The sequence below is a fragment of the Vulpes vulpes genome, chromosome X (assembly GCF_048418805.1).
Source record: "Vulpes vulpes isolate BD-2025 chromosome X, VulVul3, whole genome shotgun sequence".
Lineage (NCBI taxonomy): Eukaryota > Metazoa > Chordata > Mammalia > Carnivora > Canidae > Vulpes > Vulpes vulpes.
In genome coordinates, this window is record NC_132796.1 from 45,906,151 (window position 1) to 45,978,239 (window position 72,089).

General features: G+C 38.1%; 2 protein-coding genes across 2 annotated transcripts; one reads left to right on the forward strand and one right to left on the reverse strand.

Moving 5' to 3' along the window:
- The first annotated feature begins 8,137 nt into the window (after positions 1 to 8,137).
- LOC112912442 (nuclear RNA export factor 1-like) lies at positions 8,138 to 42,946 on the forward strand. Its single transcript, XM_072743498.1, has 2 exons — positions 8,138 to 8,167; positions 42,228 to 42,946. Exons 1-2 carry the CDS (start codon positions 8,138 to 8,140, stop codon positions 42,627 to 42,629), a joined length of 432 nt encoding a protein of 143 aa, XP_072599599.1. The 3' UTR covers positions 42,630 to 42,946.
- Positions 42,947 to 63,038: 20,092 nt separating this feature from the next.
- Positions 63,039 to 67,392, reverse strand: SPIN4 (spindlin family member 4). Its single transcript, XM_025989144.2, has one exon. The coding sequence runs from the start codon at positions 66,650 to 66,652 to the stop codon at positions 65,903 to 65,905; it is 750 nt and encodes a 249-aa protein (XP_025844929.1). The 5' UTR covers positions 66,653 to 67,392; the 3' UTR covers positions 63,039 to 65,902.
- Between the last annotated feature and the right edge of the window lie 4,697 nt (positions 67,393 to 72,089).

Here is a 72,089-nt window from a genome sequence, read left to right on the forward strand (position 1 = left end):
TTGCCATCCTGAAAATCCTTAAGAATTATGCTAAATCTTTTACACAGCAAAGGAAACCATTAACAAAACTAAAAAATGACCTACAGAATGGGTGAAGATATTTGCAAATGTCTTCTTAGATAAAGGACTAGTATCCAAACTCTATAAAGAACTTATCAAACTCGAGACCCGTACAACACACACACACACACACACACACACACACACACACACACACAATCAGGTCAAGAAATGGGCAGAAGACATAAATAGCCATTTCTCTAAAGACATACAAATGGACAACAGATAAAATGATCAACATCTCTCGGCATCAGGGAAATCCAAATCAAAACCACAATGAGATACCACCTCACACCAGTCAGAATGGCTAAATTTAGCAACGGAGGAAACAACAGATGCAGAGAAAGGGGAATCCTCTTACATTCTTGGTCAGAATGCAAACTGGGGCAGCCAGTTTGGAAAACTATGGAGATTTCTCAAAAAGTTAAAAATAGAACTACCCTATACCCCAGCAATTGTACTACTAGGTATTTACCCCAAAGGATACAAATACAGTGATTCAAAGGGGGCACATACACCCCAATGTTTACAGCAGCAATGTCCATAACAGCCAAAATATGGAAAGAGTCCAGATGTCCATCAACAAATGAATGGACAAAGAAGAGGTGAGATATGTATATAATGGAATATTACTCAGTCATCAAAAAGAATGAAATCTTACCATTTGCAATGATTGAATAAGACTGGAGGGTATTATGCTGAGCAAAATAAGAGACAAATAGTATATGATTTTACTAATATGTGTAATTTATGAAACAAAACACATGAACATAGTGAAAGGGTAGGAAATATAAAATAGGATGAAAACAAAGAAGGAAACAAACCATAAAAGACTCTTAAGTATAGGAGACAAGTTGAGGCTTGCCGGAGAGGAGATGCATGCAGGGATGCTGTATCTGGGCGATGGGATCTAAGGAGCACACTTGAAGTAGTGAGCACTGAGTGTTGTAAGTACTGATGAGTCACTAAATTCTATCTCTGAAACTAACAATACAGTATATGTTAATTAAAAAAATAATTATGTTAAATCTACTCTGTGCTATATAATGGAACTAAAAAGCCTGGATGACAGTACACCTATTTACAATATGGTTTACAGAACATATTATTCCCACAGTTGAGATACACTTCTCAGAAAAAAATCCCTTCAAAATACTATTACTGCTCATTTATAAGGCACCTAGTCACCCAAGAGCTCTGATGGAGAAGTATGAGATTAGTGTTTTCAGGCTTGCTAACACAACATCCATTCTGTAGCCCATGGATAAAGGAGTAAGTTTTCCTCTCACATCTTATTACTTAATAAATACATCGTGTAAGGCTATAGCTACATTAATACTCATTCTTCTGATGGATCTGGGCAAAGTAAATCAAAAACTTTCTGGAAAGGATTCACCATTATACATAATAAAAACATTTGTAATTCTTGGGAAGAGGTCAAAATATCAACATTAACAGGAGTGTGGAACAGGAGTTTGGAAGAAATTTATTCCAAAACTCTTGGGTAACTTTGAAGGGTTCAAGACTTCAGTGGAGGAAGTAATTGCAGATGTTTTGGAAATAACGAGAACAAAATTAAAGGTGGAGCCTGAAGGTATGGCTGAATTGCTGCAGTCTCATGATAAAACTAACAGATGGTGTGGTCCTTCTTATGAATGAGCAAAGAAAGTGGTTTCCTGATATAAAATGTATGCCTGGTAAAGATGGTGTGAAGATTGTTGAAATGACAACAAAGGATTTAGAATATTACGCGAACTTAGTTGATAAGCGGCAGCAAGATTTTGATGGCTGACTCCAGTTTTGAAAGAAGTTTTACTGTGTGTAACATGCTATCAATCACCATCACAAAAAAAAAAAAAAAAAAACACCATCACATACTACTGAGAAATCATTCATGAAAGGAAGAGTCGGTCAATGTGACAAACCTCATTTTTCTCTTATTTTGAGAAATTTCCACAACTACCTAAGCTTCAACAACCACCCCACCCAGCAGCATCAAGATAAGACCAGCCTCTGCCAGCAAAAAGATATGGGCTTCCTGAAAGCTCAGGTGATGGTTAAATTTTTTTAGCATTAAAATATTTTAAATTAGGGTATATATTTTTTATACACATAATGCTATTGCAAACCTAATAGACCACGGTATAGTGTAAAGATAACTTCTATATTCACTTGGAAACAAAAAAATGCATTTGTCTTTCTTTATTGTGATATTGGCATTTCTGTGGTGGCTTGGAATTGACCTTGAGATAAGCCTGTACTAAAAATATCCCAAGATAAATTTATATAAGATTAAGAATGAAATTATTTTAAAAAATGAGAAAATTTAGATGTGGTAAGATGTATAACAAAATGTTATTGACTGGAAAATTATATTTTATAAATATTTAAATTTTTATAATTTTTAAATTTCCTTTTTAATGCTTTTTCATTTTGTGTATTGTCTGTAATGATATTCAATACATTTACACTGAGAACAATTTAACAAAAAAAATAGTATGTAGTCTACACCTAAAGAAGTGTGCATGGGCCAGTTTTTGTTTTTGTTTTGTGACTGTGTGTGTGTGTGTTTACAAAATTAATTTTTTTTGGCTGGTGCTACTAATCTGTCTTAGTTATCATTATGTAATTTGAAAAAATAGCACAGAAATCTTAAAATCATTGGCTTTGAAAGGGTGGTGTGTTCTTATCCATATGTATGTTTTACTGTACTGAGATAAGATACTTATTTTGTTTTCTGTGAGTTAAAATTGTACCTAGATATTTTTAATATTACAACTGACTCTTAAAAAATGTAAGTTTGAATTGTGCAGATCCACTTACATGTGGACTTCTTTTGACAAATGTAGTACAGTGTTATAAATGTATCTTCTTTTATGATTTTCTTTTCTAGCTTTATCGTAGGAATATTGTATATAATACACCTAACATACAAAATATGTGTTAGTTGATTGATCATATTATTGGTAATGCTTCCCAGTCAGCAGTAGACTATTAGTTAAGTTTTTGGTGAGTCAAAAGTTATACATAAACAGTTTTCAACTGTGTCAGGGGTCAGGACCCCTAACTCCCATGCTGGTCAAGAGTAAACTGTATCTTTGTCCCTAGAATGTATTAATTGAAATATTATGTTTAACACTTCTGTGAAGTGTGAATGCAAGCTAAATTAGAAAAAAAAGTATAAGAGAAAACAAGCACATTTGTATTATTGAGTCTTGATTGCATCAGTTACTAAAACTTTGTTTAAAGAATGTGTTCTTATATCATTATACCCATTAATTCCTAGGAATAACTGAAAATATTTTTTAAAAATTTACACTTTGAATTTCATAAAGGGATGCATATTTTCTTTTACCAATAAATTCCATCAAGGTATAACATTGCCTTATTACTAAATGAGTATCTTATATGTTGGTAATACATGTAAATTAAACTATGATTCCTAACTAATTTTTTTCTATCATGGCTATTAATTACTTGGTGTTTGGCCTTATGTTTAGCCATTTATCTCCATCAAGATTTCTTTAAACTTTACCTCTCTGATTTATTCTTGCTTGTTTTTCTAACCTCACTTTATTCTTCTTCTTTTTTTTTTTCTAATTACAGAAGCCTCCTACACTCCTCTAACATTTTAAAACTTCTTTGGTTTCTTGGTTCATGCTGTTTCCAAGATATTTTATGACTGGAATTTTTTTAATAAATTAATTTTTTATTGGTGTTCAATTTTTATGACTGGAATTTTAATGAATGATTAGTAACTCAAGTTCCTTTGATATTTTAGTTTCAAAACGTGTTTACATAAACATAGCAAAGGAATAATCTTATATTTTAGCTTTTCCTTTGTAATATGTTTATTTGCATGAGAAAATCAACAAAATAAATTTTAAAGTACTGAATTATATACAGACAATCCCACTTTGTTCAGAATTAATAGTCAAAATTTCATTCTTATCTAATCTTTTTCCTTTATTTTCCTCTATATGCCTTGTCATTGAAACTAACATAATGCCAACTCTTCTACTTTTTTTTTTCCAAGATAATACTGGATCTTTATTTTGTTTTAATTAATTTTTATTGGTGTTCAATTTACCAACATACAGAAAAACACCCAGTGCTCAACCCGTCAAGTGTCCACCTCAGTGCCCGTCACCCATTCCCCTCCAACACCCGCCCTCCTTCCCTTCCACTACCCCTAGTTCGTTTCCCCGAGTTAGGAGTCTTTATGTTCTGTCTCCCTTCCTGATATTTCCCAACATTTCTTTTCCCTTCCTTTATATTCCCTTTCACTATTATTTATATTCCCCAAATGAATGAGAATATACACTGTCCTTCTCCGATTGACTTATTTCACTCAGCATAATACCCTCCAGTTCCATCCACGTTGAAGCAAATGGTGGGTATTTGTCGTTTCTAATTGCTGAGTAATATTCCATTGTATACTTAAACCACATCTTCTTTATCCATTCATCTTTCGATGGACACCGAGGCTCCTTCCACAGTTTGGCTATTGTGGCCATTGCTGATAGAAACATCGGGGTGCAGGTGTCCCGACGTTTCATTGCATCTGAATCTTTGGGGTAAATCCCCAGGAGTGCAATTGCTGGGTCGTAGGGCAGGTCTATTTTTAACTCTTTGAGGAACCTCCACACAGTTTTCCAGAGTGGCTGCACCAGTTCACATTCCCACCAACAGTGTAAGAGGGTTCCCTTTTCTCCGCATCCTCTCCAACATTTGTGGTTTCCTGCCTTGTTAATTTTCCCCATTCTCGCTGGTGTGAGGTGGTATCTCATTGTGGTTTTGATTTGTATTTCCCTGATGGCAAGTGATACAGAGCATTTTCTCATGTGCATGTTGGCCATGTCCATGTCTTCCTCTGTGAGATTTCTCTTCATGTCTTTTGCCCATTTCATGATTGGATTGTTTGTTTCTTTGCTGTTGAGTTTAATAAGTTCTTTATAGATTTTGGAAACTAGCCCTTTATCTGATATGTCATTTGCAAATATCTTCTCCCATTCTGTAGGTTGTCTTTTAGTTTTGTTGACTGTATCCTTTGCTGTGCAAAAGCTTCTTATCTTGATGAAGTCCCAATAGTTCATTTTTGCTTTTGTTTCTTTTGCCTTTGTGGATGTATCTTGCAAGAAGTTACTGTGGCCGAGTTCAAAGAGGGTGTTGCCTGTGTTCTCTTCTATGATTTTGATGGACTCTTGTCTCACATTTAGATCTCTCATCCATTTTGAGTTTATCTTTGTGTATGGTGAAAGAGAGTGGTCCAGTTTCATTCTTCTGCATGTGGATGTCCAATTTTCCCAGCACCATTTATTGAAGAGACTGTCTTTCTTCCAATGGATAGTCTTTCCTCCTTTATCGAATATTAGATGACCATACATTTCAGGGTCCACTTCTGGGTTCTCTATTCTGTTCCATTGATCTAGGTGTCTGTTTTTGTGCCAGTACCACACTGTCTTGCTGACCACAGCTTTGTAGTACAACCTGAAATCTGGCATTGTGATGCCCCCAGCTATGGTTTTCTTTTGTAATTTTCCCCTGGCTATTCGGGGTCTTTTCTGATTCCACACAAATCTTAAAATAATTTGTTCTAACTCTCTGAAGAAAGTCCATGGTATTTTGATAGGGATTGCATTAAACGTGTAAATTGCCCTGGGTAACATTGACATTTTTACAATATTAATTCTGCCAATACATGAGCATGGAATATTTTTCCATCTCTTTGTGTCTTCCTCAATTTCTTTCTGAAGTGTTCTATAGTTTTTAGGGTATAGATCTTTTACCTCTTTGGTTAGGTTTATTCCTAGGTATCTTATGCTTTTGGGTGCAATTGTAAATGGGATTGACTCCTTAATTTCTCTTTCTTCAGTCTCATTGTTAGTGTATAGAAATGCCATTGATTTCTGGGCATTGATTTTGTATCCTGCCACGCTACCAAATTGCTGTATGAGTTCTAGCAATCTTGGGGTGGAGGCTTTTGGGTTTTCTATGTAGAGTATCATGTCTACTTTTTAAAGCAATTTTACACTATCATATTGCGTAACTTATATTTTAAATATTTGTAACATACTCTCTTTTTTGTATATTCAAAATACATATGTTTTCTCAATATATTTAGCTGTGTCCCTATCACAATGGGTATTAATTATTTTGTTATTTTAGACTAGAGTCTGATGTTTCAGCCTGTTACATCACATTCCTGTCTCAGGGAAACTGACTGCCTGCCTGACCCCAATGCTGAAAAGAATTAAAACAAATTTTAGTTTGTTCTTCAATTTACAGCAAATAAGACACTGTGAAACTTTGATTTATTTTATACTTTTCACATCATGTAATCTTTTTTGTTTAACTGAGGGAAAACATATATAACAAAAATTCATCAAGTTAATCATTTTTAAAAGATTTTTATTTATTTATTCATGAGAGACACAGTGAGAGAGAAAGGCAGAGACACAGACTGAGGGAGAAGCAGGCTCCCTGAAGGGAGTGCTATGTGGCACTCCATCCCAGATCCTGGGATCACGCCCCGGGCCAAAGGCAGCCAGCCACTCAACCACTGAGCCAGCCAGGTGTCCCCAATTTAATCATTTTAAAGTGTACAATATAGTGGCACTTAGTACATTCAAATTTTTCTGCAACCGTTTCAACTGTTTCAACTGCTTCTGTATCGGATTTCTCTCACTTGTAATATTTTCAGTTTATCTATATTGTAGCTTGCATCACTATTTATTACTTCGCATATGTGAATAATTTTCCAATGAATTGATATGCCACATTTTGTTTATCAATTTCTCAGCTGGTGACATTTGGATTTTTACCACATTTAGGTGTTGGGTATTTGAGTGCTAATGCTGTTGCTGTGAATATTCATATACAAGTTTTTGATTGAACAGCTGTTTTCAATTCTTTTCATTGCTGCAAACCTATAACCATTCCCTAGAGTTCAGACAATCTTGTTTCTCACAGTTTCTGCTTGTTTTTCAATGTTTCTTTTGGGAGCAAGAGCTTAAAGTTACCTACTGTGACATTTTGGGCTTATGTAACTAAACAACTTTTTCTTTCAATTTTTAAATTTAAATTCAATTTGCTATCATATAGTGTAACACCCAGTGCTCATCCCATCAGGTGCCCTCCTTAGTGCCTGTCACCAATTTACCCCATCCCCCTACCCTCCTCCCCTTCCACAACCCTTTGTTTGTTTCCCAGAGGTAGGAGTCTCTCATGTTTTATCTTCCTCTCTAATTTTTCCTATTCAGTTCCCCTCCTTTCCCTTATAATCCCTTTCACTATTTCTTATACGTCCCATATGAGTGAAACTATATGATTGTCCTTCTCTGACTGACTTATTTCACTCAGCATAATATCCTCCAGTTCCATCCATGTTGAAGCAAATGGGGGGTATTTGTCTTTTCTGATGGCTGAGTAATATTCCATATAGCCTATATATATATATATATACCACATCATCTTTATCCATTCATCTGTTGAAGGACATCATGGCTCCTTCCACAGTTTGGCTATTGTGGACATTGCTGCTATGAACATTAAGGTGCAGGTGTCTTGGCATTTCACTAAATCACTATCTTTGGGGGAAAAAAACTGTACTGCAATTGCTGGGTCATAGAGTGGCTCTATTTTTCCTTTTTTAAAGATTTTGTTTATTTATTCATGAGAGACACAGAGAGGCAGAGACACAGGCAGAGGGAGAAGCAGGCAGGGTGGCTCTATTTTTAACTTCTTGAGGAACCTCCAGAGTGGCTTGCATTCCCACCAATGGTGCAAGAGAGTTCCCCTTTCTCCAAATCCTCTCCAACATTTGTTGTTTCTTGTCTTGTTAATTTTCACCATTCTCACTGGTGTGAGGTGGTATCTCATTGTGGTTTTGATGTGTATTTCCCTGATGGCAAGTGATGTGGAGCATTTTTTCATGTGCTTCTTAGCCATGTGTAGGTCTTCTTTGGAGAAATATTGGTTCATTTCTTCGGCCTATGTCATTACTGGATATTTTGTTTCTTGGGTGTTGAGTTTGATAGGTTCTTTATAGATCTTGGATACTAGCCCTTTATCTGACATGTCATTTGGAAATATCATCTCCCAATCCGTAAGTTGTCTTTTAGTTTTGTTGACTGTTTCTTTTGCTGTGTAGAACCTTTTTATCTTAAGTCGCAATAGCTCATTTTTGCTTTGTTTCCTGTGCCTTCACAGATGTATCTTGCAAGAAGTTGCTGTGGCCAAGTTCAAAAAGGGTGTTGCCTGTGTTCTCCTCTAAGATTTTGATGGATTTTTGTCTCACATTTACATCTTTCAACCATTTTGAGCTATCTTTTTGTGTATGGTATAAGAGACTGTTTCAGTTCATTTTAACTCTCCTTGCCTTCCTAGAATAAATCTCACTTGGTCAGAGAGTAGTAATTTTGGAATTCCATTGAATACAATTTGCTAATATTTTACTTTGAAAATAAGCATTAATACTCTTGAATGAAATTGGTCTATAACTTCTTTTGTTTCAGTATATTTATTAGTTTCTGATATCAAAGTTCTTAGTTTATAAAAATAATTTGATAAAACTTTCAGTAACACTAAATGGTTAAATAGTATAAGTGTTATTAATTTACAGGGCACCTGGGTGGCTTAGTTGATTAAGCCTCTTACTATTGATTTCAGCTCAGATTAGGATTCAGGGTTATGGGCTCTAGCCCCACATCAGGTTCCACACTCAGCAGGAGTCTGTTTGAGGTACTCTCCCTTTTCCTCTGCCCCTCACCCTGCTTGTGCTCTCTCTTTCTCTCTCAAGTAAATAAATATTTTAAAAACGTTATTAGAATTTATACCTAGCACTTTTTTTCTAAATTTTCATTTACATTCTAGTTAGTTAAAATACAGTGCAATATTGGTTTCAGGAATAGAATTCAGTGGTTCATCACTTGCATACAACACTCTGCTCATCAGAATAAGCACCTTCTTTAATACCTATCATCCATCTAGCCCACGGCCCCCACCTCCCTCCAACAACCCTTTTCTGTTCTCTATTGTTAAGAGTCCCTTAGGGTTTGTTTCCCTCTCTCCTTCCCCCTTCCCATATATTCATGTTTTCTTTCTTAAATTCTACAATGAGTAAGATCATATGGTTATTTGTCTTTCTCTGACTTATTTTACTTAGCATAATACACTCTCGTTTCCTCCAAATCATTACAAATGGCAATATTTCATTTTTGAAGGCTGAGTAATATTCTATTATATATGTATGTCACATCTTTATTCATTCATCAGGTGATGGACATTTGGGCTCTTTCCATAGTTTGGATATTATTGATTATAAGGTTATAAATATCAGGGTGCAGGTACCACTTCAAATCTGTACTTTTGCATCTTTTTTTAAAAGATTCATTTATTTATTCATGAGAGACACAGACTGAGAGGGAGAGAGGCAGAGACATAGGCAGAGGGAGAAGTAGGCTCCTCACAGGGAGCCTGATATGGGACTCAATCCTGTATCCTAGGATCATGACCTGAGCTGAAGGCAGGCACCCAACCGCTGAGACACCCAGGCGTCCCTGTATTTTTGCATCTTTTGGGCAAATACTCAGTAGTGCAATTACTGGATAATGTGGTAGTTTGTTTCCAAATTTTTGAGGAACCTCCATACTGGTTTTCACCATGACTGCACCAGTTTACATTCCCATGAACTGTACAGAAGTATTCCTTTTTCTCCACACCCTTGACAAAACTTGTTTCTTGAGGTTTTCACTTTAGCAATTCTGACAGATGTGAGGTGATATCTTATTGTGATATTGATTTGCATTTCCCTGATGACATATTGAGCATCTTTTTATGAGTCCACTGGCCATCTCTAGTTCTTCTTTGAAGAAATCACTATTCATGTCATATGCTCATTTTGTAATTGGATTATTTATTTCTTAGGTGTTGAGTTTTACCAGCTCTTTATGTATTTTGGATTCTAACCCTTTATCACATACACCATTGCAAATAATTTCTTTCATTCAGTAGGTTGCATTTTAGTTTTATTGACTATTTCCCTATGCAGAAGCTTTTTATTTTTTTCTAATTTTTACTTAAATTCTAGTTAGTTAACCTATAGAGTAATATTAGTGATTCATTATTACATATAACACTGAGTGCTTATCACAGTAAGTGTTCTCCTTAATACTGATCATCCATTTAGCGCATCCCCAACCATCTCCATCTATCATCCCTGTTTTTTCTCTATCTTTAAGAGTCTCTTATAGTTTGTTTCCCTCTCTCTCTTTTCATTGTTTTTTTTTTCTCCCTCCTATATGTTCATCTATTTTGTTTCTTAAATTCCATATAGGAGTGAAATCATATGGTATTGGTCTTTGACTTATTTCACTTATCATAAAACTATTTAGCTCCATCTACATTGTTGCAAATGCCAAATTTCAGTCTGTTTGATGGCTGAATAAAATTCCTTTGTATATGTATACCGCATCTTCTTTATCCAATCATTAGTCAATGGATATTTAGCCTCTTTCCATCATTTGGCTGTTGTTGATAATGGTGATATAAACATTGGGGAGTATGCATCCCTTCAAAACTGTACTTTTGTGTCCTTTGGAGAAATACCTAGTAGGGAAATTGTTGGATTGTACGGTAGTTGTGAATGTTTTGAGGAATCTTCATAGTTTTCTCTGCAGTGGCTGTACAAGTTTATATTCCCACCAACAGGGCAAGAGGGTTCCCATTTATCTGCATCCACACAAAAACCTGTTGTTCCTGGTGTTGTTAATGTTAGATAATGTGACAGGTGTGAGATGGTATTTCACTATGATGTTGACTCCTATTTCCCTGTTGATGAAGTGATGTTGCATATTTCTTCATATGTCTGTTAGCCTTCTGGATGTCTTCTTTGGAAAACTGTCTATTCATGTCTTCTACACAATTCTTTCTTTTTTTATTTGTTTCTATTTTATTATTTTTGTTTTAAATTCAATTTAGTTAACATATAGTTTATTATTAATTTCATAGGTAGAATTCAGTAATTCATTGGTTGCAGATAGCACCCAGTGCTCATTACATCAAGCCCCCTCCTTAATGCTTATCATCCAATTACCTCAACACCCCTCTACCTTCCCTCCAACAGCCCTCAATTGGTTTACAGCAGTAGAGTTTCTAATGGTTTGCCTGCTCTGTCTTCATCTTATTTTTCTTTTCCTTCCCTTCCCCTATGTTCATTTGTTTTATTTCTTAAATTACACATATGAGTGAAATCATATGGTATTTGTCTTTGTCTGATTGACTTATTTTGCTTAGCATAATACACTCTAATCCCATTCGGGTTGTTGTAAATGGTAAGATTTCATTCTTTTTTATATGTATATCCCACCTCTTTATCCATTCATCTGACAAATGACATCTGGGCTCTTTGCATATTTTAACTATTACGGACATTGCTGCTATAAACATTGGGGTGCATGTGCCCCCTTTGAATCACTATGCTTGTATCCTTTGGATAAATACCAAGTAGTGCAATTACTGGGTCATAGGGTAGTTCTATCTTTAACTTTTTTGGAGTCAAATATTCCTGCTTTCCAGAGTGGCTGCACCTGCTTGCACTCCCACCAACAGTTTAAGAGTATTTCCCTTTCTGTTAATCCTTGCTAACATCTGTTGTTTCCTCAGTTGTTAAATTAAGCCATTGCGACTGGTGTGAGGTGGTATATCATTAGGGTTTGATTTGTATTTTCCTGATGCTGAGTGAAGTTGAGCAGTTTTTCATGTATCTGTTAGTAATTTGTATGTCTTCATTGAAAAAATGGCTGTTCATGTTTTCTGCACAATTCTTGCCTGAATTTTTTAGGTTTTGGGTGTTGAATTTGATAAGTTCTTTACAGATTTTGGATATTAGCCCTTTATGTGATATGTCATTTGCTAATATTTTCTCCCATTCAGTAGTTTGCCTTTTAGTTTTGTTGATTGTTGCCTTTACTGTGCAAAACCTTTTTATCCCAATGAAGTCCCAATATTTCATATTTGCTTTTGTCTCCATTGCTATTGGACATGTGTCTAGCAAGAAGTTGCTGTGGCCAAGGTCAAAGAGGTTGCTGCTTGTGTCCCCCTCTAGGATGTTGAAGAATTCCTGCCTCACATTTAGGTATTTCATCCATTTTAAACTAATTTTTGTGTATGGTATAAGAAAGTGATCCAGTTTCATTCCTCCAGATCCCTCAACACCATTTATTGAAGAGAATGTCTTCTTTCCATTGACTATTCTTTCCTGACTTGTTGAAGATGAGTTGACCATAGAGTTGAGGGTCTATTTCTGGGTTCTGTATTCTGTCCCCCTCATCTATAAGTCTGTTTTGTGCTATATGTCTTGATGATTACAGGTTTGTAATACATCTTGATGTCTGGAATTGTTATGCCTCCAGCTTTGGTTTTCTTTTTCAACGTTACTTTGGGTATTTTGGTGTCTTGTCTGGTTTTACACAAATGTTAGGATTGTTTGTTCCAGCTCTGGAAAATTGCTGGTGGTATTTTGATAAGGATTTCATTGGTGTAGATTGCTTTGGGTAGCATAGATATTTTAACAATATTTGTTCTTCCGAATATTGAAACATTCCAAATATAAGTATGGAATGTTTTTACATTTTTTGTGTCCTTCCTCAATTTCTTTCTTAAGTGTTCTATTGCTTTCAAATTACAAATCCTTTACCTCCTTAGTTAGATTTATTTCTAGGTATCTTATAATACCTAGGATTTTTGGTGCAATTGTAAATTGTATCAATTCCTTGATTTCTTTTTCTTCAGCTTTTGGGATCATGATAATGCTGGCCTCATAGAATGAATTTGGTAGTTTTCCTTCTATTTCTTAGAAAAGTTTTAAAATCATAGGTATTCTACTTTAAGTGTTTCATTGAATTCCCCTGAGAGGCCATCCAGCCCTAGACTCTTGTTTGTTGGGAGATTTGTGATCACTGATTGAATTTCTTTGGTGGGTATTCTATTTCTTGTTTCAGTTTTGGTAGTTATATGCTTCTAGAAATTTATCCATTTATTTCAGATTGCTTAATTTGTTGGCATATAATTGCTCAAAATATTCTCTAAGAATTGTATTTTTTGGTGTTGGTTGTGATCTCTCCTCTAAATTTCATTCATGATTTTATTTATTTGGATACTTTCTCTTTTCTTTTTGATAAGTCTGGTTAGTGGTTTATCAATTTCATTAATTCTTTCAAAGAACCAGGTTTTAGTTTCATTGATCTGTTCTATTGTTTTTTTTTATTTGTATATTGTTGATTTCTGCTCCAATCTTTATTAGTTCTCTTCCCCTGCTGGATTTAGACATTATTTCTTGTTCTTTTGCAGTTCCTTAAGTCCAAGGTTAGGGTGTGTATTTGAAACTTTTCTTGCTTCTTGAGGAAAGCCTGCATTGGTATATACTTTCCTATTAGAACTGCCACTGCTGAATCCTAAAAGTTTTGAACTGTTATGTTTTAATTTTCATTTTCTTACATATATATATTATATTATATATATATTATATATTATATATATATTAATTTTTAAAAAATTTCCTGGTTGATCCATTCATTCTTTAGTAGGGTGCTCTTTAACCTCCATGTGTTTGTGGTTCTTTCAAATTTCTTGTGGTTGACTTCAAGTTTCATAGCACTGTGGTCTGATAATGTGCATGGTAATGACCTCAATCTTTTAGTACTGGTTGAGCATACTAATGGGATCTTGTTTGCTTGTTTGTTTTTCCCACTCTGATATCCTATGTCTTTTCCTTGGAGTATTTAGTCCATTTACATTACGAGTAGTTATTGAAAGATGAATTTAGTGCCATTGTATTACCTGTAAAGTTGCTACTCCTGTAGATTGTCTCTGTTCCATTCTGGTGTTTATTAATTTTGGGATCTCTCTCCACTCAAAGGATCTCTTTAATATTTCTTACAGGGTTGGTTTAGTGTTCACAAATCCCTTTATTTATTTATTTTTTTTTGTTCATTCTGGAAACTCTAACTCTATTTCTATTCTGAATCATAGCCTTGCTGGATAAAATATTCTGGGCTACACATTTTTCCTCTTTAGCATATTGAATATATTATGTCAGTTCTTTCTCACTTGCTAGGTCTCTGTGGATAGGTCTGCTCTTAGCCTATGTTTCTACTCTTTTCCCAAGCTGCTTTTAGGATTTTCTCTTTATGTTTGTTATTTTCAAGCTTCACTCTAATATGTTGAGTTGTTGCCCTATCTGTTGATTTTGAGGGGGTCCTCTGTTACTCCTGGATTTGAATGCTTGTTTCCTTCCCCAGATTAGGGAAGTTCTCAGCTAAATTTGTTCAAATTAACCTTCTTCTGTTCTTTCCCACTCCTCTTATTCTGTGACTCCTATAATATGGTTAATAGTTCCCTTTATTGAATCATTGAGTTTTTATATTTACCTTTGTGATCTAATAGCTTTCTTTCCATCTTCTTTCCAGCTTTATTTTCCATCATTTTACCTTCTTGATTTGCTCTTCTGATACATTCATCCTCATTTTCATGGCCTCCACTTGGGATTGCATCTCGGTAATAGTATTCTTAATTTCGGCCTGACAAAAATTTAGTTCTTTTATCTCTACAGAAGGGGATTCTCCTGTCTTATCTACTTTTCACAAGCCAAGCTAGTATCTTTATAATTTTTGTTTTAAATTCTAGTTCAGACATCTCAACTTATGTCCGTATTGGTTACATCCCTAGCAGTGAGTGCTACCTCCTGTTCTTTCTTTTGTGGTGGATTTCTTCATCCTGTACTTTTGCTTAGAAAGGAAAAGAAGAAGCAAAGACAAAAAAACCTCATGAAAACAACAACAAAAACAAAATGCAACTAGATTCTGGGTGTGTTTTGGTCTGATTATTAAAAAAAAAAAAAAACTGGATCCCAAATAAGAGAGCAAGAATTACAATGAAAGAAAACAAAAATATGTGAAAATTTATGAAGAATGTATAAAAATTAAAATTACAGAAGAATTGGACAAATAAAATAACTGAAAAAATAACACTAAGTGACAAGAAATGCTGAAGCATTTGCAGCCCTCTATGATCAATAAACTTGATGCCAGAAAAGTGTTTGTGCTGGTCTTCTAGGGAAGAGGCCTATTGTGCTGTTTCTCATGTGGATTTTCCCTAGTGAAGATGCTTCTCCAGGGCACAGGGAATCATGGTGTTTACAGCTCCGAACTCCATGAGGTGGCACTGTTTTGCTCCCTGAAGACTTTCAACACTGGTGGGTGGGATGAATATGGTGGAATCCCACTCTCTAGCCCCCTGGGCTGAAAATTCATACCCACTAGTTTTCAGTGAGCCTCACAGAAAGTGATTGATTATCACTTTTCTGTTCCCAGTTTCCGTCAGAATTCTATGACCAAGCATTTTTATTTCAGGCACATGACCGAGTTTCAAAACTACAAATTTTACAGACTGCTGAGGTGAGGACCCGTGCTGTTCCTCCTGAAGGAAGGGGGGTTCTTTCCACACTTCTGCATGCTGTTGTACCTCTCACAAGAAAGTAGTTGCATTACTGTGCAATGCTTTGCAGTTTATAGCAACAGAGAAGAGAAACCTGGCACCTAGACTCCCTATTCTCAGCCAACTTCTCCACTATGCCTGGGAACAGGGCTGCACTCATGCATCACCAGTTCTTCTGATGCTGGGGATCCTGTGACCACATTGTCATAGCTGGGATTCTACCCCACTTCATCGCCTGAGCACCTTTAAGCCAGCAACCTCCCCTACTCTACCAGACTTCAGAGTTATGATATTGTGCTTCACTGCTTTATACTGAGTGGTCGCCTCTTTAGGCAGGATCGAACCCTGCCGCCATATCGTCCACTATATCACACAGGATTCAAGTCTTTGCACCTCCTACCTTCCCTATAGTAATTGTTTTTCTACTTCTGGATTTGCAGCATTTTTTTTTTCTAAGAAGTTGGTTTCATTTCTCAGGTGATCAGAATGATTTGATAAGTAACTAGTTGTATTTGAGGGAGGAAACAAACCTAAGGTGCCCATACCTCCTCTGCCATCCTAACTCTTCCGTCTACCATTTCTTAATTGGATTAGTTATTTTTTGGATATTGAGCCTCATAGTTTTATTTATTTATTTATTTATTTATTTATTTATTTATTTATTTATTTATTTATCTATCTATTTTATTGAGTTCAATTTGCCAACATATAGCATAACACCCAGTGCTGCAGTGCCAAGTGCCCCCCTCAGTGCCCATCACACAGTCACGCCAACCCCTCACCCACTTCCCCTTCCACTACCCCTTTTTCATTTCCCAGAATAAGGTGTCTCTCATGTTTTCTCACCTTCACTGATATTTTCACTCATTTTCTCTCCTTTCCCTGTATTCCCTTTCACTAATTTCCCCAAATGAATGAGATCATATAATTTCCCCAAATGAATTTCCCCAAATGAATGAGATCATATCATGTTTGTCCTTTTCCGATTGACTTATTTCATTCAGCACAATACGCTCCACGTCCCTCCAAGTCAAAGCAAATAGAGGGTATTTGTCATTTCTAATGGCTGAGTAATATTCCATTGTATACATTTACCACTTTTCTCCATCCATTCATCTTTTTTTAAAAATAAATTTATTTTTTATTGGTGTTTAATTTGCCAACATACAGAATAACACCCAGGGCTCATCCCGTCAAGTGCCCCCCTCAGTGCCCGTCACCCATTCACCCCCAACCCCCGCCCTCCTCCCCTTCCACCACCCTTAGTTCATTTCCCAGAGTTAGTCTTTATGTTCTGTCTCCCTTTCTGATATTTCCTACCCATTTCTTCTCCCTTCCCTTCTATTCCCTTTCACTGTTATTTATATTAACCAAATGAATGAGAACATACAATGTTTGTCCTTCTCTGATTGACTTCTTTCACTCAGCATAATACCCTCCAGTTCCATCCACGTTGAAGCAAATGGTGGGTATTTGTTGTTTCTAATGGCTGAGTAAAATTCCATTGTATACATAAACCACATCTTCTTTATCCATTCATCTTTCGATGGACACTGAGGCGCCTTCCACAGTTTGGCTATTGTGGACATTGCTGCTATAAACATCAGGGTGCAGGTGTCCCGGCGTTTCACTGCATCTGTACCTTTGGGGTAAATACCCAGCAGTACAATTGCTGGGTCATAGGGCAGATCTACCTTTAACTCTTTGAGGAACCTCCACACAGTTTTCCAGAGTGGCTGCAACATTTCACATTCCCACCAACAGTGCAAGAGGGTTCCCCTTTCTCCACATCTTCTCCAACATTTGTTGTTTCCTGCCTTGTTAATTTTCCCCATTCTCACTGGTGTGAGGTGGTATCTCATTGTGGTTCTGATTTGTATGTCCCTGATGGCCAGTGATGTGGAGCATTTTCTCACGTGCTTTTTGGGCATGTCTATGTCTTCCTCCTTGAGAGTTCTGTTAATGTCTTTTGCCCATTTCAGGATTGGATTGTTTCTTTCTTTGCTGTTGAGTTTAATAAGTTCTTTATAGATCTTGGATATTAGCCCTTTATCTGATACGTCATTTGCAAATATCTTCTCCCATTCTGTAGGTTGTCTTTTAGTTTTGTTGACTGTTTCTTTTGCTGTCCAAAAGCTTCTTATCTTGATGAAGTCCCAATAGTTCATTTTTGCTTTTGTTTCTCTTGCCTTCGTGGATGTATCTTGCAAGAAGTTGCTGTGGCCAAGTTCAAAAAGGGTGTTGCCTGTGTTCTCCTCTAGGATTTTGATGGAATCTTGTCTCACATTTAAATCTTTCATCCATTTTGAGTTTATCTTTGTATATGATGTAAGAGAATGGGATAGTTTCATTCTTCTGCATGTGGATGTCCAATTTTCCCAGCACCATTTATTGAAGAGACTGTCTTTCTTCCAATGGATAGTCTTTCCTCCCTTATCGAATATTAGTTGACCATAAAGTTGAGGGTCCACTTCTGATTTCTCTAATTTGTTCCATTGATCTGTGTGTCTAGTTTTGTGCTAGTACCACACTGTCTTGATGACCACAGCTTTGTCGTACAACCTAAAGTCCGGCATTGTGATGCCCCCAGATATGGTTTTCTTTTTAAAAATTCCCCTGGCTATTCGGAGTCTTTTCTGATTCCACACAAATATTAAAATAATTTGTTACAACTCTCTGAAGAAAGTCCATGGTATTTTGATAGGGATTGCATTAAATGTGTAAATTGCCCTGGGTAATATTGACATTCTCACAATATTAATTCTTCCAACCCAAGAGCATGGAATATTTTTCCATCTCTTTGTGTCTTCCTCATTTCTTTCAGAAGTGTTCTATCGTTTTTAGGGTATAGATCCTTTACCTCTTTGGTTAGGTTTATTCTTCGGTATCTTACACTTTTGGGTGCAATTGTAATTGGGATTGACTCCTTAATATATCTTTCTTCAGTCTCATTCTTAGTGTATAGAAAGGCCACTGACTTCTGGGCATTGATTTTGTATCCTACCACTCTGCAGAATTGCTGTATGAGTTCTAGCAATCTTAGGGTGGAGTTTTTTGGGTTTTTCTATGAATAGTCTCATGTCATCTGCAAAGAGGGAGAGTTTGACTTCTTCTTTGCCAGTTTGAATGCCTTTTATTTCTTTTTGTTGTCTGATTGCTGAGGCTAGGATTTCTAGTGCTATGTTGAATAGCAGTGGTGAGAGCAGACATCTCTGTGTTGTTCTTTATCTTAGGGGAAAGGCTCCCACTGTTTCTCCATCGAGAATGATATTTGTTGTGGGCTTTTCGTGGAAAGGTTCCCAGTGTTTCTCCATCGAGAATGATATTTGTTGTGGGCTTTTCGTAGATGGCTTTTAAGATGTTGTGGAATGTTCCCTCTCTCCCTACACTCTGAAGAGTTTTGATCAGGAATGGATGCTGTCTTTTGTCAAATGATTTCTCTGCATCTATTGAGAGGATCATACCGTTATTGTTTTTTCTCTGCTGGATATGGTCTATGACGTTGATTAATTACGAGTCTTGAAGCAGCATTGCATCCCGGGGATAAATCCCAGTTGATCATGGTGATTAATCTTCTTAATGTATTGTTGGATCCTATTGGCTAGTATCTTGTTGAGAATTTTGCATCCATGTTCATCAGGGATATTGGTCTACAATTATCCTTTTTGGTGGGGTCTTTGTCTGGTTTTGGGAATCAAGGTGATGCTGGACTCATAGAATGAGTTTGGAGGTATTCCATCTCTTTCTATCTTTCTGAACAGTTTTAGTAGAATAGGTGTGCTTTCTTCTTTAAACGTTTGATAGAATTCCCTAGGGAAGCCATCTGACCCTGGACTATTGTGTCTTGGGAGGTTTCGATGACTGCTTCAATTTCCTCCCTGGTTATTGTCCTGTTCAGGTTTTCTATTTCTTTCTGTTCCAGTTTTGCTAGTTTGTGGTTTTCCAGAAATGCATCCATTTCTTCTAGATTGCCTAATTTATTGGTGTAGAGCTACTCATTATAAGTTGTTAAAATCATTTGTATTTCCTTGGTATTGGTGGTGATCTCTCCTTTCTCATTCGTGATTTTATTAATTTGAGTCTTTTCTCTCTTCTTTTTAATAATTCTGGCTAATGGTTTATCTAACTTATTAATTCTTTCAAAGAACTAACTGCTGGTTTGTTTGATCTGTTCCACAGTTCTTCTGGTCTCTATTTCATTGAGTTCTGCTTGAATCTTTATTAATTCTCTTCTTCTGTTGGGTGTAGGATCTATTTGCTCTTCTTTCTCCAGCTCCTTTAGGTGCAAGGTTAGCTTTTGTATCTAGGTTCTTTCCAGTTTTTGGATGTATGCTTGTATTGTGATGTATTTCTCCCTCAGGACTGCTTTTGCTGTAGCCCAAAGATTTTCCACGGTTGTATCTTCATTCTCATTAGTTTTATGAATCTTTTTGATTCTTCTCTAATTTCCTGGTTGACCCTTTCATCGTTTAGCAGGATGGTCCTTAACCTCCACTTTATGAAAACCTTCCAAACTTCTTCTTGTGATTGAGTTCTAGTTTCAAAGCATTATGGTCTGAGAATATGCAGGGGACAATAGTAGTCTTTTGGTATTTGTTCAGACCTGACTTGTGACCCAGTATGTGGTCTATTCTGGAGAAAGTTCTGTGTACACTTGAGAAGAATGTCTATTCACTTGTGTTTGGATAAAGTTCTGTAAATATCTGTGAAATCCATCTGGTCCAGTGTATCATTTAAATCTCTTGTTTCCCCCCCCCAAAATAAATAAATAAATAAATAAATCTCTTCTTTCTTTGGAGATGTGCTTCAAATATCTGTTGATTGTAGAAAGCGCTGTGTTCAAGTCACCAAGTATAAGTGTATTATCTAAGTATGTCTTAACTTAGGTTATTAATTGATTGATATACTTGGCAACTCCCACATTCGGGGCATATATATTGATGATTGTTAAGTCCTCTTGTTGTAGAGATCCTTGAAGTATGATATAGTGTTCCTCTTCATCTCTTTCTACGGTCTTTGGGATAAACTTTAATTTATCTGATGTAAGGATGGCTACCCCTGCTTTCTTTTGAGGACCATTTGAATGGTAAATGGTTCTCCAACCTTTTTTTTTTTTCAGGCTTTAGGTGTCCTTATGTCTAAAATGAGTCTCTTGTAAACAGCAAATAGATGGGTCTTGCTTTTTTATCCATTCTGAAACCCTACGCCTTTTGATGGGGTCATTTAGCCCATTCAGGTTCAGAGTTACTATTGAAAGACATGAATTTAGTGTCATCATGATACCTATTCAGTCCCTGTTTTTGTGGATTGTTCCCTTGGACTTCCTCTTTCTTTTACAGACTCCCCCTTAATATTTCTTGCAGAGCTGGCTTCGTCGTCAGATATTCTTTCAGTTTCTGCCTATTTTTGAAGCTCTTTATCTCTCCTTCTATTCTGAGTGAGGGCTTTCCTGGATAAAGTATTCTTGGCTGCATGTTCTTCTCATTGAGGAACCTGAATATATCTTGTCACCCCTCTCTAGCCTGTCAGGTCTCTGTGGTGAGGTCTGCTGTTATCCTATTGTTTCTCCCCATAAAATTAGGGATTTCTTATCTCTTGCTGCTTTAAGGATCTTCTTTTTATTTTTAAAATTTGCAAGTTTCACTATTAAATGTTGAGATGTTGAGTGGTTTTTATTGATTTCAGGGGGGGTTCTCTCTATCTCTGGGACCTGAATGCCTGTTTCCCTTCCCAAGTTTGGGAAGTTCTCAGCTATGATTTGTTCAAATACACATTCTGGACCTCTGTCCCTTTTGGGCCCTTGGGAACCCCAATTAAACCTATATTTTTCCTTCTGAGGCTGTCATTTATTTTCCTTAACCTATCCTCATGATCTCTTAATTGTTTTTCTCTTTTTTCCTCAGTTTCCTTCCTTGCCATCAATTTGTCTTCTATGTCACTCACTCGTTCTTCTACCTCGTTAACCCTTGTCATCAGGACCTCCAGTTTGGATTGCATCTCATTTAATTGATTTTTAATTTCTGCCTGTGTAGATTCTGCAGTCATGAAGTCTCTTGAGTCCTTTATGCTTTTTTCTAGAGCCACCAGTAGCTTTATAATTGTGCTTCTGAATTGGCTTTCTGACATTGAATAGTAATCCAAATTTTATAACTCTGTGGGAGGGAGGACTGTTTCTGATTCTTTCTTTTGAGGTGAGTTTTTTCCTTCTCGTCATTTTGCTCAGTGCAGAGTGGCCAAAAACAAGTTGTACTGGGAAAAGGAGAGAGAGAAAAAAATGGGGGGGGGAGGGGAACAAACAGAAAAAATAAGGGGAAGTATCCTCTGATTCTATATACTGTAAATCCCTCGACTTTCCCTGGAACTTTCCAGTTTTGCTTGGTCAATAACTTGCTTTTCCCCTGTCCTTCTAGCTTGTCTTCTGGGGAAGGGGCCTGCTGTGCTGATTCTCAATTTTGTGCACCTAGGGGAGCTGCCCAGCCCCCTGCCAGGTGCTTGACTCAGCGGGAGCTGTTTATCCTGAGAGGCCCCTCCTCAGTCCCAGGTAGGAGGTGACACCAGGAGGAACAACAGTGCCGGGGGCCAATTCTCCAGCTCTTGAGTCAGGTCCCACAGTAACTACTACAGCTCCCAGTCCACAGGGGCCTGGATGCTCGGGGGGGCGGGAGGCAGCGATCTGCACAACACAGGGTCCCCTGGCGGTAGGACCGTCCTTGCTATCCTGTGTCATCCTTGCCTCTGCCTGTCCTGGAGGGAGTGCCGGATCTTAGGCTGTGTCCCCTGCACCCCTGTGTCCCCGGCACCCTGGGCTCCAGGGACTGCACCACCGGAATCACACTGCCGGGGATGTGCAGCCCCCTCTGCGCAGAGCCACTGCTGGAGCCGACAGAGCTGTTCTCGGGCCCGCAGGGCACGAGCTCCAGGCCTGTAGGGAGCTCACCCCGCCGTGTGTGGTGCACTCTCCCCCGGGGTGCAGTTCCTCTGTTAGTGCCTCTGGGAGCTTGAGGGCATCCCTGCCCCTCCTGGGATCCTGCTGGAGCTCCCTGCAAGCACCTTACCGACTGGGAAGATTGGTAAAGCTACTGCTTCTTCAGGACTGGGTTTTCCTGTCGTGGGGGCCCTTGCCGCACAGCTTTAGCCTGGTTCCTCAAGGGGGCTGCTCCCCCTTGGATTTTATTTATTTATTTATTTATTTATTTATTTATTTATTTATTTCCATCTTTCTACCTTAATAGAAGTGTGAACTCTTCTCACTGTAGCATTCCAGCTCTTTTCTCTTTAAATCTCAGACCAAATTCGTAGGTTTTCAGGATGATTTGAAAGTTATCTAGGTACATTGGCAGCAACAGGTGTCTTGGGGACTGTACTCTTCCGCCATCTTGCCCTGTCTCCTCATAGTTGCTTTATAGATTATGGATACTAACCCTTTATCTTTTGTGAATATCTTCTCCCTTTTGTATGCTGCCTTTCTGTTTTGTTGATTTTTTTCTTTCACGGTGCAGATGCTTCTTATTTTGATAAAGCCCAAAAGTTCACTTTTGATTTTGTTTCTCTTGCTCAGGCACGTGTCTAGTAAGAAGTTGCTATGACCAAAGTCCAAGAGGTTTCTGTTTGTATTCTCTTCTAGGATTTTGATTGTCTCTTTTGTCACACTTAGGTCTTTTATGTGTTTTGAATTTATATTTGTGTATGGTGAAGAAAGCGGTCTAGTTTCATTCTTCTGCAATCTGCTGTCCAGTTTTTTGAACACCATTTGTTGAAGACTGCCTTTTTCTCATTGGATAATCTTTCCTGCTTTGTTGAAGATTAGTTGACCATATATATGTGGGTCAATTTCTGGGTTTTCTATTCTGTTCCCTTTATCTAAGTGTGTCTTTGTTCTGGGACTATATTGTCTTGGTGACTACACCTTCATTGTATAGCTTGAAATGTGGAATCTTGATGCCTCCAGCTTTGCTTTTCTTTTTCAGTATTACTTTGGCTAGTTGGGGTAGTTAGTTGTTCCTTACAAATTTGAGGACTATTTGTTTGCAAAAATTCCTGGTGGTATTTTGATAGGGATCGCATTCAATATGTAGATTTCTTTGGTAGTTAGACATTAAATAGATAAAATGTTTTTTTAAAAAAAAATATAATAAATCTCAGGTTGAATTCGTAGGTTTTCAGGATGATTTGAAAGTTATCTAGGTAAGTTGGTGGGGACAGGTGACTTGGGGACCCTACTCCTCCGCCATATTGACCCTCCCCCCAATGACTCGTTTTTGTATCAGACTTAAAATTTTCAGTACTTTTTCCCCTTTCCCACATTAACTACAATATTTTACCAGCTCCTCATTTTTAATTTTTTTTCCTTTTTGACTTTCATATGTCTACAATTACATGTCTTAGATATATTTTTTACTTCTGGATTCTTTTCAACGTATTCAAGATATATGACATATGGGTTTTTGTGGGGGTTTTTGTTGTTGTTGTTGTTGTTGTTGTTGTTGTTGTTGCTTTTTCAGCCATGTTTTGTTTTACAGTGTTGGAAGTTAGTACCTTCCAAAACACCACCAACATACTCTCAGTACCAAGTGGAAAACCATGTTGGTTCATTCTGTAACATTATATTCTCTCTTCCTTTCCATTCTGCCCCCCTTCTTTTATCTTGTTTGTGTTTTGGTGGTCAATATTGGGGCTTTTTATAAGTATTGTTGGTTTATATAAATTTGGGAGAGAGCATCTTCAAACATACAGAACAAAATACACTCAGAACCAAGAGGATAACCCTTTAGGACCCCTCAGGTCGACTATAATCTCTTTCCACTACAACTTCACCACCACCATGCCCCCCCTTTTTTTCTCTTTTTCCTTTTGTCTTTACTTTTATTTTTTTGTTCTTTTTCTTTTTTCTTCTTCTTTGTTTTTGTCTTTTTGTTTTTACTAGTGTGTTTTAAAATTTTTTTTCACTTTAGTGGACTTTTTATTTTGTTCATTTCTTCTTTTTCTTTTAGTTTCTGGTCTCTGACCTCTTCAAAATCATGCAGTGTTGTTTATTTTTTTATTTTTATTATTTTTTTTTACTTAGGTTGTGGTTGATATTTTTTACTCTGCCAGCTCATACAGCCACACTGCACAGGAAAAAATGATTAGAAGGAAGAATTCGCCACAAAAGAAAGAACCAGAAACAGTACTCTCAGCCACAGAGTTTCGATTTCAATATGATGTCAGAAATTCAATTCAGAAGTACAATTATAAAGCTACTGGTGGCTCTGGAAAAAGGCATAAAACACTCTAGAGACTTTATCCCTGCATAATTGAGATCTAATCAGGCCAAAATTAACAAACAGATTAAATGAGATGCAATCCAAACTGGATGTGCCAACTGCTAGAGGTTAATGAGGTGGAAGAGACAGTGAGTAACAAATAAGACACGTTGATGGTAAGGAAGGAAGCTGTGGGAAAAAGGAGAAAAACAATTAAAAGGCCCTGAGGAAAGATTACGGGAAATAAATGATAGCTTGACAAGGAAAATTTTACAAATAATTGGGATTCCAGAGTAAGCTAAGAGGGAGAGGGGACCACAAAGTATATTTGAACAAATCATAGCTGAGACTGCAACAAATCTGGGGAAGGAAACAGGAATTCAGAACGAAGAGTTAGAGAGGACCCCCCAAAGATCAATAAAAGCCATTCAACACCTTCATGTTTAATAGTGAGACTTGCAAATTTCAGAGATAAAGGGATAATTCTTAAAGCAGCTAGAGACAAGAGATTCTAAATGTATGTGGGGGAGAAATATTAGATTAACAGCAGAGCTCTCAGAGACCTGGCAGGCAGAAAGGGCTGGCAGGATATTTTCAGGGTCCTAAATGAGAAGAACATGCAGCCAAGAATACTCTATCCAGCAAGGCTCCCATTCAGAATAGGAGAGATAAAGAGCTTCCAAGATAGGCAGGCACTGAAAGAATATGTGACCACCAAATTGGCTCTGAAAGAATTATTAAGGGGGACCCTGTAAAAGAAAGAGGGAGCATAAAGAAACAATCTACGAAACAGGGACTGAATAGGTATTACAATGACACTAAATTCATATCTTTCAATAGTTAATCTGAACATGAATAGGTTAAATGATCCCATCAAAAGACACGGGGTATCAGAATGCATAAAAAAGCTAGACCCATCTATATGCTATCTGTAAGAGACTCATTTTGGACCTAAGGATACTTCCAGCCTGAAAATGAAACGTTGGAGAATAATTTACCATTCAAATGTTCATCTAAAGAACGCTGGGGTAGCAATCCTCATATCAGATGAATTAGAGTTTATACCAAAGACTGTAATGGGAGATGAAGTGGTAACTATATCATATTAAAGAGTCTATCCAACAGGAAGACCTAACAATCATGAATATTTATGCCCCTAATGTGGGATCTGCCAAGTATATCAATCAATTAATAACCAAAGTAATGACATACTATGATAATAGTATTCTAATAGTAGGGGAATTCAACAAGGCATGTTCAGTAAAAGACAGAACTTTAAAGCAGAATATGTCGAAAGAAACAAGGGCCTTAAATGGTACACTGAACCAAATAGATTTCAGAGATACATATAGAACTTTCTATTGGATGCAACCGAATACACATTCTTCTCATGTGGACATGGACTTTCTCCAGAATTGACCATGTACTTACTAGGTCACAAATCAGGTCTCAACTGATATCAAAGATTGGGATTATGACCTGCATATTATCATACCACTGTGCTTTGAAACTAGAACTCAATAACCAAAAGAAACTTCGAGAGATTAATGGGTCAACCAGAAAGTGAGAGAACTAAAAAGATTCATGAAAACTAATGAAAATGAAGATATAACCATTCAAAATCTTTGGGATATAGCAATAGCAGTCCTAAGAGGGAATACATCGCAATACAAGCATCCCTCAAAAAATTGGAAAAAACTCAAATACACAAACTAACCTCGAACGTAAAGCAATTGGAGAAAGAAAAGCAGGTAAAGCCTACACCTAGCAGAAGAAGAGGGATAATAAAGATTCGAGCAGAACTTAATTAAATAGAGATTAGAAACAGATGAACAAAACTAGGAGGTGGTTCTTTGAATGAATTTATAAGATAAACAAACCCAAGCCAGCCTTATTAAAAAGAAAGAAGACTCAAATTAATAAAATCATGAAGGAAAGAGAAGAAATAGCAACCAATACCAAGGAAATACAAGGTATCTTAAAGACATATTACAAGCAGCTCTATGCCAACAAATTAGGCAATCTAGAAGAAATGGATGCATTTCTGCAAAACCACAAACTACCAAAACTGGAACAGGAAGAAATAGAAAACCTGAACAGGCAGATAACCAGGAAGGAAATTGAAGCAGTCATCAATAACTGCCCAAGACACAAAAGTCCAGGGCCAGATGGCTTCCCAGTGGAATTCTACCAAATATTAAAAGATGAAATAATACCTATTTTACTAAAGCTGTATTGAAGGATAGAAAGGGATGGAATAGTTCCAAACTTGTTTTATGAGGCCAGCATTATCATGATTCCAAAACCAGACAAAGACCCCACCAAAAAGGAGAATTATAGACCAATTTCCCTGATGAACATGGATGCAAAAATTTTCACCAAGATAGTAGCCAATAGGATCCAACAGTACATTCAGAAGATTATTCACCATGACCAAGTGGGATTTATCCCAGGGATGCAAGGGTGGTTCAACACTCATAAAACAATCAGTGTGATAGATCACATCAAGACAAAAACAAGAACCATATGATCCTCGCAATAGATGAAGATAAAACATTTGACAAAATACAGTATACATTCTGGATTATAACTCTTCAGGGGGATCCCTGAGTGGCTCAGTGGTTTGGCGCCTGCCTTTGGCCCAGGGTGCGATCCTGGAGTCCCGGGATCGAGTCCCACGTCGGGCTCCCGGCATGGAGCCTGCTTCTCCCTCCTCCTGTGACTCTGCCTCTCTCTCTCTATGTCTATCATAAATACATAAATAAATCCTAAAAAAAAACCTCTTCAGATTGTAGGGATAGAGGGAACATTTCATAAATATCATAAAAACCATTTATGAAAAGCCCACAGGGAATATTCTCAATGGGGAAATCTGAAAATCTTTCCTCTAAGACCAGGAAAATGACAGGGATGTCGACTCTCACCACTATTATTTATCATAGTACTAGAAGTCCTAGCCTCAGCAATCAGACAATAAAAAGAAATAAAAGGCATTCAAATTGGTAAAGAGGAAGTGAAACTCTCCCTCTTTTCAGATAACTTGGTACTAAATATAGAAAACCCCAAAGTTTCCATCTCATAATTGCTCAGACTCATACAGCAATTCAGCAATGTGGCAGGATACAAAATCAATGCCCAGAAATCAGTGGCATTTCTATACACTAACATTGAGACTGAAGAAATGGAAATTAAGAAATAAATCCCATTTACAATTGCACATAAAAGCAAAAGATACCTAGAAATAAACCTAACCCAAGAGATAAAGGATCTATGTTCTAAAAACTACAAAATACTTATCAAGCGAATTGAGGAAGAAACAAAGAGATGGAAAAATATTACATGTTTGGGACTAGAAGACTAAATATTGTGAAAATGTCTATCCTAACCAGTGTAATTCACGCGTTTAATGCAATCCCTGCCTAAATACTATGGACTTTCTTCACAGAGTTGGAACAAATAATGTTAAGATTGTATGGAATTAGAAAAGACCCCGAATACCCAGGGGAATATTGAAAAAAAAAAAAAAAAAGGAATGCTGCGGCTGTCACAATGCTGGATTTCAAGCTGTATTACAAAGCTGTGATCATCAAGACAGTATGGTACTGGCATAAAAACAGAGAAACAGAGCAATGGAACAGAATAGAGACTCCAGAAATGGACTCTCAACTCTATGGTCAACCAGTGTTCGACAAAGCAGGATACAATATCCACTGGAAAAAGGATAGTATCTTTAATAAATGGTGTTAGGAAAATTGGACAGCATGTGCAGAAGAATGAAACTAGACTATATAAAGATAAACTCAAGATTATTGAAAGATCTAAATGTGACACAAGAATCCATCAAAATCCTAGAGGAGAACACAGGCAACAACCTTTTTGAACTTGGGCACTGTAACTTCTTGGAAGATACATCTATGAAGGCAAGGGAAATAAAAGCAAAAATGAGCTATTGGGACTTAATCAAGATAAAAAGCTCTGCACAGCAAAAGAAAGAGTCAACAAAACTCAAAGACAACCTACAGAATGGGAGAAGATATTTGCAATGTACATATCAGATAAAGGGCTAGTATCCAAAAATCTATAAAGAATTTATTAATCTCAACACCAAAGAAATGAAAAATCTAATCATGAAGTGGGAAGAAGACATAAACAGAAATTTCACCAAAGAAAACATACACATGGCCAACAAGCACATGATAAAATACTCTGCATCGCTTGTCATCAGGGAAACACAAGTCAAAATCACAATGAGATACCACCTAAAACCAGTTAGAATGGTGAAAATTAACAAGATTAGGAACAACAAACGTTGGAGAGGATGTGAGAAGGGGATCCCTTTTGCACTGTTGGGAATGCAAACTGGTATAGCCACTGTGGAAAACAGTGTGGAGGTTCCTCAAAAAGTTAAAAACAGAGGTACCCTATAACCCAGCAATTGCACTACTGGGTATTTACCCCAAATATACAGATGTAGTGAAACGCCAGACCACCTGCACCCCAATGTTCACCATAGCAATGTCCACAATAGCCAAACTGTAGAAGGAATCACGATATCTTTTAACAGATGAATGGATAAAGAAGATGTGGTATATACAGTGGAATATTACTCAGCCATCAGAAAGTACAAATACCCACCATTTGCTTTGATGTGGATGGACCTGGAGGGCATTATGCTGAGTGAAGTAAGTCAATTGGAGGACAATCATCATATGGTTTCACACATACAGAGATTATAAGAATTAATGAAAGGGATTTTTAAGGAAAGAAGGGGAACTCACTGGGAAAAATTAGAGATGGAGACAAACTATGAGAGACTCATAATTCTCAGAAATGAACAAAGGGTTGCAGAAGGGGAGGTGTTCTGGGGATTGGGGATATGGGTGATGGGCACTGAGGAGGGCACTTGATGGGATGAGCACTGAGTGTTTTTTTTTATAATAAATTTATTTTTTATTGGTGTTCAATTTGCCAACATACAGAATAACACCCAGGAGCACTGAGTGGTATACTATATGTTGGTAAGTCAAATTTCAATGAAAACAATTAAAAATAAAAATTTGGAAACAAAAAAAAAAAGAAAAAAGCATTGGTCAAACCAGAGAGATCCTTAATGAAATGATAAGATACCTAAAATCTAGTCAGGCTTAAATAAAAAAGTGGTACATGGATACAAACCTAGCTGAATGAAGTGACCACAAGGATGGAAGAATCAGAGGAAGGAATAAATGGTATAGAAGATACCATAATGGAAAATAATCACGAAGGTAAAAAGAAGCAGAAAGGAAAGTCTTGGATCATAAATGTAGACATAGGGAACTCAGTGACTCCATACAGCATAATAATATTCCTAACAGTCCCAAAAGAAGAAGATAAGGAAAAGTGAGCAATAGATTTATCTGAGGAAATTATAGCTGAAGACGACCTGAATCAGGGGAAGGAAACAGACTTCCAATCCAGGAGGCTCAAAGAACTGTCATCAAAATGAACGAAAGCTGACAAACAACAAGATTTATCATAATAAAATTTGCAAAATACAGATTTAAGGGTGAAAACCTAAATTCATCATGATAAAAGAAATCTCTAATTTACAAGGGAAGAAAAATAAGTTTAGCAGCAGAACAATCCACAGAAACTTAGCAAAAAAATGGTTATGATATATTGAATGTATTGAATTGGAAAAATATGCAGCCAAGAAATATTAAAGGGCACACTTTTAGCAAGGAAAAAAGACCAAACACAACAAAGACTAGAAAGGAGCAGAGAAAATCTCCAGAAACAACAAATTTACAGATAATACAATGGCACTAATTTCATATATAGATCAATAATCACTCTGAATATAAATGGACTAAATGCTCCAATCTAAAGACACACGGTATCAGCATGGATAAAATATAAGACCTATTTATATACTGTCTACAGGAGACTCACTTTAGACCTAAAGATACCTGTAGATTGAAATGAGGGGATGGAGAACCATGTGTCATGTTAATGGACATCAAAAGATACCCTTAGCCGCCACACTTACATCAGACAAACTGGATTTTAAACCAAGAACTGTAACAAGAGATGACGAAGGCCACTATATTATAATTAAGGGGCCTATCCAACAAGAATATGTAACAGTCATAAATATTTATGCCCCCACATGGGACAAAATAATAATAAGTGATCTAAACACTCCCATGTACAACAATGGGCCAATCATCTAAGCCGAAAATCAACAAGGAAGCAATGTTTTTGAATTATAGACTGAACCAGATGGACTTAACAGTTATATTCAGAACATTTCATCCTTAAGTAGAAGAATACACATCCTTTTAGAGTACATGGAATATCCTCCAGAAGAGATCACATACTGGGTCACAAATCAGCCTTCAACAAGTGCAATAAGACTGAGATTTTCAGACCACAAATCAATTAAACCTGAAGTTAACCACAAGAGAAAATTTAGAAAGACCTCAAATACATGGAGTTTAAATAACATCCTTCCACAGAATGAATGAGCTAACTGGGAAATTAAAGAAGAAATAATAAATGACATGTTACCAAATAAAAAGGAAAACATGATAATCCAGAACCTTTGGGATGCAGCAAAGATGATAAAAAGAGGGAAGAATAAAGCAATATAAGCCTGCTTCAAGAGTCAAGAAAATCTCAAATACACATCCTACCCTTACACCTAAAGGAGTGGGAAAAAGAGCATCAGATAAAGCAGAAAGCCAGAAGAAGAGAAATAATAAAGATTAGAGCAACAATCAATTATACAGAAACAAAAACAACAACAAAAACCCAGTAGAACAGCTCAAGAAAACTAAGAGCAGGATGTTTGAAAGAATTAAAATTTGATAAACCCCTACCCTGACTTATCAAAAAGAAAAGAGAAATGACCTAAATAAATAAATTCATGAATGAAAGAAGAGAAATCATAGGAAACACCACAGAAACAATAATAAGAGAATATTATGCAAAATTATATGCCAACAGACTGGACAATCTGAAAAAAAAATGGATAAATTCTGAGAACATTCAAACTACCAAAACTGAAACAGGAAAAAAATAGAAAAATTTAACAGATCTATAACTAGCAAAGAAATTGAATCAGTAGTCAAAAATCCAACAAATATCCAGTGCTAGATTATTTTCCACAGGAATTCTACCAGACATGTAAAGCAGAGTTAATTCTTATTCTTCACAAAATGTTCCAAAAAATAGCAATGAAAAGAGAACTTCCAAATGTATTGAACAAAATCTCTATTCCAAAACAAGAAAAAGACGCCATTAAAAAGAAGAATTACAGGGCACCTGGGGGGCACAGTCAGTTAAACATCTGGCTCTTGATTTCAGGTCCAGTCCTGATCTCAGGGTGGTGAGATGAAGCCGTATGTCAGGCTCCATGCTCAGTACAGTGTCTGTTTGAGATTCTCTCTCTCTCTTCCTTCCCCTCTGACTTGTGTGCTCTTTCTAAAACAAACAGATAAATGCATAAATACATAAATAAATAAATATTTTTTAAAAATTAAAGGGAAATATCCCTGATGAACATGATTGCAAAAATTCTCAACAAAATTCCATCAAAATTAATCTAATAGTACATTAAAAGAAACATTCACAGCAATCAAGTGGGATTTATTCACAGACTGCAGGGGTGATTCAATATTCACAAATCAGTCAACGTCATGCACCAAATTAATAAAACAAGCATCATTAATAAAATAAGAGTAATATGCAGAAAAAAATTTGACAAAGTATAGCATCCATTCTTGATAAGAAAATAATCAACAAAGTAGGGATAGAGGGAAAATATCTCAACATCAAAAAGGAAATATACAAAAGACCAACAGCTGATATCATCCTAAATGGGGACAAATTGAGAGCTTTACCTGTATTATAAGAGATAAGATAAGAATATCCATTTTCAACATTGTTATTTAACATAGTACTGGAACTAGTAGTCTTGGCAAGAGACAACAAAATGAAATAAAGTACATCCAAAGCATCAAGGGAGAAGTCAAAAATTTTGCTACTTACAGACTACATGATACTCTATGTAGAAAACCCAAAAGACATCACCAATAATTGCTAGTACTGAAAAAAAATACAACAAAGTCTCAGGATATAAAATCTATGTACAAAAATCTATTGCATTTCTATACACCAATAATGAAGTAGTAGAAATAGAAATCAAAGAACTGATCCCTTTTACAATTACACCAAAAACAATAATATACCTAGAAATAAACCTAAATAAATGATAAAAGTTCTGTACTCTGAAAACAATAGACAACTTATGGATGATATTGAAGATAACAAAAAGAAAAATGGAAAAAATTCCATGCTCAAGGATTGGAAAAACCAGTATTTTTAACATCTTTACACTACCCAAAGCAATCCACACATTTAATGGAATCCTTATTGAAATACCATGAGCATATTTCACAGAGGAAGGAAATAATCCTAAAAATTTTATGGAACCACAAATGAACCAGAATAGCCAAGGCAAATTTTATTTTATTTATTTATTTTATTTTTTTAAACTAATTTTTATTGGTGTTCAATTTACCAACATACAGAAAAACACCCAGTTCTCATCCCATCAAGTGTCCACCTCAGTGCCCGTCACCCATTCCCCTCCAACACCCGCCCTCCTCCCCTTCCACCACCCCTAGTTCGTTTCCCAGAGTTAGGAGTCTTTATGTTCTGTCTCCCTTCCTGATATTTCCCCACATTTCTTTTCCCATCCTTTATATTCAAGGCAAATTTTAAAATAAAAACAACACTGAGGGAGACCTGGTTGGATCCGCAGTTGAGCACCTGCCTTTGGCCCAGGGCGTGATCCTCAAGTCCCTGGATGAAGTACCACATCAGGCTACCACAGCAGGCGTGGAGCCTGCTTCTCTCTCTGCCTATGTCTCTGTCTCTTTCTGTGTCTCTCATGAATAAATAAAATCTTTTATAAAAAGAAAAGAAAAACAATACTGGAAGCATCACAATTCAGGGAATTCAAGCTATATCACAAAGCTATAGTCATCAAGACAGTATGGTATAAACACAAAAACAGAGACAGATCAATGGAACAGAATGGAAGATCCAGAAATGGAACCACAACTATATGGTCAACTAATCTTCAACAAAGCATGAAAGAGTATCCAATGGAAAAATGAGTCTCTTCAACAAGCAGCACTGGGGAAATTGGACAGCAAAAGAATGAAACTGGGTCACTGTCTTACACCACACACAAAAATAAATGTAAAGTGAACTAAAGACCAAAATGTAAGTCAGGAAACCATTACAATCCTAGAGGACATCATAGGAAGCAAGCTCTTGGATCTTGGCTGTAGCAACTTCTTACTAGATACATATCTGCAGGCAAGGGAAACAAAAGCCAAAATGAACTACTGGGACTTCATCAAGGTATAAAGCTTCTGCACAGCCAAGTAAACAATCAGTTAAACTAAAAGACAGCCTATGGAATGGGAGGAGATACTTGCAAATGACACATCTGATAAAGGGTGAGTATAAAGAACTATAAAGAACTTACCAGACACAAAACCCTAACATCAAATAATCCAGTTAAGAAATGGGTAGAAGACATGAATAGTCACTTCTCCAAAGAAGACAAATGAAGATGCTCAGCATCACTTATCATCGGGGAATATAAATTAAAACTACAATGAGATATCACCTCACATCAGTCAGAATGGCTAAAATTAATACAGGAAACAACAGCTGTTGGTGAGGATGCAGAGAAAGGGAAACCCTCTTCAACTGTTGGTGGGAATGTAAATTAGAGCAGCCACTCTGGAAAAAAGTATAGAAGCTCCTTAAAAAATTAAAAATAGGGATGCCTGGGTGGCTCAGTGGTTGGGTGCCTCCCTTTGACTCAGGTCATGGTCCTGGGATCCAGGATCAAGTACCGCATCAGGCTCCCTGTGAGAAGCCTGCTTCTCTCTCTACCTGTGTCTCTGCCTCTTTCTTTCTGTGACTCTCATGAATAAATAAATCTTTAAAAAAAAATTAAAAGGGCAGCCCGGGGTTGCTCAGTGGTTTAGCACCACCTAAAGCCCACGGCCTGATCCTAGGGTCCCGGGATCAAGTCCCGCATCAGGCTCCCTGCATGGAACCTGCTTCTCCCTCTGCCTGTGTCTCTATGCCTCTCTCTCTGTCTCTCTGTCTCTCATGAATAAATAAATAAAATCTTTTAAAAAATTAAAAAAATAAAAAGTTAAAAATAGAGGTAATCTATGACCCATCATTTGCACTAATAGGTGTTTACCCAGAAGATACAAAAATACTGGTTAGAAGGGGCACATGACCCCTTACGTATAACAGCATTATTAACAATAGCCAGATTATGGACAGAGCCCAAATGTCCATCAATTGATGAATTGATAAAGAAAAGTGTTATATATATGTATATGTATATATATATATATATATATATATATATATATATATATATATTACTCAGCCATGAAGAGGAATAAAATACTACTATTCGCAGGAATGTGGATGCAGCTAGTGTGCATTTTGCTGAGTGAAATAATTCAGTCAGAGTAAGACAAATACTATATGATTTCACTCATATGTGAAATTTAAGAAAAAATACAAATGGGGGAATAAGAGAAGAGAAAAAAAGACAGAAATCAATTTCTGGAGACACTTAACTATAGAGGACAAACTGATGATTCAAGGAAGGGTGGTGGTTGGATGGATGTACTAAATGTGTGATGTGTATTATGGAGGGCAGCTGTTGTGTTAGGCAATGGGTGTTATATGTAAATAATCACTAAATTCTACTCCTGTAGCCAATATTAAACTATATGTTAACTAACTTGAATTTAAATAAAAATTTGAAAAAAATATTTGAAAATAATTTAAAACATCTTTCATTTAAGTAGTTATGAGATGAAAGCAGGAGTTCCTATACTAATATAAGGTAAAATATATTTTAAATAAAAAAGGGTCACAACAGACAAGTATATTATATATTTTTAAAATGTTTGAAATAGCAAGAACATATATCATTTTTTAAAATTTAAATTCAATTAGCCAGGCGCACCTGGGTTGCTCAGTTGATTGGGCATCTGACTCCTGATCAGGTCTTTATACTAGAGTCCTGGGATTGAGCCCCATTTTGGGTTTCCTGCTCAGCTGGGAGTCTGCTTTTCCCTCTATTCCTCCCCCTTGCTTGTGCGTGATCTCTTTCTCTCTCTGTCTCAAATAAATAAAAAAATAATCTTTTAAAATATAAATTAAATTAGCCAACATATAGGACATCATTAGTTTCAGATAAAGTTTTCAATAATTCTTCAGTTCCATATAACACCCAGTGCTCATCACATCATGTACCCCCCTTAATGCCCATCACCTAGTTACCCTACCCACCCCACACTTCTCTTTCATATATGTTAGTTTGTTTCTCAGAGTTAAGTCACTGAAGGTCTGTCTCTTTCTCTGATATTAATTAATTAATTAATTCATTCATTCATTCATGAAAGACACAGAGAGAGAGGCAGAGACATAGGCAGAGGGAGAAGCAGGCTCCCTGCAAGGAGCCCGATGCAGGACTCAATCCCAGATCCCGGGATCACGCCCTGAGCTGAAGGCAGACGCTCAACCCCTGAGCCACCCAGGTGTCCCTCTCTCTGATTTTTTAAAATTCACTTTTGCCTCCCTTCTCATATGGTCTTCTGAAATATTTCTTATATTTTGCATATGAATGAAACCATATCATAATTGTCATTCTCTTATTGACATATTTCACTTAACATAATACTCTTGAGTTCCATCCACATTGTAAATGGTAGGTATTCATACTTTCTGATGTCTGAGTAATATTCCATTGTATATATACATGATATCTTCTATATCTATTCAGTTGTTGAAGGTCATTGTGACTCCTTCTACATTTTGGCTATCATGGACATTGCTGCTATAAAATTGGGGCGCAGGTGCTCCTTTGTTTCCCTACATCTGTATCTTTGTGGTAAACAGCCAGCAGTGTAATTGCTGCATTGTAGGGTAGCTCGATTTTTAAAGTCTTGAGGAATATCCATAATGATTTCCAGGGTGGCTATACCAGATTGCATTCCCACAAACAGTGTAAAAGGGTTCCCCTTCCTCCACATCCTCATGAAATTTGTTTTTTCCTATCTTGTTAAGTTTAGCCATTTTAAGTGGTGTAATCGTAATCTCATTGTGGTTTTGATTTGTATTTTCCTGAGGATGTGTTCTTGGGCATTTTTTCATGTGTCTGATGCCATTTGTATGTCCTCCTTGGAGAAACGTTTGTTCTTTTCTTCTACCCATTTCTTGACTTTATTATTTGTCTCCTTTTTGGTGGGTGTTTGTCTGGTTTTGGGATCAAGGTAATGCTGGCTTCATAGAATACATTGGGTAGTATTCTCATTTCTATCCTTTGAAACAGCTTTAGTAGAATAGGTATTACTGACTTTGAAAAATTCTTTATAGGTCTTAGATAGTACCCTTTTATCTGAAATTACATTTGCAAATATCTTCTCCTGTTCTGTAGTTTGACTTTAAGTTTCAATGACTATTTCTTTTGCTGTGCAAAAGCTTTTAACCATGATGAATCCCAGTGGTTCATTTTGGACTTTGTTCCCCTTGTCTTTATAGATATGTCTTACAAGAAGTTCCTGCAGCAGAGGAGAAGATGTTGCTGCCTGTGTTCTCTAGGATTTTGATGGAGACTTATCTCACATTTGGGTCTTTCATCCATTTGAGTTTATATTTTGTTATGGTGTAAGAGAATGAAATTTTCTGCATATGGCTGTCCAATTTTCCCAACACCATTTATTGAAAAGACTGTTGTTTTTCCAGTGTACAGTATCTCCTGCTTTGTGTAAGAATAGATGGCCATAGAAGTGATGGTCCATTACTGGAATATCTATCCTGTTACATTGATCTATGTGTCTATTTTTGTGCAAGTACCATGGTGTCTTGATGAACACAGCTTTTCAATATAGCTTGAAATTATTGTGATGCCCTTAACTTTGGTTTTCTTTTTCAACCTTCCTACTTACAGTATTTTCTGGTTCCATAAAAATCTTAGAATTATTTGATCCAAATCTGAAAAAAATGTTCATACTATTTTGATAGAAATTTCATTGAATGTGTAGGTAGATCTGAGTAGCATAGATATTTTAACAATATTTATTCTCCTAATTAATGAGCATGGAATATTTTTCGAGCTCTTTGTGTCTTTCTCAATTTCTTTCTTGAGTATTCTGTAGTTTATAGAGTACAAATCGCAATGTTGTTGATTAGGTTTATTCCTAGGTATCTTATGGAATTTGGTGCAATTGTAAATGGCATAAATTACTTAATTTCTCTTTCTTCTGTCTCATTGTTAGTGTTTAGAAATGCCACTGATTTCTGGGCATTGATTTTGTATCCTGCCACATTGCTGAATTGCTGTATGAGTTCTAGCAATCTAGCATAGAGTCTTTTGGGTTTTCTACATATAGTATCATCATCTGAGAAGAGGGAGAGTTTGATTTCATCTTTGCCAATTTGAATGCATTTTATTTCTTTTTGTTGTCTGATTGCTGAGGCTAGGACTTCTAGTACTATGATGAATAGCAGTGGTGAGAGTATACATCCCTGTCATGTTCCTGATCTTAGGGGAAAGGCTCCCAGTGTTTCCCCATTGAGAATGAAATTTCCTGTGGACTTTTAATAGATGGCTTTTAAGATGCTGAGGAATGTTCCCTCTATGCCTACACTCTGAAGAGTTTTGATCAGGAATGGATGCTGTATTTTGTCAGCTGCTTTCTCTGCATCTATTGAGAGGATTATACGGATCTTCTTTTTTCTCTTATTTTTAAATTTTTTTTAAATTTTAATTTTTTTCTTTTTACTCTTATGGATGTGATCTATCACATTGACTCTTTTACGAGTGTTGAACGACCCTTACATCCCAGCGGTAAATCCCACTATGTCGTGGTGAATAATCTTCTTAATGTTCTGTTGTCTCCTGTTGGTTAATATCGTGGTGAGGATTTTTGCATCTGTGTTCATCAGGGATATTGGTCAAGAATTCTCCTTTTTGGTGGGTGTTTGTCTGGTTTTGGGATCAAGGTAATGCTGGCTTCATAGAATACATTGGGTAGTATTCTCATTTCTATCCTTTGAAACAGCTTTAGTAGAATAGGTATTGCTTCTTATTTGCATTTTTGCATTTTGGCTTCCCCTGAGAAGCCACCTGGCCTTGGACTTTTGTGTCTTGGGACACAAGAGGTTTTTGATGACTGCTTCAATTTCCTCACTGGATATTTGCCTGTGCAGTTTTCTATTTCTTTCTGTTCCAGTTTTGCTAATTTGTAGATTCCCAGAAATGCATCCATTCCTTCCAGATTGCATAATTTTTTGGTATGTAATCACTCATATGTTTTTTAAATCATTTCTATTTCCTTAGTATTGGTTGTGGCCTCTCCTCTTTTCATTGTGATTTTATTAATTTGAGTCTTTTCTCTTTTTAATAAGACAGGCTAAGGGGATGCCTGGGTGGCTCAGCAGTTGAGCCTCTGCCTTCAGCTTAGGGAGTGATTCACAGTCCAGGGATCAAGTCCTGCATCAGGCTCCCTGCAGGAAGCCTGCTTCTCCCTCTGCCTGTGTCTCAGCCTCTCTCTCTGTTTCACATGAATAATAATTTAAAAAATCTTTAAAAAATAGGACTGGCTAAGGGTTTATGTATCTTGTTGATTATTTCAAAGAACCAGTTCCTGGTTTTAATGGTCTGTTCTTCAAATCTTCTGGTCTCAATTTCATTGAGTTCTACTTGAATCTTTATTATCTCTCTTCTGCTTGGTATAGGCTTTATTTGTTGTTCTTTCTCGATTTCCCTTAGGTGCAAGATTAGGTTGTGTATTTGTGTTTTCCAATTTTTTGAGGGAGGCTTGCATTGTGATGTATTTCCTTCTCAGGACTGCCTTTGCTGTATCCCAATGACTTTGAAAAGTTGTATCTTCATTTTCATAAGTTTCTATGAATCTTTTTAATTCTTCTCCAATTTCCTGGTTGACCCATTCATCTTTTAGAAGGATGCTCTTTAGCCTCCACGTGTTTGAGTTTCTTTCAAATTTCTTCTTGTGATTGAGTTCAAGTTTCAAAGAATTATGGTCTGAAAATATGCAGGCTATAATCCCAATATTTTTGTATCAGTTGAAATCTTATTTGTGACCCAGCATGTGGTGTATTCTGGAGAAAGTTCCATGTGCAATTGAGATTAATGTGTATTCAGTTGCATTAGGATGGAATGTTCTGTGTATATCTGTGAAATCTGTTTGGTCCAATGTATCCTTCAAGGCCCTTGTTTCCTTGGTGATGTGATGATTAGATAATTCGTCTTTTTCTGAGAGTGTCATGTTGAAATCTTATACGATTAATGTATCATTATCTATGTATCTCTTTACTTTGGTTATTAATTGATATAGTTTGCTGCTCCCACATTAGGGGAATAAATATTCATAATTGTTAGTTCTTCTTGTTGGATAGACGCTTTAAGTATGATATAGTGTTCTTCTTCATCTCTTATTACAGTTTTGGTATAAACTCTACTTTATCTGATATGAGGACTGCAACCACAGCTTTCTTCTCAGGAACGTTTGAATGATAAATGGTTCACCAACCTTTTATTTTCAGGCTGGAGGTGTCCTTAGTTCTTAAATGAGTTTCTTGTAGACAACAAATAGATGGGTCTTGCTTTTTTATCCAGTCTGAAACCCTGCATCTTTTGATGGGATTATTTAGCACATTTGCATTCAGAATAAGTATTGAAAGTTATAAATTTAGTGTCCTTGTAATCCTATTCTGTCCCTGTTTTTGTGGATTATTTCTTTGGGCTTCCTCTTTCTTTTACAGTGTCCCCCTTAATATTTCTTGCAGAGCTAGTTTGATGGTCACATATTCTTTCAGTTTCTGCCTATCTTGGAAGCTCTTTCTCTCTCCTTCTATTCTGAATGACAGCCTTGCTAGATAAAGTATTTTTGGGTGCATATATCATGAATATATCATGCCAGCCCTTTCTGGTCTGCCAAGTGCTTGTGGAAGCAAGCACAGAAGATTGCTTAACAATCTTCAGATTATAACTTCTGTTAATCTGATATTTCTCCCCATATAAATTAAGAATTCTTGTCTCAAGTGCTTTTAGAATTTTCTCTTTATCTTTGAATTTTGCGAGCTTCACTAGTATATGTTGGGGTGTTGATTGTTTTTGTTGATTTTGTTGGGGTCCCTCTTTATCTCTTGTATATCAATGCCCGTTTTTTCCCCCCAGATTAGGGAAGTTCTAGCTATGATTTGTTCAAATATATGTTGTGGTCCTCTGCCTCTCTCTACCTCTTCTGGAATCCTAATAAAACCAATATTATTCCTTCTCAAGCTATCATTTATTCCCCTAATCCTTTCCTCATGGGTTATTAATTGCTTTTCTCTTTTTTCCTCAGCTTCCTTCTTTTCCATCAACTTGTCTTCTATGTCATTCACTCTTTTTTCTACCTCATTAACCCTAGAAGTTAGAGAATCCAGTTTAAACTGCTTCTCAGAAAAGGATTTTTAATTTCAGCCTGATTAGTTCTCAATTCTGCAATAAGAGAATCTCTAGGGATCCCTGGGTGGCGCAGTGGCTTGACGCCTGCCTTTGGCCCAGGGCACGATCCTGGAGACCCGTGATTGAATCCCAAGTCGGGCCCCCGGTGCATGGAGCCTGCTTCTCCCTCTGCCTATGTCTCTACCCCTCTCTCTGTCTCTCTCTGTGTGACTATCATAAATAAATAAAAATTAAAAAAAAGAGAGAATCTCTAGAGTCCGTTATGCTTTTTTTTCAGAGACATCAGTAATTTTATAATTGTACCTCTGAATTATATCTCTGACATGATACTTTAATCCATATCTAGCAGGTCTGTGTCAGAAAGTAATACTTCCGGTTCTTTCTTTTCTGATGAATTCTTCCTTCTACTCATTTTTTCCAGTGCATATTAGCTGTATGAGTGAGCAGAGTAAAAAAAAAAAATGTACCACGACCTAAGTAAAATACTCCTCAAACAATTCCAAAGTCAGAAGTCAGAAAAGAAAAGAAAAGAAAAGGAAAAACAGAACAAAATAAAACAGAAGCATTATGAAAGGGGAAATCAAAATAAAAAAAAATAATAAGAATTCAAAAAAAGGTGGGGAGGATGAGGTGGTGGAGAGAGAATATAGTCTCACCAAATGGACCTAGAGGGTGATCCTCTTGGTTCTGAGTGTATTTTGTTCTAGAAAGATGTTAATTTCCAAATTCATTTAAATCTGCAAAACTTATATAGAGACCAATCATTGACCACCCCCCCCCCCCAAACAGAGACAAGTTAAAAGAGACGGGGCAGAATGGGAAATAGGAGAGAATGTAGTCTCACACCATGAGACCAGACCAGTACGTTGCTGTGTTTTTCTGTCAACGGGGTCTTCAAAGAAGTGGATGGAAAGTCTCGGGATTCTTTACGAGCCTTCACCCGGACATTTGTCGCTGTTCCTGCCAGCAATTCAGGACTGTGCATCGTAAATGACGAGCTATTTGTGCGGAATGCCAGCGCTGATGAGATCCAGAGAGCCTTCGCCATGCCTGCACCTACACCTTCCTCCAGTCCAGTGCCCACCCTGTCCCCAGAGCAGCAGGAAATGCTGCAGGCATTCTCTACCCAGTCTGGCATGAACCTTGAATGGTCCCAGAAGTGCCTTCAAGACAACAACTGGGACTACACCAGATCTGCCCAGGCCTTTACTCATCTCAAGGCCAAGGGCGAGATCCCAGAAGTGGCGTTTATGAAGTGATCTGTAGTCCTGCCCCAGAAGAAGCTCCCTGTAAAATAGCCCTTGGATATTGATGTCTCCTTGTCATGGCTGTCGTCTCCTCTCTGGCCCCGAGGCCACCCCGTGACTGTGACTCAAGAGGAAGGGCTGCTGGATCCCTCTCCTCACCTGCCTTCTGGAAGACTTCTGGAAGCCTTCCAGAAGATTGAGCCTCACTGGTGCCAGGAAGCCAAAGCTTACTTTGTAGAACTGACACTAAACTCCCCGAAGGACTTAGGTGCTCTGTTTACTTAACCCCCAAACCTGCCCTACTTTTTAAGATAAAGAGTGATATTGTATTTTGTGAAAAAAAAAAAAAAAAAAAAAAAGCTCTACTTCATTCTGGGTATATTTTGGTCGTGGATTAGGAGATACTAACTTCCACCATTATAAAATGAATCTAGACTTAAAAAAAAAAACAGAAAACAAAATCCCATAACATGTATAACTACCAAAATTAATTTGAATGTGATGAAAGGACTACAAAAATGAAGAATATATCTAAGACATGTAATTGTAGTATTATGAAAGTCAAAACAGAAAAAAAAAAACTTAAAAATGAAGAGTTGATAAAATACAGTAGTTAAAGCAGGAAAAGAGAAAAATATTGATAAATTTTAACCTGAAATTTAAAAAAAAATCATATAAAAAGAACCTTTGAGTTCTATATACTATTTTCCCTCAGTTCTTGAACTTTCCAGTGCTGCTTGGTCAGTACACTTGCTCTTTCCCTGTTTTTCCAGCATTTCTTCTGGGGGAAGGGTCTGCTGCTCTGATTCTCAGGTGTCTGTGCCTGGTTGGAGATGTCCCACACTTTGCCAGGTGGCCGGGCTCAGTGTGAAGGTGTTTATCCTCTGAGGCCTTTGTTCCCTAGAGGCCTCACCTCTCCCAGGTGAAAGGAAAAAATAAAAAATAAAAAATGAAGGCAGCCAGCTCCCCAACCTTGGAGTCAAAGAGCTCCCTGGGAGAACTGAACCATAGTCTCCCACTGTACAATGGATTAGATCCTCCAAAGGGCAGGTGCAGGGGCACTGATTTGCACAAACTGAAAGGTGCCCAGTGGCAGAAGTGTTCTCATTGTCCCATGCCCTCCCCTGTTCTGCCTATACCAGGGGAAATGGAAGATAGCAAGCTTCATCTGCTGGGTCACACTTAGTTCGAAGGCACTGCACAGCTCAATCCAGGGTCCCTCGGTTTGCCTCTCCTGAAGAGAATGGAGGACAGCTCACCTCTCTCAGTTGCTGGGATCTAGGGCAAAGAGAGCTCTGGTGCCAGCCTTTGCACCCATCTAGATTCTCCCAGCCCACCACCCCCCCAGGTATTGGAGCATTTCAAACCTTTACCATGATTCTACCTCAATTTGTGGTGAGCTTCCTCCTGGGCATCCCTATACTAATTGTGTCTTCTTTTTTCCACCTCCTGTTTTCTTTTTTAAAAAATAAATTTATGGGATCCCCGGGTGGCGCAGCGGTTTAGCGCCTGCCTTTGGCCCAGGGCACGATCCTGGAGACCCGGGATCGAATCCCACGTCGGGCTCCCGGTGCATGGAGCCTGCTTCTCCCTCTGCCTGTGTCTCTGCCTCTCTATCTCTCTCTGTGTGACTATCATAAATAAATAAATTTTAAAAAAAAATAAATTTATTTTTTTATTGGTGTTCAATTTGCCAACATACAGAATAACACCCAGTGCTCATCCCATCAAGTGCCCTCAGTGCCCGACACCCATTCACTCCGACCCCCCACCCTCCTCCCTTTCCACCACCCAGAGTTAGGAGTCTTTATGTTCTGTCTCCCATTCTGATATTTCCTACCCATTTCTTCTCCCTTCCCTTCTATTCCCTCTCACTATTAATTATATTCCCCAAATGAATGAGACCATATAATGATTGTCCTGCTCCGATTGACTTAATTCACTCAGCATAATACCCTCCAGTTCCATCCACGTTGAAGCAAATGGTGGCTATTTGTCATTTCTAATGGCTGAGTAATATTCCATTGTATACATATACCACATTTTCTTTATCCATTCATCTTTTGATGGACACCGAGGCTCCGTCCACAGTTTGAATATAGTGGACATTGCTGCTAGAAACATCGGGGAGCAGGTGGCCCGGCGTTTCATTGCATCTACATCTTAGGGGTAAATACCCAGCAGGGCAATTGCTGGGTTGTAGGGCAGGTCTATTTTTAACTCTTTGAGGAACCTCCACACACTTTTCCAGAGTGGCTGCACCAGTTCCAACCAACAGTGCAAGAGGGTTCCCTTTTCTCCGCATCCTCTCCAACATTTGTGGTTTCCTGCCTTGTTAATTTTCCCCATTCTCACTGGTGTGAAGTGGTAACTCATTGTGGTTTTGATTTGTATTTCCCTGATGGCAAGTGATGCAGACCATTTTCTCATGTGCATGTTGGCCATGTCTATGTCTTCCTCTGTGAGATTTCTCTTCATGTCTTTTGCCCATTTCATGATTGGATTGTTTGTTTCTTTGGTGATAAGTTTAATAACTTCTTTATAGATCTTGGAAACTAGTCCTTTATCTGATACATCATTTGCAAATATCTTCTCCCATTCTGTAGGTTGTCTTTTAGTTTTGTTGACTGTATCCTTTGCTGTGCAAAAGCTTCTTATCTTGATGAAGTCCAAATAGTTCATTTTTGCTTTTGTTTCTTTTGCCTTCATGGATGTATCTTGCAAGAAGATACTGTGGCTGAGTTCAAAAAGGGTGTTGCCTGTGTTCTCCTCTAGGATTTTGATGGAATCTTGTCTCACATTTAGATCTTTCATCCATTTTGAGTTTATCTTTGTGTATGCTGCAAAGGAGTGGTCTAGTTTCATTCTTCTGCGTGTGGATGTCCAATTATCCCAGCACCGTTTACTGAAGAGATTGTCTTTCTTCCAACGGATAGTCTTTCTTCCTTATCGAATATTAGTTGACCATAAAGTTCAGGGTCCACTTCTGGATTCTCTACTCTGTTCCATTGATCTAGGTGTCTGTTTTTGTGCCAGTACCACACTGTCTTGAGGACCACAGCTTTGTAGTACAACCTGAAATCTGGCATTGTGATGCCCCCAGCTATGGTTTTCTTTTTTAAAATTCCCCTGGCTATTCGGGGTCTTTTCTGATTCCACACAAGTCTTAAGATGATTTGGGCCAACTTTCCGAAGAAAGTCCATGGTATTTTGATAGGGACTGCATTAAACGTGTAAATTACCTTGAGTAACATTGACATTTTCACAATATTAATTCTGCCAATCCATGAGCATGGAATATTTTTCCATCTTTTTGTGTCTTCCTCAATTTCTTTCAGAAGTGTTCTATAGTTTTTAGGGTATAGATCCTTTACCTCTTTGGTTAGGTTTATTCCTAGGTATCTTATGCTTTTGGGTGCAATTGTAAAGAGGATTGACTCGTTAATTTCTCTTTCTTCAGTCTCATTGTTAGTGTATGGAAATGCCACTGACTTCTGGGCATTGATTTTGTATCCTGCCACGCTACCAAATTGCTGTATGAGTTTTATCAATCTTGGGGTGGAGGCTTTTGGGTTTTCTATGGATAGTATCATGTCATTGGCGAAGAGGGAGAGTTTGACTTCTTCTTTGCCAATTCAAACGCCTTTAATGTCTTTTTGATGTCTGATTGCTGAGGCTAGGATTTCCAGTATTATGTTGAATAGCAGTGGTGAGAGTGGACATCCGTGTCTTGTTCCTGATCTTAGGGGAAAGGCTCCCAGTGCTTCCCCCATTGAGAATGATATTTGCTGTGGGCTTTTCATAAATGGGTTTTAAGATGTCGAGGAAAGTTCCCTCTATCCCAACACTCTGAAGTGTTTTGATCAGGAATGGATGCTGTATTTTGTCAAATGCTTTCTCTGCATCTAATGAGAGGATCATATGGTTCTTGATTTTTCTCTTGCTGATATGATGAATCACATTTATTGTTTTATGAGTGTTGAACCAGCCTTGTGTCCCGGGGATAAATCCTACTTGGTCATGGTGAATAATTTCCTTAATATACTGTTCGATCCTATTGGCTAGAATCTTGTTGAGAATTTTTGCATGCATGTTCATCAGGGATATTGGTGTGTAATTCTCCTTTTTGTTGGGGTCTTTGTCTGGTTTTAGAATTAAGGTGATGCTGTCCTCATAGAACAAATTTGTAAGTACTCCATCTCTTTTTATCTTTCCAAACAGCTTTAGTAGAATAGGTATGGTTTCTTTTTAAAACGTTTGATAGAATTCCCCAGGGAAGCCATCTGGCCCTAGACTTTTGTGTCTTGGGAGGTTTTTGATGACTGCTTCAATTTCCTCCCTGGCTATTGGCCTGTTCAGGTATTCTATTTCTTCCTGTTCCGATCCAGTTTTGGTATTTTCTGGTTTTCCAGAAATGCGTCCATTTTGTGTAGATTGGGTAATTTATTGGCGTATAACTGCTCATAATAAGTTTTTAAGAGAGTTGGTATTTTCCTTGGTATTGGTGGTGATCTCTCCTATCTCATTCATGATTTTATTAATTTGAGTCTTCTCACTCTTCTTTTTAATAAGGCTGGCTAATGGTTTATGTATCTTATTAATTCTTTCAAAGAACCAACTCCTGATTTGTTAACCTGTTCCACAGTTCTTCCGGTCTCTATTTCATTGAGTTCTGCTCGAATCTTTATTAATTCTCTTCTTCTGCTGGGTGTAGGATCTATTTGCTGTTTTTCCTCTAGCTCCTTCATGTGCAAGGTTAGCTTTTGTATGTGTGTTCTTTCCCGTTTTGGATGGACGCTTGTATTGTGATGTATTTCCCCCTCAGGACCGCTTTTGCTGCATCCCAAAGATTTTGAACAGTTGTATCTTCATTCTCATTAGTTTCCATGAATCTTTTTAATTCTTCCTTAATTTCCTGGTTGATTCTTTCATCTTTTAGCAGGATGGTCCTTAACCTCCACGTGTTTGAAGTCCTTCCAAACCTATTCTTGTGATTTAGTTCCAATTTCAAGACATTATGGTCTGAGAATATGCAGGGGACGATCCCAATCTTTGGTATCAGTTAAGACCGACCTGATTTCTGACCCAGTATGTGGTCTATTCTGGAGAAAGTTCCATGTGCACTTGAGAAGAATGTGTATTCAGTTGTCTTTGGATGTAAACTTCTGTAGAGATCTGTGAAATCCATCTGGTCCAGTGTATCATTTAAAGCTCTCGTTTCTTTGGAGATGTTGTGTTTAGAAGACATATCGAGTGTAGAAAGTGCTAGATTGAAGTCAACAAGTTTAAATGTATTATAATCCAAGTATGCCTTAACTTTGGTTATTAATTGATTGATATACTTGGCAGCTCCCACATTCAGGGCATATATATTGAGGATTGTTAAGTCCTCTTCTTGGATAGATCCTTTAAGTATGATATAGTGTCCCTCTTCATCTCTCACTACAGTCTTCGTGGTAAATTTTAGTTTATCTGATATAAGGATGGCTACCCCTGCTTTCTTTTGAGGACCATTTGAATGGTAAATGGTTCTCCAACCTTTTATTTTCAGGCTGTAGGTGTCCTTCTGTCTAAAATGAGTCTCTTGTAGACAGCAAATAGATGGATCCTGCTTTTTTATCCAGTCTGAAACCCTGCACCTTTTGATAGGGTCGTTAAGCCCATTCACGTTCAGAGTTACTATTGAAAGATATGAGATTAGTGTCATCATGATACTATTCAGTCCTTGTTTTTGTGGATTGTTCCACTGGACTTCTTCTTAAAGGGGAATTTTAAGAGTTCCCCTTAAAGTTACTTGCAGAGCTGGTTTGGGGGGGCACATATTCTTTCAGCTCCTGCCTGTTTTGGAAGGTCTTTATCTCTCCTTCCATTCTGAATGACAGCCTTGCTGGATAAAGTATTCTTGGTTGCATGGTCTTATTTAGGACCCTGAATATATCCTGCCGGCCCTTTCTGGCCTGCCAGGTCTCTGTGCAGAGGTCTGCTGTTACCCTAATACTCCTCCCCATAAAAGTTAGGGATTTCTTGTCTTTTGCTGCTTTAAGTATTTTCTCTTTATCTTTGGAATTTGGAAGCTTCACTAGTAAATGTCGAGGTGTTGAACGGTTTTTATTGATTTTAGGGGGTGATCTCTCTATCTCCTGGATTTGAATGCCTGTTTCCCTTCCTTGATTAGGAAAGTTTTCAACTATGTTTTGTTCAGATACATATTCTGTACCTCTGTCCCTTTCGGCGCCCTTGGGATCCCCAGTTAAATGTAGGTTTTTCTTCCTCAGGCTGTCATTTATTTCCCTTAATCTATCGTCATGGTCTTTTACTTGTTTGTCTATTTTTTCCCCAGTTTCCCTCTTTGCCATCAACTTGTCTTCTATGTCACTCACTCATTCTTCCACCTCATTAACCCTCATCGTTAGGACTTCTAGTTTGTTTGGGTTTTTTAAATTAATTTATTTTTTAAGATTTATTTATTAATTCAGAAAGAGAGAGAGGGAGAGACATAGGCAGAGAGAGAAGCAAGCTCTATGCAGGGAGCCTGACCAGGGACTCGATCCCGGATCTCCAGGATCACATCCCGGGCTGCAGGCGGCGCTAAACCTCTGCGCCACTGTGGCTGCCCGGGACTTCTAGTTTGGATTGCATCTCATTCAATTGATTTTTAATTTCTGCTTGATTAGATCTAAATTCTGCAGTCGTGAGGTGTCTTGAGTCCTTTATGCTTTTTTCTAGAGCCACCTAGAGCTTTATAATAGTGCTTCTGAATTGGCTTTCTGACATTGAATGTAATCCAGAATATGTAACTTGTGTGAGAGAGGACTGTTTCTGATTCTTTCTTTTGAGGTGAGGTTTTCCTTCTAGTCATTTTGCTCAGTGCAGAGTGGCCAAAAACAAGTTTTATTGGGAAACGGAGAAAAAGACAGGAAAGAAGGAAAGAAAAGAGAAAAAGATAAAAGAAAAAAGAAAAAAAGAGATAAAAAAAAGAGAAGAAAACGAGAAATAAACAGAAAGAAAAAAAAGGGTGGGGGAAGCAAACAGAAATAAAAAAAAAAAAACCAGGGGAGAGTATCTTCTGATTCTGTATACTTTAAGTCCCTTGACTTCCCCTGGAACTTGTCAGTCTATCTGGTCTTCTGGGGGAGGGGCCTGTTGTCCTGATTTTCAGGGGTTAGCGCTTGGGGGAGCTGCTCTGCCCCCTGCCTGGTGCAGGGCTCAGCGGGGGTTGTTTACCCTGTGAGGTCCCAGGAGGAACAACCACAGTGTCCGTGGCCAGCTCTGGAGCCCTGGATTCAGCTCCCGCAGTAATGGAGCTCTCAGTCTGCAGGGGCCTGGATGCTCCGGGGGTGGGGCCGCTCATCTGCTCAGCTCGGGGCAGGAGCGTCCTTGCTGTCCTGGGCCCTCCTTCCCTCTGCCTGTCCCGGGGGGAGGCCGGATTCTGAGCTGGGTTCCCAGTGCCCTGTGCTCCCGGGCCTGCGCTGTTGGATTCACACTCTCGGCCGGGCAGCCCCCTCCGCGTGGAACCACCACCTGAGTTGCTCCCGGGTCCAGCCGTGCGGGTGGTGCATCCCTTTAGGGAGCTCGGTGCACTCTCCCTGGGGCACAGGTGTCTGTTAGTGTCTCTGGGAGCCTGAGGGCATCCCCGTCCCTCCTGGGGTTCTGCTCTAACTCCCTGCAAGCGCCTTTATGCCTGGGAAGGTTGGTGAAGCTCCTGCTTCTCCAGGACGTGGCTTTCCTCTCCTGGGGGTTCTTGACCCGGCCTTAGCCCTGCTCCTTGCGGGGCCCCTCCCCCTTGGTTGCCTTTTGTTTCTTTATTTCTTTTTTCCTGGTCTTCCTTCCTTGATAGAAGCGTGAACTCTTCTCACTGTAGCATTCCAGCTGTTCTCTCTTTAAATCTCAGGCCGAATTCGTAGATTTTCAGGATGATTTGAAGGTTATCTCAGTAATTTGGTGGGGACAGGTGACTTGGGGACCCTACTCTTCTGTCATCTCCCCCTCCTCTCTCTACTATTGTGTCTTTGGGAATATTGAGACTTCCTTGCCCATCCTGTAATTCTGCCCTATTTCCCCACTGAGCACTTTTCAGTCATGGAAGACAATATCAGGTGCAGAGTTCTAAAGTTCCTGATTTTTCCCTGTGCCGCTTTCCTGTCGTGGCTTTCTGTGGCTTCGTTCCCCTACCTTTCTTCTTCTCCACCTTCCTACCTTATCAGAAGTGATCAATTTTCTCTCTGTAGCATTCCAGCTGTTCTCTCTTTACTTCTTTACATCTCAGGTGGAATTCAGAGGTGTTCAGGATGTTTTGAAAGTTATGTAGGTAAGTTTGGGGGACTGGATGAATCAAGGACTCCTACTTTTCCTCCATCTTGCCTCCTTCTGTCTCTTCTTTTATTAATGTGATGTATCAACTTGCTTGACTTATGAATGTTGCACCAATCTTGCATCTGAGGAATAAATCCCACATGGTCGGGGTGAATAATTCTTTCAATGTACTGTTAGATGCTATTGTCTACTTTCTTAGTGAGTATTTTGACATCCATATTCATCAGTGATATTGGTTTCAAATTCTCTTTTTTAATGGAGTTTTTGTCTAGTTTTGTATTCAAGGTAATGCTAACCTCATAGGATAACATAGGAAGGTTTCTTTCCCTTTATATTTCTTGAAAGAGCATCAGTAGAATAGGTATTATTTGTTCTTTAATTATTTGCTAGAATTCCCGCTTGGAAGCCATCTGGACCTTGACTGTTGTTTCTCTTCTTTAAAAAAAAAGATTTATTTATTTGAGAGAGTGAGAGCGAGAGAAAGCACAAGTAGGGGCAAGCAGCAGAGAGAGAGGGAGAAGCATACTCCCTGCTGAGCAGAGAGCCTGATGTGGGGCTTGATCCCAGGGCCCTGGGACCATGACCTGAGCCAAAGGCAGGTGCTTAACCAGCTGATCCACCCATGCACCCCCTGATGTTTGTTTTTTGGGAGGTTTTTGATGACTGCTTCAGTTTCCTTGCTTGTAATGGTTTTGTTCAGGTTTTCTATTTCTTCCTGTTACAGTTTTATTAGGTCATAAGTTTCCTGGAATGCATCCATTTCTTCCAGATTGTCTAATTTGTTGGCATATAGTTCCTCATTGCATGGTTCTTACAAGATATTGCTCTGATAGTGATAAGAAGTAATAACTCCTCTAGACTTGTTGGTAAGGCATTTATTTGCATGTCAGAGAGTGGGAAATAAATCCAACAGAAATTCATGGGACTTCTACCTTCAGTGGTATAGAATATGTCATGATATCCCTTCAAAAGTGAAGGGTAAGTGAAGGATATGGACCTCCTCTAACCAGGAAAGAAGTCATGGGACTTCATTTTTTTTTTTTTTAATGTTTCAATCCTCTGGTTTTATTACTATCCAAATTTTTCTTTTTTCTTTTTTTTGTAATAATAAATTTATTTTTTATTGGTGTTCAATTTGCCAACATACAGAATAACACCCAGTGCTCATCACGTCAAGTGCCCCCCTCAGTGCCCGCCACCCAGTCACCCACACCCCCCGCCCTCTTCCCCTCTCACAACCCCTAGTTCATTTCCCAAAGTTAGGAGTCTTCCATGTTCTGTATCCTTTTCTGATATTTCCTACCCATTTCCTCTCCCTTCCCCTCTATTCCCTTTCACTATTATCCATATTCCCCAAATGAATGAGACCATATAATGTTTGTCCTCCGATTGACTCCTTGGCTTCCATATTTGCATGAGACAATTCCCACAACGAATGAATGATTTAATTCTATAGTTTTGTTCCTTTGGAGAACCCTGAATAATACAATTGCTTTGCATAATGAAGGTCAACCTCAAATGGAATGACCTCTCTCTCTATCCCTGTTTCTATCTCTCTCTTTACCTCTCTCATATGAATTCACATAGTACATATGCACCCTCTTAACCATTTAATGATATTTATCACATTATTTTTACTTTGTTTTGTAGAGTTTCATACCCACATCATATCTTTGTCAATGGTCTGAAGGCTACATAACGCATAAAGAGTGTTATTTGTCTTGATATTTCAGCCTCTAGAAAAAGGTCTTGTACATTTTGTTTCATCCTCTAAATGAATGAATGAATGAATGATAAAGAAGTATGAATCAAAGAAACAACAGCACTCAGCATGGTTTCACTCATACATGGAATATAAGAAATAGTGAAAGGGATTATACAGGAAAGGAGGGGAAATGAGCAGGAAAAATTAAAAAGGGAGACAAACCATGAGAGACTCCTAACTCTGAGAAACAAACAAAAGGTTTCAAAAGGGGAGGTGGGTGGAGAGATGGGGTAACTGGGTGATGGGCACTAAGGAGGGCACTTGATGGGATGAGCACTGGGTGTAATACTATATGTTGGCAAATTGAATTTAAATAAAAAATAAAAATAAAGTAAAGTAATAACAGCAGCAAGCCTGATTTATGAAAAACCCCTATGTTGTTTTTTGGGGGATTACATAGAAGATGTCTTTTAAAAATGAGTCTATATCCTTTATGATCTGAGTGCTTAATGAGAAAATGAAGGATGGGTGTGTAAAATGTGCGAAGGAATGAAAATATCAATTCCTTCCATTTTCAAAAACCTTGAATATAGTTTAGGCAGTCATGGGTAAATCCAAAACACATTTAGAATTAATTAGCTCACTAAAATGTTTGGCAAATTTAGTGATAACAAACTTTTTTCTATCTTTATAAAAGAGATTTTATTCAAACAACAGAAAACATACATTTTGCTCCTCATTCCCTTGTTTTGAGCCTGTGCAAATATAGACTAAAATGAAGGGGGAAGAAAGATAATTTTACACCTATTTTTACTATAGCTTTTATTTGTGTCCTTTCCCTTTAAATTCACTCTCTCAAAACTTCCCCAATCCCACACATTAACTCTCTGATCTGTACAGATAATTCATAATCCCAGAAATCTTTCCTTACAGAGTTAATCAGCCACAATATTAATTTCTCTTCACAATGACCCTCAATATTACTTTCTAAAGTTAGTAGTTCACAAATTCCTGTGAATTGCTACTACAACCCCCAGCTATGATCATTTGTCCCAGTCTTGACATTTTCATGACATCATTTAGGAGTTCTGGATTCCTGGAGCTAAGGAAATATGATACTCATTTTGACATCATCACGCTTCATTCTTCTTATCTGCAGAAAGCCAAGAACCAGAGTTAGCAAGCTCTGGGGAACCAGCTGCAGAGCCTATCTGAAAAGCGAATCTCGTAGTCCTGGCATACTGGGGATATGGGAGGTCCTGAGTCAGCACACTGACTAGACCACATTGTTCTCCAGATACAGCTCCTCTGCTCCCCTCTCCTTGAGCCAATAGCCTATTCTTTTACCTTTTGAAGTAAACATGTTTTTCTCTGCTTCCCAAAGTTAAGCATTCCGATAGCTAATCTGTTAGTTCTCTTAGTGAAAACTGGAGGAGACAAAGCCTCCGGTTTGAGTCCGAGTTGGAGTCTTGGTCTGCCTGCCCCACAGATTAAAATTCAGTGAGATTCTGAGTCTTCATAAGGTTGCCTCTGACTATCCTGGATCTGTAGCAAGTGGTGCCTGCCTGAACAGGGACATGAAGTTGATACTCATGAGTACTGCAGCCTGATACTCTGTAACTTGGGTCATGCAACAAGGCAGAGGATTGTGTTGTATGCTTCAGGTAAGGTAACAATGGGGCAGAATTCATTTAGTCTAACACATTATGTTTTCTTTCTAAAATATTTGCTCCAACAAGCTGAGGCACACGTAGCACTGAACATTTGCAGGAACTGGTCCAATATATAACACGTTGTTGCCCTTGGTTTCCAGAAGAAGTTATACTAGATGTAGAAACATGGGATCAAATAGGGAAAACTTTACAGCAACAATACAAGACAGAGTTTGAATGTTCCAATTTTGGTCTTCACTGCCTGGGCTTAGGTTAAAACAGTGTTGGAAGGGGAGAAAACAAATCAAAGCATGAATATTTGGCACCTCTAGCCCCATTCCCTTTACCTCCCTGTAACCCTTTTGTAGAACCTGAGGAGAAAATTTTTCTTACCAAACCTATCCCCTCCTTTGAGGGTCAAACTTCATTTCAGCAAGCTATTGCCAATTCAACAGGTAATCCTTTTTCTGAACCAGAGTATCAGTTAATTTTTCCCATTGAAGAGGTTACTAATGGCCAAGGGGTCATTAATAAGGTACATAAGACATTTGATTTAAAAACTATGGGCAAGATGGAGGGGAGGGGCAAGATGGCAGAAGACTAGGGTCCCCAAGTCACCTGTCCCCACCAAATTACCTAGATAACCTTCAAATCATCCTGAAAATCTACGAATTGGGCCTGAGATGTAAAGAGAGAACAGCTGGAATGCTACAGTGAGAATAGTTCATGCTTCTATCAAGGTAGGAAGACGGGGAAAAAAGAAATAAAGAAACAAAAGGCACCCAAGGGGGAGGGGCCCCACAAGGAGCCAGGCTAAGCCTGAGTGCCCCCAGGACAGGAAAGCATCATCCCGGAAAAGCAGGAGGTTCACCAATCTTCCCGGGCGGAAAGGCGCTCACAGGGTGTTAGAGCAGGACCCCAGGAGGGGCAGGGATGCCCTCAGGCTCCCTGGGACACTAACAGACACCTGCGCCCCGGGAGAATGCGTCGAGCTCCCTAAAGGGCTGCAGCACCTGCACGGTTGGACCTGGGAGCAGTTTGGAGGGGCTCGGGTGGAGGCTCCACGGAGAGGGGGCTGCCTGGCCAGGAGCACGAAACCGACAGCACAGGCCCAGGAGCACAGGGCACCGGGGACACAGCCCAGGATCCGCCCCCCCCCCCCCCGGGATAGGCAGAGGCCAGGAAGGCAGAGGACAGCAAGGACGCTCCTGCCCCAAGCTGAGCAGATCAGTGGCCCCGCCCCTGGACCATCCAGGCCCCTGCAGACTGAGAGCTCCGTTACTGCGGGAGCTGAATCCAGGGCTCCAGAGCTGGCCGCCACCACTGTGGTTGTTCCTCCTGGGCCTCACAGGATAAACAACCACCACTGAGCCTCACGGTGGCCTCACTGGATAAGCAGCTTAAACATCACTCACGGAGCTCTGCACCAGGCAGGGGGCAGAGCAGCTCTCCCACAAACAGTGTTGGAAGGGGAGAAAGGGAAGTGCTAACACCTGAAAACCAGCACAACAGGCCCCTCCCCCAGAAGACCAGCTAGACGGACAGGGGAAAAACGAATTATTGACCAAGCAGCACTGGAAAGTTCCAGGAGAAGTCAAGGGAATTACAGTATACAGAATCAGAGGATACTCCCCTGAGTATCTATATTCTATAGATATTTTTCTATATTATATTATATTATATTATATTATATTATATTATTTATTTTCTTTTATTTTCTTTTATTTTATTTGCTTTTTGATTTCTGTTTGCTTCCCCCCACCACTTTTTTCCTTTCTTTCTTTCTTTTCTCTTTTTCGTCTATATTTTTCCTTTTTTCCTCCTTTTTCCTTTTTTTCTTTTTTCTTTTTTCCCTTCTTTCTCTTCTCTCTTTTTCTCCTTTTCCCAATACAACTTATTTTGGCCACTCTGCACTGAGCAAAATGACTAGAAGGAAAACCTCACCTCAAAAGAAAGAATCAGAAACAGTCCTCTCTCACACAGAGTTACAAAATCTGGATTACAATTCAATGTCAGAAAGCCAATTCAGAAGCACTATTATAAACCTACTGGTGGCTCTAGAAAAAAGCATAAAGGACTCAAAAGACTTCATGACTGCAGAATTTAGATCTAATCAGCAGAAATTAAAAATCAATTGAATGAGATGCAATCCAAACTAGAGGTCCAAACGACGAGGGTTAACGAGGTGGGAGAACGAGTGAGTGACATAGAAGACAAGTTGATGGCAAAGAGGGGAACTGATGAAAAAAGGGACAAATAAAAGACCATGAGGATAGATTAAGGGAAATAAATGACAGCCTGAGGAAGAAAAACCTACGTTTAACTGGGGATCCCAAGGGCGCCGAAAGGGACAGAGGGCCAGAATATGTATTTGAACAAATCCTAGCTGAAAACTTTCCTAATCTGGGAAGGGAAACAGGCATTCAGATCCAGGAAATAGAGAGATACCCCCCCAAATCAATAAAAACCGTTCAACACCTCGACATTTAATAGTGAAGCTTGCAAATTCCAAAGATAAAGAGAAGATCCTTAAAGCAGCAAGAGATAAGAAATCCCTGACTTTTATGGGGAGGAATATTAGGGTAACAGCAGACCTCTCCACAGAGACCTGGCAGGCCAGAAAGGGCTGGCAGGATATATTCAGGGTCCTAAATGAAAAGAACATGCAACCAAGAATACTTTATCCAGCAAGGCTCTCATTCAAAATGGAAGGAGAGATAAAGAGCTTCCAAGACAGGCAGGAACTGAAAGAATATGTGACCTACAAGTCAGGTCTGCAAGAAATTTTAAGGGGGACTCCGAAAATTCCTCTTTAAGAAGTCCAATGGAACAGTCCACAAAATCAGGGACTGAATAGATATCATGATGACACTAAACTCATACCTTTCAATAGTAACTCTGAACGTGAACGGGCTTAATGACCCCATCAAAAGGCCCAGGGTGTCAGACTGGATAAAAAAGTAAGACCCATCTATTTGCTGTCTACAAGCGACTCATTTTAGACATATGGAAACCGACAGCCTGAAAATAAAAGGTTGGAGAACCATTTACCACTCAAATGGTCCTCAAAAGAAAGCAAGGGGGATCCCTGGGTGGCTCAGCGGTTTAGCGTCAGCCTTTGTCCCAGGGCGCGATCCTGGAGTCCTGGATCGAGTCCCACATTGGGCTCCCTGTATGGAGCCTGCTTCTCCCTCCTCCTGTGTGTCTGCCTCTCTCTCGGTGTCTCCGTCTCTATCATAAATAAATAAATAAATCTTAAAAAAAAAAGAAAGCAAGGGTAGCCATCCTTATATCAGATCAACTAAAATTTATCCCGAAGACTGTAGTGAGAGATGAAGAGGGACACTATATCATCCTAAAAGGATCTATCCAACAAGAGGACTTAACAATCCTCAATATATATGCCCCGAATGTGGGAGCTGCCAAATATATCAATCAATTAATAACCAAAATTAAGGCATACTTAGATAATAATACACTTATACTTGGTGACTTCAATCTAGCACTTTCTACACTCGATAACGTCTTCTAAACACAACATCTCCAAAGAAATGAGAGCTTTAAATGATACACTGGACAAGATGGATTTCACAGATATCTACAGAACTTTACATCCAAACTCAACTGAATACACATTCTTCTCAAGTGCACATGGGACTTTCTCCAGAATAGACCACATGCAGGGTCAGAAATCAGGTCTTAACCGATACCAAAAGATTGGGATCGTCCCCTGCATATTCTCAGACCATAATGCCTTGAAATTGGAACTAAATCACAAGAATAGGTTTGCAAGGACTTCAAACACGTGGAGGTTAAGGACCATCTTGCTAAATGATGAAAAGGTCAACCAGGAAATTAAGGAGGAATTAAAAAGATTCATGGAAACGAATGAGAATGAAGATACAACCGTTCAAAATCTTTGGGATGCAGCAAAAGCAGTCCTGAGGGGGAAATACATCACAATACAAGCATCCATCCAAAAATTGGAAAGAACTGAAATACAAAAGCTAACCTTACACCTAAAGGAGCTAGACAGAAAACAGTAAATAGATCCTAAACGCAGTAGAAGAAGAGAATTAATAAAGATTCGAGCAGAACTCAATGAAATCGAGACCAGAAGAACTGTGGAACAGATCAACAAAAGCAGGAGTTGGTTCTTTGAAAGAATTAATAAGATGATAAACCATTAGCCATAATTATTAAAAATAAGAGAGAAAAGACTCAAGTTAATAAAATCATGAATGAGAAAGGAGAGATCACTACCAATACCAAGGAAATAAAAACGATTTTAAAAACTCATAATGAACAGCTATACGCCAATAAATTAGGCAATCTGTAAGAAATGGACCCATTTCTGGAAAACCACAAACTACCAAAACTGGAACTGGAAAAGTAGAAAAGCTGAGCAGGCCAATATGGAGGGAGGGAATTGAAGCAGTCAGCAAAAACCTCCCAGGACACAATAGTCCAGGGCCAGATGGCTTCCCAAGGGAATTCTATCAAACGTTTAAAGAAGAAACCATGCCTATTCTACTAAAGCTGTTCAGAAAGATAGAAAGAGATGGAGTACTTCCAAACTTGTTCTATGAGGCCAGCATCACCTTAATTCCAAAACCAGACAGAGACCCCACCAAAAAGGAGAATTATAGACCAGTATCCCTGATGAACAGAGATGCAGAAATTCTCAACAAGATACTAGCCAATAGAATCCAACAGTACTTTAAGTTTATTCACCCTGACCAAGTGGGATTTATCTCCGGGATGCAAGGCTGGTTCAACACTCGTAAAGCAATCCATGTGATTCATCATATCAGCAAGAGAAAAACCAAGAACCATATGATCCTCTCAATAGATGCAGAGAAATCATCTGACAAAATACAGCATCCATTCCTGATCAAAACTCTTCGGAGTGTAGAGACAGAGGGAACATTCCTCAGCTTCTTAAAAGCCATCTATGAAAAGCCCGCAGCAAATATCATTATCAATGGGGAAACACTGGGAGCCTTTCCCCTAAGATCAGGAACAAGACAGGGATGTTCACTCTCACCAGTGCTATTCCGCATAGTATTAGAAGGCCTAGCCTCAGCAATCAGGTAACAAAAAGACATTAAATGCATTCAAATTGGCAAAGAAGAAGTCAAACTCTCCCTCTTCGCAGATGACATGATACTGTTCATAGAAAACCAAAAAGACTCCATCTGAAGATTGCTAGAACTCATACAGCAATTCAGCAGTGTGGCAGGATACAAAATCAATGCCCAGAAATCAATAGCATTTCTATACAGTAACAATGAGACTGAAGAAAGAGAAACTAAGGAGTCAATCCCATTTACAATTGCACCCAAAAGCATAAGATATCTAGGAATAAACCTAACCAAAGAGGTAAAGGATCTATACCCTAAAAACTATAGAACACTTCTGAAAGAAATTGAGGAACACACAAAGAGACGGAAAAATATTCCATGCTCATGGATTGGCAGAATTAATATTGTGAAAATGTCAATGTTACCCAGGGCAATTTTCACGTTTAATGCAATCCCTATCAAAATACCATGGACTTTTTCAGAGAATTAGAAGAAATTATTTTAAGATTTGTGTGGAATCAGAAAAGACCCCAAGTAGCCAGGGGAATTTTAAAAAAGAAAACCATAGCTGGGGGCATCACAATGCCAGATTTGAGGTTGTACTACAAAGCTGTGGTCCTCAAGACAGTGTGGTACTGGCACAAAAACAGACACATAGATCAATGGAACAGAATAGAGAACCCAGAAGTGGACCCTGAACTTTATGGTCAACTAATATTCGATAAAAGGAGGAAAGACTATCCATTGGAAGAAAGACAGTCTCTTCAATAAATGGTGTTGGGAAAATTGGACATCCACATGCAGAAGAATGAAACTAGACCACTCTCTTTCACCATACACAAAGATAAACTCAAAATGGATGAAAGATCTAAATGTGAGACAAGATTCCATCAAAATCCTAGAGGAGAACACAGGCAACACCCTTTTTGAACTCCGCCACAGTAACTTCTTGCAAGATATATCCACAAAGGCAAAAGAAACAAAAGCAAAAATGAACTATTGGGACTTCATCAAGATAAGAAGCTTTTGCACAGCAAAGGATACAGTCAACAAAAGTAAAAGACAACCTACAGAATGGGAGAAGATATTTGCAAAAGACATATCAGATAAAGGGCTAGTTTCCAAGATCTATAAAGAACTTATTAAACTCAACATCAAAGAAACAAACAATCCAATCATGAAATGGGCAAACGACATGAAGAGAAATCTCACAGAGGAAGACATAGAATGGCCAACATGCACATGAGAAAAAGCTCTGCATCACTTGCCATCAGGGAAATACAAATCAAAACCACAATGAGATACCACCTCACACCAGTGAGAACGGGGAAAATTAACAAGGCAGGAAACCACAAATGTTGGAGAGGATGCGGAGAAAAGGGAACCCTCTTACACTGTTGGTCGGAATGTGAACTGGTGCAGCCACTCTGGAAAATTGTGTGGAGGTTCCTCAAAGAGTTAAAAATAGACCTGCCCTACGACCCAGCAATTGCACTGTTGGGGATTTACCCCAAAGATTCAGATGCAATGACACGCCGGGACACCTGCACCCCGATGTTTCTAGCAGCAATGTCCACAATAGCCAAACTGTGGAAGGAGCTTCGGTGTCCATCGAAAGATGAATGGATAAAGAAGATGTGGTTTATGTATACAATGGAATATTACTTAGTCATTAGAAGGGACAAATACCCACCTTTCGTCTCTACGTGGAGGGACCTGGAGGGTATTATGCTGAATGAAATAAGTCAATTGGAAAAGGACATATATTATGTGGTCTCACTCATTTGGGCAATATGAAAATTAGTGAAAGGGAGTAAGGGGAAAGGAGAGAAAATCACTGAAAAATTTCGGTGAGGGTGACAGACCATGAGAGACTCCTGACTCTGGGAAATGAACAAGGGGTAGTGGAAGGGAAGGTGGGCGGGAGTTTGGGGTGACTGGGTGATGGGCACTGAGGGGGGCACTTGGCAGGATGAGCACTTGGTGTTATGCTATATGTTGGCAAATTTAACTCCAATTAAAAAGTTATAAAAAAGAAAATTAGGGGGTAAATCATAGTAGGTGAACACAGTACATTGATTTTTTTTCTGTCTTCCTCCCACTAAGACATAGTTTCATATTTTGCTCACTGCTGTATATTCAATATATAAAACAGAATCAGAAGTATGATGAAATCTTTCTCTAATTAAGAAGCTGTGGATATCCCCAAATCCTTGTAAAATAATATAAGTCCTATGGGCCAGAGGTGTAAGGATAGTGATGACTGTCTTCCTTCCCCCACTAAGATATATGCTCTAAGACATCAAGAACTTTGCCTAGATTGTTTGCCATTCAATCCTCAGGTCCTAGGGCAGGGCTGAGCCTCTATCTGATTATGTATTAATAACCTAATGCCATCATGAAACAATATAATACTTGGTTCAGGACTTGGGGCCTAGTGGGAAAACAGGGGCTAAAAAGCATTATTATATATTTGAAAAGGATATGCATTTCTATTTTTTGTCATCTAACATATACTTTAACCCGTTATTTATATCATGTTTTTTATTATTCTGTGACGTTTTATATTCACCTTATATCTTCATTATTGGACTGAAGACTACTTAAAGGATAAAAGACAGGAATGCCTGGGTCGCTCAAGGGTTGAGAGTCTGCTCAGGGTGTGAACCTGGGATCCTGGGATCCCCACAACAGGCAGGGAGGAGCCTGTTTCTCCCTCTGCCTGTGTCTCTGCCTCTCTCTGTGTCTCTCATGAATAAATAAATAAAATCATTTTAAAAAGGATAAAAGACCATGTGTTAAGAAAGGAAGGGTTGTTTTGTTTTGTTTTTTACTGCTACTTCCCAAACTCTTAAAACAGTACCAGGATTAGGGCCAACTTTCCTCTGAGTGTCTGTCTGAATGTCAGGTGGCCCCAATATTATCATGGGAAAATGTAAGGCCTGTTTCTGGTCTTGAGGTCAGGTTTGGTAGTAGATATCTATCTCAGCTACGACCAAGATACAAATTGTATGAGAAATGAAATTTTGTCTTTTTTAGTCAGTAGCCAGTGCTGTGGCTAGGGCCAAGCATTCCTGAGTGTCAAAAGTGGTAAAAGAGTAGAAAAAAAATTTTTTTTCTATAATAAAAAAGAAAATAAATTCCACATGACTTAAAGTTTCCCATTTATGTCAAAAATTTTAAAAGCACAAAAACCAATGCTATCATCAATTATGGTTATATCTGAAGTAAATGTGTAAGACATAGCCAAGATTCACACTAAATTCATATTAATGTTTCCTTCAGCAGAGGAAGCAAAGTAGAAGAGGAAATATTGGGAAAAGGATTTATTATATGTAATGTTCTGACTTAAAAAATACATAAATCAATATCTAAAGCAAATATGCCAAAATGTTGATAAATTTAATTACTTAAATATTGACATTGTTAAAAAAATATTGACATTGTTGATTTGGGGCAAAAGTAAACAAAGATCATATTTCACATACTTTCCATATTATGTTTTAATTTTTCAAAATAAATAAAATACAAAGAGGTTTTATAACTCTTTAAAACACTATTATAACTGATTTATTATAATGTTTTCAATATTGAACATATTTAGGAAATATGCATATGCAATATGTAAGATCATAAAGCATCTGAAAAATACAATCAAGAAGCTTGATAATAGAGAAAATTTTAAATTTTATTTTTTTACAGAAACTATACATTCCTTTTTAATAGAAAGCTTAAATAAACCAATTACCATGGGAGAGATAAGAAGGCTGACTAAGGATCTACCATCAAAATTGTTACCAGGATTAAATTGTTTTATAGCTTAGTACTAGCTAATTAAAAAAAACCCTGGAATTTGAAATAGAAAAATTTAAAAAAAGAAAAACAATTCCAGTGCTTTTTAAGTTATTTCAGACCACAAAAAAGACTGAAAAGTCAACAATTCATTTTTAAAACTAGCACGATTTTAAAAATAAAACTTGATAAAGACAGTGTAAGAAAGAAAAAAATACAATTTCAGTTTGAATAATTCTAAATAAAACTCAGCAATATATCAAATGATTATTACAACATGACCAAGTAGGATTTATTCCAGAAACACAAGTTTGGTTCAACATCAAATACTTACTCCTCTAATTCATTATATCAACAAATTAAAGGAAAACAAAATCATATGATTTTGTCAATGGATGCTGAAAGACATTAGATAACTTTCAGGAGCCACTTTTTAGTAAGCCCCCTAATGGAAACAGGAATTTTTTATTTATTTTAATTAAAAAAATTTTTTTTTAAACAGGAATTTTTTTAAAAATGGAATAAAATAAACTCCTTAAACATTCTAATGGTTAGTGACTATTTGCCAATAACCAATAGCAAATGTCATATTAATAGCACTAAAGACAATTCTGTGAAAATTAATACCAGAGAAGCATATCTGTCATAATCATTAGTTAACATTACTTTGAATAAATAAAATTATCTTAATTTGCAGATGAAATGACTGTATACCTACAAGACTGAAAATATTCTAAATATTCCATTTTTTAAGTGTAAGAAGAGACTTTAGTAAGCTGATTCAATATAAGGTAAAATTTTTTTAAAATGATCTGTGGTTTGTCTATATTGTTAAAAATAAAAAGTTACAAATGAGGAGGAAAAAACACCCAATTCAAAATGTCAGAATTTGACAAAATCTGTAAAAATATTTAGAAATAAATTTAATCAGATGTAATGGATCCTTATGAAGAACATAACAAAACCAAAACCAAAAGATTTTAATGATGTACCACAACTCTGGAGCCTTAAGGGTTAATATCATTAAAATTGTCCTCTAAATAGAAATGTAGGAAAAAACAAATAGAAATGTAGAAATGTAACACAATTCTAAGATACTAGGATTTTTAAAATGTGGAAAGAATGCTTTCAATTTTTATAGAAAGAATGAATGGCTAGAACAATTTATATAAAAGAAGAAATGGAAAAAAACCCCAAAATACCTCATGAAAGGAAACTCGCTTTACCAGAATTCAAAATTTATGGTCAAGCCACTAGAGTTAAATGATTAGAATACTGACTCACAAACTTGAAAATGGGTGGTTTATTTAATAAATGATAGTGTAATCAGGAATCCAATATGAGCAAAATGTATATCTGAACCTTCATCTTATACCATATAAAAAATAAACTCCAGATGGAGTTAAAGCCTTAAAATTAATGAAAATTTTAGAAAAAAAAATGTAGGTGAATATTTGCATGACATTCATCTGAAAAAGACAGTAAACTCAAAAGCCAAAAAGTAGGTAGTAGTCTACCTAAAAATTAAAAATGACAGCAACAATTGTAAAATAAAAGATACCATCAATACAGTTAAGATCAATGACAGAATGTGAAAAATACAAATGTGCTACAAATGATTAATATGTACCCTAGAGAAATGTAGTAAGAACTCCTACAAATTTATAAGAACAAAACTTCAATAAACAAATGAGCAAAGGATAAGTACTGGCAAATCACAAAAACGAAAAATCCAAATAGTCAACCAAACAAACCTCCTTGAATTTGTCAATTAAAAATATTATGTAATTTTTCACCCTCCAGATTTGCAAACTTGAAAGAGTGCTGGAGAGGATACTGGGAAATGAGCACTTTCATTTTGTATCATAATTTTGATTCATTTCTGGGGATCTACCCAAAAGAAATAAAAGCACCAGTATTTATAGCAGCAGTGTTATGATGAAAAAAGGGAAGGAAATAATTTAAGTGACCATCAATAATAGAATGGTTGAATTCCTTTTTGGTTTATAAATATATTGTATATGCAGCTGCTAGAGGGAAGGAGAGAGAGAAGAAGAGAAATGGGTGATTTATTTAACAAATGTGATGGCATAATCAGTACCTGATATGAACAAAATGTGTAATTAGATCTCTATGTTATACCATTAATAAAAATAAATTCCAGAGGCATAGGGGGACTGGGAGAGGAGAGGAGGGAAAGGGGAGAGGGAAGGAAAGAGAGAAACTTGCAACTAATGATTAGAAAAGATACCATGGATATTCCAAATGTGAAAAGCAATTACAGAGAAATGATGTGGCTTTTCATTTTTACAGAAGAGACTGCAACAAACTTTCTGTAAGTGGATGGGGACAACGTGGAAGATTATATATCATGTTCTTGATACATGTTACATGGGAAGAAGAGAGGAGATAAAGTAGGGGAAAGTATCTGGAGTGGGGTTACACCAATAATTTTTCTTAGTTTTTCATTGTTCCAATGGTCATGAATACTTTTCGATTTTCTATTAACCCCCAAATTTAATCTTCAATTACAGAACAAGGCAATTATTAAAAGTACCAACGTACGCTTGGGACAAAACCGTGGGACTAGTCCATGTAAAATTTGGAGGCACAATAAGTAACAACTAATAAATTCCTGAATCTCTGACACCAACATTGTTCTCAAAAATTCACAATTACAAGAACATGGCATATTTTACATCTAATAGTTCCACGACTTTTGCAAAGGGCACAATTAATTTAGGGGGTTTTTACCAAGCCATAGACATAAATGTGAATATCATCATCAAACTTAATGAAGTAGACGGATGGCTTGGCCACCACTTGATGGATAAAAATTCCGGTTCTCTTGGACCCGTCATCTTTGGCGTGTTCTACTTGCTTGCCCACAAGACTGTCGACCACTTCTCCAGGCTCCCGTTCTGCTGTAGGAAAATAGTAGTTGGAATCTGGAATGATGCGCAGGTCACCATCTTTGTAGTCATCCAGCAGTGTGTACATATAAAGGACAGGATCTTTCTCATAAGTGATGTAAAACCAAGTGTCCATCACAGGGGCTCGCGCCAGGACCATGCCCTTCCATTCATCTTTCGTACCGTGTTCACCCTCAAATACATGCCCCACTGCTTTGCCAATCAGGGAATCTGCCAGACGCGAATCAATGCGAGGAGTTGGCACTCTTTCGGGAAGGATTTCTAGCGCTAAAACTCTCTTATCTCGGTGCAGCTCTAGGCCATACACACTATCTTTGCCATCATATTTGATGATGTAGAGAGTGGGCTTCACGGAAACCTGCTCGAGCACTGTACCCTTCCACTGCTCCACGGGCTCATTGCCTTCCTTCCAGCCGTGTTGAATGCGGCAGCCCACGATGTTCCTACGCGTGAGGAAAGTGGGCTTGCGCCTCTGCTTCTTGTGGGTGTGCCTTTTCTTCATCAAGTATGCAGAGACGCCATCGACACCCATCGGGGGCACAGTTGGGGGTGACATGGCTCAGGGTTTAAGGAGGCTCAAGCAAAGCTGCCACTTGCTCAATTAAGCTGACAAAAAGTCAACACTATCCAATATGAGATCTTTTTTCGTGATCTCCGTGTCCGTCCTCCCTTCCCCAAGCGCAAGGCTCTCACCAAGGCTTGACACAAATTCTCTGACCGTGGGCACTGGGACAGCGTGGGCCTTTTGACAGGGTTCTTTCCCGCCCAGGAGAAGTGTCTGCAGCAGTGGCGGTAGCCGCAGGAGATGGCGGGCTAGCTTGTACTGCCTACGCCTTGCACCCGCCCCAACTCCCAACCCTGAGTCCCAGAATTGACCACTTAGCTGTTATCGATGGTGCTGCAGCTGCAAAACGGTGATTGAGGAGGCGACACGAAAGGTAGGCAAGGGATAAGAGAGATGACTGCAGCAGCAAAGGCGCAGGCAGCGGTGCGTCTCTGACAAGTCCGCGCGGCCTCCGCTTTGCAGCGCTGCTCTGCTTGGCCTAGCTCTGGCGCGGGGGTTTTTGCTGCTTCAGGAATCCGACTCCTCTGAGCCCGCCTGCGCCTCGGCCCCGCCCCCTGCCATTCTGTCTTCCGCTTGGCCTGCAGCTGCAGGGCGGGTCAGTGCGCGCACCCGCTTTTAAAACACACAGTCACAGGCTCTCGCTCCATTTCCTCACGCACTTCCGATCGCTTTCCTCAAACTGGAGCCAGACAGGCCGGCTCCCCTGGTCCTTCTTTCTGGCCCCCTTTCGTCCGTCAGCCTTCTCCACAGCCACTCCATCTGCTTTCTATCTTACAGGAATTCCTTACAAAGCCTTTAAAAAATATATTCAGTACAGTACACTCATACACAAACATAATTTGTATGTACAAATTATTTTCTTTCAGTTTAAGGAATATGGGAGCAGTGAAGAAAAAGCCTGTGCACAGCCCACCATCTCGATCCAAACTCCTCTTTATATCTTCTACCTGATCACTCCCAGTCATGCCTTTTTTAATGATCTTTTCTGAATGTAAAAGAAATGTACTGACATTGTGGAGAATTCCTGAAATTCAGCGAAATAAAAGACAAAACTAACTTTAATCTTACTATCGAGACATAAATGTTAGGTCTGATTTCTTTCTCATTAACAAGTCTATGCTTATATTTTACAAAATTGGGATATTTCATACGTTTATTGCTTAATTTTTCCCATATATATCAAGAGTATTTTCCAAGCTTATTAAATACCCTGAAAGCAGGATTTTTTAATTGCCTCATGTTTCTTTGTATGGATGGCCCATTATTTATGTTAAATGACCTATGACAAAAGAAACAATGAAGTTAATTTACCTTCACATATGGATTTATTGAGCTAGTATAAACCATACTTACAAATAATATTTAATGTCATGGAAATCCACATATGAGATAAGAACGGTCTGTGAAAAAGCAAGCTATTGAGAAAATATTGTGGAAAATCAAATTTTGTAGAAAGAGAAATGAATGGATTTTTGTTGTATATATTTGCTGTTTTTCTGCTTATAGAACTACTGCATCCTCATATGGAAAATCTGAAAGATAGAAAAGAAAGTGTCTATAATTTCACCTACCTCAAGTCACAGGACTGTTATGAAAATTATTTTTTTAAAGATTTTATTCATTTATTCACAAAAGCCACAGAAAGAGAGAGACAGAGACACAGGCAGAGGGAGAAGCAGGCTCCATGCAGTAAGCCCGATGTGGGACTCAATCCTGGGACTCTAGGATCACACCCTGGGCCCAAGGCAGGCTCTAAACCGCTGAGCCACCCAGGGATCCCCTGTTATGAAGATTAAATGAGAATGTCTGTAAAACTTTTAGCCTTGTATCCTACTTTACAAGATGGCAATTAAAACCAAGGAAGTCTATCCCCCTAATTCTCATTCCTCCACCCTTCACTGGTGAGAAGAGAATAACCTTATGTCATCACAGATAAAATAAAGGCCATTAATTTATCTAGAAATGTAGAAAGGTAGGGGAGAGAGTTGCAAGATGACAATACAGGCTGCCTCCACATTTCATACCTTCCAAGGCTGGGACAGGAAAACCTAGTCTTTGTACCATTTATTTTTTTTAAAGATTTTATTTATTTATTCATGAAAGGCACAGAAAGAAAGAGAGGCAGAGACACAGGCAGAGGGATAAGTAGGCTCCATTCAGGGAGCCTCATGTGGGACTTGATCCCAGGACTCCAGGATCACTCCCTGGGCCGAAGGCAGGTGCCAAACCGCTGAGCCACCCAGGGATCCCCTTGTACCATTTAATAGCTAAAAGGGTAGAATATCCTGGATCCCCCAATTCTCCATGTTTCCCAGGCCAAAGACTTTGAATATGGGATAATTCTCCAATACTACACATTGAGAAAGTAATTCTAAGGAAGCAAGAAAACTACATGCACTAAGAGGTACTTCTATACTCTTTAGAATGACATAGTGGTGTATACATATTCACATATATGTACAACTTACACAGTGAGTAAAAGAAGACATGTGTAAATGTCATGCCATTATGTTCCACAAAGACCGTGTCCCAAGTAATTTCCCATACCAAGAAATGCCAAGCTCTTTTTTGCTTAAAAAAGCAGTTGACAGGTAGGAGAAGAAGACTACCAGGTCACACAAATGGAGGGCAAACAATTCACTCAGGCCCTTTGGTTATATACTTCATGGGAATTCTGCAAAGCAGCCTGAAAAGACAATTTCTAGTATCCTTTCTTCTCTACAACTATGATTCTAATGTTAAATCGTTATCCAATGTTACAAATTCAGGTTCCGTGGACCTTACCACACTATGATGTGTATTTTGTATATCTGCTTACTTGACTATAAAACCATTCAAGAAAGAACTTTTATCTTGCATGTCAAGTATCTTACACAGAGTAGGAACTCAATAAATATTTATTAAATAAATAAATAAGTGGTTTTAGCTGTCTTGGTCCAATCCAAAGAAATCCTCTCTAATGAAGCAAGTACTCTTACACAGTCTCTATAAAGTCCTAGTGACTCAAAATCTCTCACAGCAGCTTTATTTATCTCTTCAAAATCCCCAGAAATCTGAAAATGATTAAGAGTGCCATCAGCCAACAATATGTGGATAATAATAACATTTATCTCAAAGGACAGCTGTAAAGATTAAATAAAATAAATAAAAGTACATTTCTTAGCACATAAACCACTCATGGTAAGTACTTGTGATCTCCTAACCAGTCATCCCCTAAAATAAGCCCTTTTTCTTACCAGGTCTGTCTATAAACCACCTGGCTCATGTCCCACCTCTAAACCTTTGCTCCATTTTACACTCAGAACATTTTGCTCAGAACCTGAGCATAAATCAAGAAGGGATTATGGCAGGATTTTGTCCCTTATAGCCAGTTTCAGAGCAATCTTTCAAATGCTGTAATTTTCTGGAAGCCCAAATTCTGGATAAATTAAAATATTATTGAAAATAAATTTGGGAAATACAGTGATAATTATAATTGGATGGCTGGTGGAGATAGGCATAAATGTTGTTAATTCCATTGTACAAGCCAGATTATAATACATACTATGACAGGTACAAATTAAGCACTGGGGACCCAAAGGAGGTAGTGATTTGTTAGGACGGGGAGATTGGAAAAGACAACTTGAAAGAGCAATAAAACAAAAGGAAGACATTTAGAAGGTGGTAGAATATTGAGGCCTTTTCAGTCTAAGTATAAAACGGCTGAAGGAAAGGCACAGAGGGATGCATGGGCATAGGATACGTGAAAAGCCAGTCAGAAGCTGGTAGCTGGAGCACAGAGTATGCTAGACTAAGAAACAAGGTATGTGGTTTGTGGTGGGAAACAAGCTTAGTTAACAGCCTCAAATGCAAGCAATTCATCTTCCATCCACTGCAGGAATTTGATCTTCTATCCACTGTTAAGTGGAAGCAGAAGATGTTCCAATTCCTCTGATACAGTAGTATTGGCAGGACCAACTAGTGAGCTGATTTTCCATGACCTATCTGGTAGAAGTAGGCAGTGATTCCCTAAGATGGCAGTGCTTCCCTGTCACAGTAGTTACTATAAGTGGTGCTGAGCACAGAACTGATCTTCCATCCCCCACTCAGCAGAAGCAAGCAATATGGTGTTCTGATTTCCTTGTGTAGTATCAGTGAGGTTCAATGATATGTTGTTCCTAGTGACCTCTATTCTATAGCCTCTTCTCACCCTGCCCCCATATCAACACAACAACAATGGAACTATGAATAACAGAACATGGCAGGGCTAGTCAGCACTCCAATTTCCAACAATCTTGGTGTTAGTGAAAGCCAGTGAGGAGCTGAAAGTACTTCCCTATCTACCATCAATGAGACTGAATCAGGAGAATAAGATGGAACGAGATGGTACTCAACTTTCCCTATAACTTTGGTGTTGGTGAGGTCCACTGGTCAGATAAGCATCTACATCCACTTGGAGGCAATGAGATGGTATGAGTCAATACCCAACTTTCACCATGGCAGATCAGACAAGGGAGCTAAACTTCTATTTCACACATGTGCAATGAGGCAGTGTAAGTCAGTGTTCTACTTTTGCAAAGGAGGGTGTCAGGAAATCTCACTAGAAGTTGACATGTACACGCACCTGACCATCCAGCTACATCACAACAGAGACACTCTCTGATTTAAAAAACAAAGGTTAAAAAAAAACAACCAAAGGTTAGATTACAGAGCCCCGTATTATAATATCAAAAATGACAAGAATGTGATGAAAATGACAAGTCATACAAAGATTGAGGGAAATCACAATTTGAATGATGGAAGACAATTTTTTTTTTTTGATGGAAGACAATTAATAGATGTCAAGACTGAGATAAATCAAGCATTGAAATTATCTGAAACAGATTCTAAAGCAGCTATCACAAAAATGCTTCAATAAGCAAACATTAATTATCTCGAAACAAATGGAAAAAGAGAAAACCTCAGCAAATAATGGAAGGTATAAAAAAAGAGCCAAACAGAAACTTTAGAATAGACAATAAAATAAAAATAAAGATCTCTTGGGATTGGAACAATTTTTAAAAATGTTTTCCAGTATAGTCAATATACATTTTTAAAGACTTATTTATTTATTTGAGAAAGTGAGTGAGAGAAAGAGTGGGGGGAAGGGGAAGTGGAGGAGGGAGAGAGAGAATCTCAAGCTGGTTCTGAGCTGAGCATGGAGCTGCTGGAATGCTTGATCTCATGACCATGAGATCATGACCTGAGCTGAATACAAGAGTTTGACACTTAACTGACTGAACCAACCTAGGCGTCTCTACATTGTTATATCAGTATCAAGTATGCAATGTAGTGATTCAACAATTCAATACATCACCAAAGTACTTATCACGACAAGTGCACTCCTTAATCCACATTACCTATGTCTCTCATCTCCCCATTCACTGCCCCTCTGGTAACCATCAATTTG

Excerpts from the sequence above, each read along its gene's own strand:
- LOC112912442 (XM_072743498.1), top strand. The coding sequence starts at position 8,138 with ATGTCATTTGGAAATATCATCTCCCAATCC. Across the intron at positions 8,168-42,227 it reads GAAATATCATCTCCCAATCC|ACCAGTACGTTGCTGTGTTT; the intron begins GTAAGTTGTCTT and ends CCATGAGACCAG.
- SPIN4 (XM_025989144.2), bottom strand. The coding sequence starts at position 66,652 with ATGTCACCCCCAACTGTGCCCCCGATGGGTGTCGATGGCGTCTCTGCA.